Raw genomic sequence first — 60,948 nt, 5'->3', positions numbered from 1 at the left:
GTTTGATGGTCAAACCAGTATCAGACGTGCCTTGAAGATACCGTAGGATGCGTTTCACAGCTCTCCAATGAGAGTCCAAGGGAGAATGCATGAATTGACACACTTTATTGACCGAAAAGGTGATATCAGGCCTTGTGATTGTAACATATTGCAGAGCTCCTACAATGGATCGATATAGAGAAGGGTTATCGAATGGAAGGCCATCATGCGCAGAGAGTCTTGTGATGGAAACCATTGGGGTTGGTAAGGACTTGCAGTCAGTAAGTCCTGCTTTGGAGAGCAAATCAACTATGTATTTGGACTGAGACAGATGAAGTGATCCATCGGATGATGATTTTGCTTCAATACCCAGAAAGTAATGAAGAGTTCCAAGGTCCTTAAGTGAGAAAGCAGCATTGAGAGATTGAATTATAGAAGAAATAATAAGGAGAAGATCCAGTAATCAGTATATCATCAACATAGATGAGCACATAAGTTGTGGCAGAATTTTTGAAGGAAACAAACAGTGAGGAGTCACATTTGGTAGCCTGAAATCCAAGATGATGGAGTGTGGTGCTGAGCTTTTCAAACCAAGCTCTTGGAGCTTGTTTTAAGCCATAGAGAGCTTTGTCTAATCGACAAACAAGACTTGAGTTGCTAGAGATGAAACCTGGTGGCTGGTCCATGAACACTTCCTCATGCAATGCACCATTGAGAAATGCATTATTAACATCAATTTGCCTAATTGGCCAGCCATGAGAAACAGCAAGGGTGAGAATGATGCGAATTGTTACTGGCTTTACCACTGGACTGAAGGTCTCAGCATAATCAAAACCTTCACGTTGGTGAAATCCCTTTGCAACTAATCGTGCTTTGTACTTGAGGATTGAACCATCAGGATTATACTTGACACGAAAAACCCATTTGCAACCAATGGATTTTCTGCCAGTAGGGAGATTCACAAGTGTCCAGGTTCTGTTTTTCATGAGGGCTGCATATTCTTCCTTCATGGCATGAAACCAGTGAGGCTGTGTGAGAGCTTGAGCCATACTGCTTGGTTCGGCACAAGCTGTAAATACACGAGGTTTAAAAATTCCAGCCTTTGCTCTAGTAACCATAGAGTGTTGATTTGGTTGAGGAGCTGCTGTAGGAGGAGCTGGTACTAAAAGTACTGCAGCATAAGTGGGAGAAGCAGCATGTGTTGCATCATTAGTGGACCTGCAAGGAGAGCTCGAGGTAGACTGTATAGCAGGTAAGTCATGATTAGTAGGATCAGAAACAGTATTAATTGAAGCATGAGAGTCACTTAATGGAGAGACTATGGGAATTATAGGGACACTGTTTGTAGAAGAAATAGAAGAGGGACTGGTAGGGAGTATAGAATCAGATAATTGTTTAAAAGGAAACTTGTTTTCATCAAAAAGGACATGAGGAGTAATGACAATTTTTCCATTTGCTGTGAGGCATTTGTAGCCTTTGTGACAAGGACTATAACCAAGGAAGGTACACAAATCAGACCTGTAATCAAGTTTATGAGCATTATATGGTCTTAGATAAGGATAACATGCACACCCAAATATCTTTAAAGGGCTGTAATTCGGTTCTTTGCCAAACAGTAATTGGTATGGAGACACATTTCCAAGACTTTGGGATGGAAGAATGTTAATGATGAATGAGGCTGTAACAAATGCATCTTCCCAAAAATTTTGGGGTAGAGAGGAATTGGCTAGCATAGTTAGACCTGTCTCTACAATATGTCTATACTTGCGTTCAGGAGTTCCATTTTGCTGATGAACATAAGGACATGAAAGCCTATGAAGGATTCCATGAGTTTGAAGAAAAGGCTTGAGGGCTAGGTATTCTTTGGCATTGTCTGTTTGTAAAGTTTTGAGTTTGGTGTTTAGTTGGAGTTCAGCCATATTTTTAAATTGAGCAAACACAGTTGCTGTTTGTGACCTGACACGAAGTGGATACAACCAAGTGAACTTGCTAAAAGCATCAACAAAGCAGATGTAATACCTTGAGCCATGAATGCTATCTATTGGAGCTGGTCCCCAAATATCAGAAAATACAAGTTCTAAAGGACTATGATATTCTGTATTGGAAGAAGAAAAGGGCAATTGATGCATTTTGCCCATACAACAAGAGCTACATACAGCTTTTGGTACATTTTGAAACGATATTTTACATTGACTAAGGACAGACTTTACAGTAGAAATAGAAGTGTGTCCTAATCTACTGTGCCATAGATCAATTGAATGGCATTTATTTATGTCTTTATTTGCTTCTGTATGAACTTGGAATGCAGAATGCATTGGAGCTTGAGAGGTGCTAACTCCCTCAAAGGCATACAAGCCATCTTTAAGTTGTCCTTGGAGAAGTATCTCCTTGGTGGCCTGTGATTTGACAAAACAAGTTTTAGCATGAAATTCAAAGAAGACATCATGATCTTGAGCAAACTGTGAGACACTGAGCAGATTCTTGGACAAGTTAGGGACATGAAGTAAATTGTTTAAAGGAAAGGACAATGAGTTAGATGAGGAATGTAGAATAGAGTGACCAACATGTTCAATTTTTATACCTGCTCCATTACCTACACGAACAGTGTCATGACCTCTATAAACAGCCTTTGATATGAGATTGGATGCATCTGGAGTGAAGTGATTTGTTGCACCCGAATCAGGATACCAGGTAGGGTCAAAAACAGTACAGTACTCAGATGCATCATCTTGAGCAGATTGATTTGTTTTAGCAACATTTGCTTGAAATCTGGATCCAGATAACTCTCCATGATCAGACCTGTTTTGCTGCTGAAAAGGACTTGGATAGGTTTGATTAAACCTGTTATAACACTCAAAAGCTATGTGACCGAATTTTCCACACACTTGGCATTGTGGTTTGCCAAATTGTGTTGTTGATCTTGCTCCATTTCTGCCAAAACGACCTCTGAAGTTTGTGGTTCTTCCTCTGTTGAAGTTGAATCCTCGACCATGACTGTAACTTGGAGATGGAGCTCTTCTGAAATTCATTTCCATATTGGCTTGTAAACCTCCAAGATCTGTTTTCTTGTGCTTCTCTATCCTTTCTTCTTGAGCCATTAGCAAGGCTTCAATCTCACCAACAGTATATGGATCTGTTCTTGAAGTGACAGATGTAATGAAAGGATCATAATCTTCACCAAGTCCATCAAGAATCGCATCAATGTGCTCTTCTGATGAGATTTGAGATCCTATTGCCGCCAAAGAATCGACAGTTTTCTTGATTTTCAACAGATAGCTTGAGATTGAGGAATCTTTCTTTGTATTCCTAAGCTGAATTTTCAGTTGCTTCACTTTTGCACGTGTCTGTGAAGTGAAGAATTCTTCGAGTTTGTTCCATATTTGAAAAGAAGATACACATCCTACCATTCTTGTATGAAAAGACTCTGACATTGAAGCCAGGAGCCAGGACATGAGTAACTGATCTTGTTGTTCATCAGTTTGATTAACTTCTCCATTAATGAACCTTTGCAGGCTGAAGCCTTTGATCGTTGCAGTGGCTTGTTGTTTCCATGGAAGAAAATTTCCATCATCCAGTTTGAAAGATACTGGATTGGAGAACGTATGAAGAGTAGGTATTGTTGTTCTTGTTGCTGATGCAGAGTGCGCAGAATTTCCGGTTTCGGTCTCCATGGATCAGATGAGCTCTAATACCATGTAAGGTATCAGAAGCTGAGTAATGAGAGAAAGAGGAAGAAAGAGATCTAGTATTGAATGAGAATTATGAATCTTGAATACACTGCTATCTGTTACATTGGTTTATATATACAAAAGGCTGAACTGAATCTTAACTAATTAAGCTACTTTCACGGATACTGTTACTAACAGTTAACCGTTAGTACTGTTACACTTTCAGCATCATTCAAGGCATAGCATCAGGCCTTGTTTATCTTCATACATATTTGAGATACTTAAAAGGAAAAAGCAATATGAATTATTAGGAGTGAACTAGGAACGAGGGCTTGGGTATTATAGTTATTAGGAAAGTAATATAAGCCCTCATTATTAGGATTTCTCTCAACATGTTGCTTTCTCCCAATATAAGTTATAGGTAGATGTTATCAACTGAGGCGGTGAATAAACGTCCAAAATTGAACAAGGGTGTAATTATGTGTAATAAACGTCCAACTTTTTGTGCCCATGGTGGTGAGAAGCAATATAAATTATATAACTGGATTATTTTTGAAGTTGTCTGAGAACTACAATGATTACAATGATTCATGATTCATCACATGGATGAGCATATTCTAAAAAGATTCATTTCCTAGTGTTTTGGGATGGGTTTATTTTGAGATTTTTTTCCACTTAGATTTTACAAAATTTTAAAATTATTTACTAAAAGCTAATTTTATTTATTTTTTCATCAAGTAAATTTAGCTACCATGCTGACTGAAGAAACCCGGACACACAATTTTTTTTCGGACACGTGCCGATGCGGACACGCGTTCGATACGCTGTCAACATTTTGGGACACGTGATTAATTCTCTGACACGCTCCGACATGTTTTTTGGACACATAATCAACTTTTTCGGACACGTGGTCAACGTTCAGACATATTTATTTTTTTTTAGTCTTAATTTTATTTTATTAACTAAAAATAAAAAAAATATTTATAAATCAATTTTTTTCTGTTATGAAATTTGACATGAAAAATTAACAAGGTACGAAAAAATTTTATTTTTTATATTTATGTTATGTAATTTGAATATTTGATTGGTTATATGACTAATTATGAACTGTTATATGTATTAAATATAAATTATATTATATATATTAAAAATATTATTTAATATCAAAACGTATCCCAACGTGTCGAAATATGTCATTTTTTAAAATTAACGTATCGACATGTCGTATTGTGTCTCGTGTCCCGTGTTAGTATCCTTGCATCATAGGGTGACTCTCTGTTCTCAATTCAACTTATGTCTTCTTTTCCAATTGACCAACATCACATAATCAATACTGAATAATTACGCCGCGGGAATTCATATTATTTACATAAAATTATATTAGCACTAGTATATTGCATGAAATTATGAAATAAAATAATAAATAATTAAAACTTATTATTACACTAAAATTAGATATTATTCACCTTTTTTCTTAAAAACCTATTTGAAGAAGAAAAGGAAAGGTAATTATTTAAAATTAGAAAGATATTTATATAACTAAAGGTATTAAGAAGAAATAAATTAATTATGATATTATTTTTAAGGGTTTGTTGAGTATAATGTTGTATGAGGAAATAAAAACTTTTCTACAAACACATCAAAGAGGTAAGGTCCACATTTTTTTCCTCTTTCGTCATTCAACTTTCTCTTTTCTTTTTCTTGTATCTGCATGAAAAAGAAGTTTCCTCATCTAACATTAAACTCATAAAATCATATTTTTAATAAGACCAGAATTAACTTATATACAAGACTAACTCATTTTATTATATTATTAATCTGAAAAAATATTTCTGCATTAATACATATAAGTTATCTCTATTTATTTTTAAAAAGACGTCGTTTTAAGATTGAAAGATTAGATAATTATAATTATAAAGATTATAATAACCTGAAATAAATTAAAATTATAAAAATATCATAATTTTAATCCTAAAACGACGCCGTATTGGACATAATACAGATAACTTATTTATTTACATTAACCGCAAAAAAAAAAAACCAATCCATTATTAATATAGTGATAAATTAAAAGACTAAATGTTCAGTGTTTAAGTCTTCTAGGTGATCATCGGTCAATGATTACTATATTAATAATGGATTGGTTTTTTTTTTTTGCGGTTAATGTAAATAAATAAGTTATTTGTATTATTTGTAAATAAATCAATGATTACTGTATCAAGGTCAAAACTCAAAAGGTTGGTGGGACAGAGAGTGTGGAAAGAGAGACCAAATGCGTGTATGGAATTGAAACCAGAAGGACAACAAAACGCGTCGAAGGTGATGTTGGGGGCCACAGATTTTATTACTAGAGCGAGATAGTTATGCAAAGTCACAGGTGGGAGTGAACCTAACACAAACAGAGCAAGATGCCCAGAATCCTCCACTTGTTGTTGTTCCTCATCCTCGTACTTGAGCCCTCTGAAGGCGAGGATATCGGCATTTACTGGGGTCAAAACGTCAATGAGGGAAGCCTTAATGAAACATGTGCAACAGGAATATACAAGTATGTCAATATAGCCTTCCTTTCCACCTTTGGGAATGGCCAAACCCCTCTAATCAACCTCGCAGGTCATTGTGACCCTTCTTCTAATGGGTGCACTCAAATTGGTAGAGACATTAGGAATTGTCAAAAGCATGGGATCAAGGTCATGCTCTCCATTGGAGGAGGTTCTGGGATATATTCGCTAGCTTCCTCAGCGGATGCTAAAAATGTCTCAGATTACTTGTGGGACAATTTCCTGGGTGGCTCCTCGTCATCACGCCCACTTGGCGATGCAATATTAAATGGCATTGATTTTGACATAGAGCAAAATATACCATACGTGCATGACCTCGCACGTTACCTTAAGTCACACTCGGCCACAGCAAATCAAACTGTGTACTTGTCTGCAGCACCTCAGTGCCCATTTCCTGATACAGCGTTGGGTACGGCCCTTGATACTGGCCTTTTTGACTATGTTTGGGTGCAATTCTTCAACAACCCTTCATGCGATTATACACAAGGAAATTTCAGTAACTTTCTGAATACATGGAACCGATGGACGACATCATTAAAAGGGGGGGAAATATTTCTGCAGTTAGCAGCAGATTCAGCATCAGCTACAAGTGGTTATGTTCCAGCAGATGTATTAATATCCACGATATTACCAGCAGTAAAGGAGTCACCAAATTATGGAGGTGTGATGTTGTGGTCTAGGTTCTCTGATAAAAGCAGTGGCTACAGTACCCAAATTCAAATAAGTTCTCTGTGCACACAGCAAAGCCTTCCTAATTGCAGAAGCCGCTACGGTGGCTTCGTGGAACGTTTTGGCTACATGTCCACCGATGGTATCAAAGTTTATGATGGCGGGAGCACTAATGGTACCCAGTGCTGTGAGATCATATGTAGGAACAACTGTTCCTGCGAAGCGTATGCCCCAACAAATCACATTAACAATACTGGATGCCAGATATGGGGCGAAGGAACGAAATTCATTAGATCTTCTGGGCAAAATGCTCAATCAATCTACTTTATTAACCACAAAGGTTTGTCCGGATTCCCAACTTATAAGGCTGTTATATTTATGTTTTTTGACGAAAAGGTTGCTTTTCTTTCAACCTTTTTTATTGCCCTACGATTTCCAATGAGAAAAATAAAAAATAAAAGGGTTCAGATTGACTGAATATACTTGATTATCAATAAGAAGAAGTAATCACAATAAATAACAAATACAGGTTTCTCATAATTGACTCCAAATCAATTGGTTATATCTCTTGATTCTTTGGAAGTATTTTCAGGTACCTGGCTAGGATATAACCCGCTAACCTCCATCTAAAATTGTTTCAGCAACCTTTTTCAGAGTGTAAAATTATTTTCCTGTCTGTTACAGTAAACAGGTGGTGGATATGGCTCATCATTGGGGTAGGAGCAGCCCTTGCAATACCTACGATGTTCTATTCAGGCCGTGCCATGTGGAGAAAATACAGAGCAAAAGGTAACTACGACGTAATAAATATTAAATACGGTTCTATGAGTTTTAAGACTTTGAGGCCTCTTTATAAGTTATATTTTCATGTCGCCCCACTAGTGGCTAGAAAAGTGATGCAGAAGAACCTATTGCATGAGATTGGAGGTAATGCAATGCTTTCGATGGTGTACGGCAAAGCCAGAAAAGGTAAGAAAAAGGAAAAGGCAAGCAATGAGGTGGAAGTATTCACATTCGAAAGCATAATTGCTGCCACAAACAATTTCTCAGCTGCGAATAAGCTCGGAGAGGGTGGTTTTGGTCCTGTTTATAAGGTAAGTTCTGCTTACTTAAATTGGAAACTGTCTAGACAGGAATTGATATAATAACACTTTCAGGGAACATTAAGTGATCGGCAAGAGGTCGCAATGAAGCGACTTTCTAAAAGTTCAGGACAAGGGCTGATAGAGTTTAAGAATGAAGCTAAACTCATGGCCAAACTCCAGCACAATAATCTCGTAAAGCTTTTAGGGTTCTGCATCCAGAGAGATGAAAGAATATTAGTTTATGAGTACATGTCTAACAAGAGCTTAGACTTCTACCTCTTCGGTAGGCTGTCTTTTATCTTAACAAAATTAAGAATATGGCAAATGTTAGCATATAGCATATTAATCAGCATCCTTACTACTTCAAAACAGATTCAACTAGAAAGCATTTACTAGACTGGGAAAAACGCTTGAACATTATTGGAGGCATTGCTCAAGGACTTCTTTATCTTCACAAGTATTCAAGGCTAAAGGTGATACATCGAGACCTGAAAGCAGGCAATATATTACTTGACGAAGAGATGAATCCTAAAATATCTGACTTTGGAATGGCTCGAATATTTGGTCAAAGAGTATCAGAAGAAAACACAAATAGAGTTGTTGGTACATAGTAAGTTTATAAATGATCTTGCATTTTCAAAATCTTTTGTCTTCTATTTATCTCATATGCAAACATCCGTTCATGTTGCTATCTTTGCAGTGGGTACATGGCTCCAGAGTATGCAATAAACGGTGTTGTGTCTATCAAGACAGATGTTTTTAGCTTTGGTGTTCTGCTATTGGAGATTCTTAGTGGTAAGAAGAATCATAGTCGCTATCATTCGGATAGACCACTCAACCTCATAGGATATGTAAGTTTCTCAAATCCATTGTGCATAAAATTTATACTTTATCATTAACGATGGTTAAGATTATATTGTTGTTTGGTGTGGATGCTGGGACTCTTGTTTGTAGGCATGGGAGCTTTGGAATGAAAGTAGAGCTCTCGAGCTAGTAGAGCCAACATTAAATGAATTAAATACTCAGAATGAAGTTTTAAGATGCAGTCATATCGGCCTCTTGTGTGTACAAGATCAAGCAACAGATAGACCTACAATGTTAGATATTGTTTCTTTTCTATCAAATGATACAATACAACTTCCCCAACCAAAGCAGCCAGCATTCTTCATCAATGCGGTTGTGGAAGAGTCAGAACTTCCTTACAGCAAGCAAGAACATCATTCCTTAAATGATGTAACAAATACTAGTATTTCTGGAAGATAATTGCAACATCGCGTACCCAACTAGAGGATTGCATTCACAGACTTCCACTTTAAATTCTTAAGTGATAAATTTTCAATTTCTGAATTGTACTTGTTAAGACAAGGTAACCCATATTATATTTACATATGCTTGTTAAAAATAAATAAATAAATTACTGATACGTTGTAATTCCAAAACAAAGGAATAAATGATGCTTTTCGCCATCTTAGAGTATGGTGACGAAGTGTATGCCATCAAAAGTAAGACCGTAAGACGATAAGTTTAAAGATATTTGGTTGCTGGTCACCTTCTTGGGGCTGGCATTGACTAGAAAAATAACAACCTAACGACAGAATCAAGGGTCAAGAACAGTGAAATTCTTTAGATACTTCAAGTGTTCTGTTATTTAGATATCCCTTCCCTTCAGTCCCAAACAAAGCTTGGCCATTAATGGAGCCAGAAAGCCTCCCACCAACTGCTTCTACTTGTTTATTAGTCTCTTTAATTAACAAGTGAGAATTGAAAAACTTACCAATTATGGGTGGCATTGGCCGAGCCCTGTTTTTCCTCACATTTGCATTGCACTTGACAAGCCTGATTTCAGGTAATACTTTGTTGCAAGGATCAAATTTTAGACTTGGGGATTCTCTCATCTCCCCTCACTCTATGTGCAAGCTAGATTTTTTCTCTTTCCCTAATGCTATTGGGAAAAGCTACGTTGGAATAACCTTTGGTGAAAATCGCATCTGGGTTGCCAACCCGAACAAACCCAGTCGATGATGATTCAGGTCCAAGGCTTATTGTTGTAAATATTAGTTATTTATTATTAGGTTTTATAAGAGTTATGTTGTAGGAAAAGTGATTGTGTAATGTTATAGAGATTCGTTTTGCTTGCCGTAATTTCTTTTTTTTTCTTTTTTCTTCAAAAAGTGTGGGCCTCACAAAATGTTGTTTGTGTAGAAAAGTTTGTTGTGTCATGTTAAATGACAAATGCAAATCCCTTTATTATTATTTGTTGTATTGGGCCAAGCTCATTAGGTCAAAAATTAGGTCTTTTAGTTTCTATAAATAGAGACCTCTTTGTATCAGATTATTTACACAATTTAATAATATTTTTCTGATTACCCTTCTCAAGTTGGTATTAGAGCTCTCGATCCTGAGGGCTCTGCTTCTGTGCCTACGAAACCTTTTATTCTTTTTTCGTCTCTCGCTGCCATCAGCTGCCACAGGAAAAAAAAATCGGGGACCTCTTGGACCGAGAAGATCATTGTTCCTCTAATTTTCCTCTTCACTCAGTAGCAAAACAACACCGACAGACACCAAATTATTTTTCCTCACTGTATTCATCGTGTTTCAACAAGGCAGCACCCTGTTCATCGCGTTTGACCTTTTCTCCGGCGGCCTTTCAACTTCGATCAACCACAGACGGGACCACCACCTCCGGACGACCTCACGGTGGAAAGCCCAGCTCCGGCCAACTTCGCACGCGCTCTCACGCACTGTCTCTCTCTCGGCGCGTGAAGCCCACTCGCAGACAACTCCACCGGCGTGTGGAGGTGTTTTTTCAGTTTCGACCAAAAGCAACAGTGATCGTCTCTTCACCCTCTTTCTGGATCTGTGTTTTCCCCTCTGATCGTACGTCGTTTGGTATTTTTTCTGAATTTTTGGCTTCTTGGAGTTTGTTCTTTGACTAGTTTTTTGCAGTATGGCCTCCGACACTGAAACTGAATCAACCCTTGCAAACACAACTACAAATTCTTCTACACAGTCTGTGGTGACCCCTCTTGGTCACAATGATCTTCCTACTCTTATCAGAATTATCGTCTGAATGGAAAGAATTATTTATAATGGTCCCAAGTCATTCGTACCATTCTCAAAGGACGCTGTAAAGTTGCTCATATTGAAGGACCTGTTCCTGCCAAAACAGCTCCAACATTTGCTGATTGGGATGATGAAGACTCACTTATTATGACGTGGCTATGGAACTCTATGACTCCTGAGGTTAGTCAACACTGCATGTTTTTACCTACTGCTCTTGAGATCTGGAACGTTCTTAAGCAGACCTATTCAATGAAGCAAGATGCTGCCACTTATTATGATCTGAGGAATCGGAATTTTTCTACCAAGCAAGGTTCTCTCTCTATAACAGAATATTATGGTATTATGAATAAGTTATGGACTGAGCTTGATCAGTACGAGAACTTGAAGATGGAATGTAGCAAGGATGCAACCACTCTGACCACCTCCATTGAACGCCATAGGATCTATGATTTTCTTTGTGGTCTCAACTCAGAATATGACCCTATTCGAGTTCAAATTCTTGGTAAGGGAAAATTATCGTCTCTTTCTGAAGTTTTTCACATTGTCAGGGGTGAAGAAAGTCGCAGGGCTGTCATGATGGATACCAAAGTGTCCGAAGGGTCCATTATGCTCTCATCTAAAGTTATGGGTCTGCTTTGATTTCAACAAAAAGGGATGGTTCTTCTCAAAGGAACTCCTTTGGAAAATTTTCTGATGGTGCATCTTCTAGACCTAAGAAAGATGATCGCTGGTGTTCTTATTGTAAAAGAACGGGTCATATCAAGGATCTATGTTTTTGTCTCCATGGAAAGCAAACGGTCTTAGAAAAGATGGCAAGGATGCGTGGTCAAGCACATTTTACTTCCTCTGAAATAGCTCCTGCACCTACTGAGACTCAACCTGCGTTCCGTCAAGATGAGTTGAAACGGCTCCGAACCATCCTTGATTCTCAGAGTAAGCCATCTGATACTAATGCTTTGGCTATGACTGGTATGAGCTCCAAAACTTATTCTTTTCTTTCTTCATGTACTGATTTTAAACATTCTTGGGTTGTTGATTCTGGTGCTACTGATCATATGGCTTGTTGTGCTGACCTCTTTACTTCTTATCATCCTATCATTGGAACTCATACAATAGCCGTAGCTGATGGTTCACATACATCAATTGCGGGTACTGGTAATATCAACTTACAGCAGTCCTTACATCTTAAAGATGCTCTTCATGTTCCTAAACTCTCCACGAATCTTCTTTCTATTCATAAAATTACAAAAGATTTGAATTATATTGTAACCTTCTTCCCTACCCATTGTGTTTTTCAGGATCTCGCAATGGGGAAGACGATTGGTAGTGCTAAAGAGCAAGGTGGGTTGTACTATCTGGTGTCATAATCTCCCGCCAATAAAGTAACAGATCACATCTTGCTGTCTCATGGTCAATCAACTGCTGATTCTTTGATTTGGCTCCATCATAAGCGCTTGGGACATCCTCCATTTAGTTTACTCAAGTCTTTATTTCCGTCATTGTTTTTGTCTAAGTCTGTTGAGTCTTTTCATTATGATGTTTGTGAGTTTGCTGAGCATCATCGTGTGACTTTTCCTTCTACTATTACTAAGAGTGTTGAACCTTTTGATCTTATTCATTCTGATGTTTGGGGTCCTTCTAAGGTTCCTCATTCTTCTGAAAATAACTGGTTTGTTTCTTTTATTGATGATTGCACTCGTGTAACTTGAGTTTACTTAATGCGTGAAAAGTCTGAGGTACCACAACTGTTCTTTCAATTTTATAAAATGGTTGAAACCCAATTTGGTAAAAAGATCAAGAGACTAAGGACAGATAATGGTACTAAATATGTTAATCAGATATTTCCCACTTTATACGAAATAACGGTATGATTCGTGAACTTACTTTTGTTGACACCCCTCAACAGAATGGGGTTGCTGAAATAAAAAATCGTCACCTTCTTGAAGTGACTCGTGCATTAATGTTTCAGACACATGTACCCAAATACTATTGGGGAGATGTTATTCTTACTACAGCATTCTAGATCAACTGTTTACCCACTCGGGTACTTGACCATGTAAGTCCTATTCGCTCTATAACTTCTTTTTTTCCTTCTATTCCAACTATGAGTCTTCCTCTACGAGTGTTTGGGTGTGTTGCTTTTGTTCATGTTCATAAACATCATCGCAGTAAGTTGGACCCTATGGCTATTAAATGTGTCTTCCTTGGTTATGTTCTTGATAAGAAGGGCTACAAGTGCTATCACCCTGGTAGTCGAAATTTTTTTGTTTCTATGGATGTTACATTTCAGGAATCTAAGTCCTTTTTCCAAGGTCCTCATCTTCAGGGGGAGAATAATTCACCAGAAAAATCATCACATTCCTTCTTTGAGTTTGAGTCTTCAGTGTCTACTCCTTTACCTGTGTCAGTATCTCCTCCTCTTGTTCCAATTCCTCCTATGTTTGATCCTCCTATGACTGATACATCAAGTACACCAGAGATACGGAAGATTGTGACACCTGAGTTGGTATATCAAAGAAGGAAACAACCCACGTTGCCTCACTAGCAACCTCAATCGTCTGAACCACTGGTAAGTCCTGAATCTCATATTTTTGATCATGATGTTAATACTTCTGATGACTTACCCATTATTACTACTTCTGATGATTTACTCATTGCTCTAAGAAAAGGAAAAAGATCTTGTTCCAAGAAATCTTGTTCTTCTTGTCCCTCTTGTACTCAATACCCTATCTCTCATTTTGTTTCCTCTATTAATCTTTATGTGCTGCACAAAAGCTTTGTTTCAGCACTAGATTCTATTTCAATCCCAAAATCAGTACATGAAGCCTTGAAAGATGGGAATTGGGCTCAAGCCCTGCAAGAGGAGATGAATGCGTTGGAGAAAAATAAAACATGAGAGGTTATTGATAGACCTAACGGAAAGAAAGCAGTAGGGTGCAGATGGGTTTATGCTTTGAAATATAATTCTGATGGAACTCTTGAGAGATACAAGACTCGATTAGTCGCCAAAGGTTACACTCAAACCTATGGCATTGATTATGAAGAAACCTTTGCTCCAGTTGCAAAGATGAATACGGTGAGAGTCTTGTTATCCCTTGCTGCCCATTATAATTGGGATATAAATCAGTTTGATGTGAAAAATGTTTTCCTCAATGGTGAGTTAGAAGAAGAAGTCTACATGGAAATTCTGCCTGGTTTTGATTCTGTGAAGGGAGAAAATAAAGTTTATAGATTAAAAAAGGCTTTGTATGGATTGAAGCAGTCACCTCGTGCCTGGTTTGGAAGGTTTACTAAGGTTATGATGACCTTAGGATACAGACAGAGTCAAGGAGATCACACTTTTTTCTTCAAGCACTCCCAAAATGGGAAGCTTACTGTGCTCCTTGTATATGTTGATGATATTATTATCACAGGTGATGATTTTGTGGAGAGACAGGTTCTGCAAACACGGCTTGCCTCTGAGTTTGAAGTCAAAGACCTTGGGAAACTGAGATATTTCCTAGGATAGAAGTAGCTCATTCAAGCAAAGAAATTTTTATCAGCCAGAGAAAATATGTTCTTGATCTTCTCAAAGAAGCAGGAAAGCTCGGGTGTAAACCCTCTAATACTCCTATTGAGCAGAATCACAAGATAAGCTATGAAGAGGAAAGTCCTCCAGTTGATAAAGGACAATATCAACGGTTAGTTGAGAAATTGATATATCTGGCTCATACTAGACCAGACCTAGCTTATGTTGTTAGTGTTGTCAGTCAGTTTATACACGATCCAAAGGAGAAACACATGCAGATAGTAGAGAGAATTCTTCAGTATCTTAAAACTACTCCTGGTAAAGGATTGTTATTCCGACGTGATGGCAATCTCTCTTTAGAAGTCTACACTGATGCTGATTATGCTGGATCCGTGACTGACCGTCGATCTACCACTGGTTATTGCATGTTTCTTTGCGGTAACTTGGTGACATGGAGAAGTAAGAAACAAGATGTGGTTGCCAGATCAAGTGTAGAAGCTGAATTTCAAGCTATGGCTCAAGGCATTTGTGAATTACTGTGGCTGAAAATTGTACTTGATGATCTCAAAATAAAATGTGAGGGACCTATGAAACTGCTATGTGACAATAAGTCCGCTATTTATATAGCTCATAATCCGGTTCAACATGATCGGACTAAACATATTGAGGTCGACCGCCATTTCATCAAAGAGAAACTTGATAGCGAATTGATTACCACTCCATATATTCTCACTGGGCGTCAATTAGCTGATCTATTGACAAAGGGACTTCCTTCAGACAGATTTCAAGAACTTACTAGCAAGCTGGGAATGATAAATATCTATTCTTCAGCTTGAGGGGGAGTGTTATAAATATTAGTTATTTATTATTATTTGTTGTATTGGGCCAAGTCCATTAGGTCAAGAATTAAGTTTTTTAGTCTCTATAAATAGAGACCTCTTTGTATCAGATTATTTACACAATTTAATAATATTTTTCTGATTACCCTTTTCAAGTCTTATCATTGATGATTATGGGAACATGAAAATTATGTACAGTGGGGATTCAAACTCTATACAACTATACTCTCATGGAGCAGCACACCTTGTCAATGCTCATGCCACTTTGCATGATGACGGCAACTTCAAACTCCAACAAACATTTGCAAATGGCTCTACGAAGGTCCTCTGGGAAAGTCATAACACCCCATGTAACATCCTCTTGCCATGGTCCAAACTCGGATTCAACTGGAGAACAAGACATGTATGGAACCTAACATCATGGGTTGGACCAAACATGCCAGTTTTGGGTTCCTTCACTCTTGGGGTGGACCCTCTTGATACAAAACAATTGGTCATTTGGTGGAAAGGGAACATCTTTTGGAGAAGTGGACCTCTGAATGAACAAGGGAGGTTTCCAAATTTAAGATTGACATCTGTCAAAAAGGATCACTATTTTGCATGTATTTCAAATGAAAACGAAACCAGTTACGTTTATGTGGCATCATCGGCTCATGAAGATCCTATTGTCTTAGATTCTAAGGGTCAACTCACTGGTGGAGCTTCTGTCTCGTGCAATGCACATGTTACTGTTAGTGGATGTGTGCTTCCTCTTAAACCTCCCAAGTGCAGGAACCCAAATGATTATTTATCATTGGGGGACTTCATGCATGGTTACATGTCTACACTCGGTTACAAGAGTGACGGAATGGAAATGATTGATCTTTATGATTGCGGCGCTATGTGCTTCCATAGTTGCTCATGTTCCTTCTTTTCCCCCACACATGAGGATAATACTGGTTGTGAGATGTGGGATAAGGGCGCTGAATTTAATGCATCTCCTAGTGGAAGGCCAATTTACTTCATCCGAGATAATCCCACAAATACTACTAATATTGTAGAAGAAAAATCCAAGGGTAAGTGCATAACTATGCACAATGCTACTTCTTTTTAATTGCTTTGTTTCTTTTCTGGATCACTTTCAAATGTATGATAACACTGTATACTGTCATAATTTTATTAAAATTAAAAAAATAGACCCACACAATCGTAGCTCATGTGTGACATAGATCATTAAATTAGTGTCAAGAAAGCAAAGTTCTAGATATGTTATTTTTAAAACAATAAATACCTTTTGGGTCCCTACCAAAAAATATGGTCCCCCTTAAAAAAAAAAAAATTAGTCTCAAGATTCTTAAGAAATTTAAAATGAACCAATTTTAGTCTTTTTGAGAGACTAATGTGGATCTTTTTTGAATTTATGAGAGATCACGATTTCAACTAAATAGGTCTACTTTGAATTTCTTAGAGACTTGGAGAGTAATTTTTTTTTTTTAAGAAACTAAAATGGTGACAGTGTTTTTTATTAAGAACCCAAAAGGATATTTAATCTTTTTAAAATTAGTTGCTTTAAAGTGAAATTATTTATGAAGTGATTAAATGAAAATATATTTATATTTAAACTTTAGCAGATTAAAATTATTTTATTTTATTTTTAAATCAATCGTGAATATTATTTTACTTGCTTATTTTTAAAACAGATTTATTTTAAAAATTACATTTAATATATTTTTTATCACTAAGTTATGCCGCTATCTCTCACGTTTCTTATGTAAAGATCTAAGGGACACCTTTCCAAATGTTTTCAATTTTTTAATATTCATCGTGGCTAATAGAATTGAAAAACATATATGAATATTTCCAACTTTCCTTTCACGTTACTTATGAAATGCCGCTATCTCTCACTAATTTTTTTTATATATTACTAGAATATTGAGAGAAGAAAAAGAAAAAGAACCCGAGAAATGTGTAATAAAAAATGAAGGACACTACCACTGGCAATAACTCAATGCGTGTTCTCAACTTCTAATGATGATGAAATTTATTTTATGTAGCAAAAGATATCAAGTAACATGGATAGCTAGCGTTGCAGGAGGAGCTCTAGTGATACTGGCATCGATCATCTGCGCATGCCATTTTTATAGGAAGAAAGGTAATAAGCCTAGAGGGTAAACTTCCATGTTAAGAATTTAAAAATATCTTTTACGAGGTTGATTCTTTTCTTACCCATTTTTTTCATTCTTCTTGCATGGCTATCATGTGAAGAGAGATCGTATCAAAAGATGTTACTATCTGAAATTAGAGGTTTTGAAATACATTCCTCTGTAAACGGCGAGGTCGGAAAATTTAATAAAAATGAGTTGACAAGGCATGAGATGCATATATTCAGCTTTGAAAGCCTTGATGTGGCAACTAACAACTTCTTCTCAACAAATAAGTTGGGGGAGGGTGGCTTCGGACCCGTCTACAAAGTAAGATCAAGATTTTATGAGGACATTGTTTTGCTAATTTCACAACAGTCAAAAGAGATGACTCCCACAACTAGCGGGGAAGAAAAAGATAATACTTTCAGTCCAGTATTCTGATTATTCTCTATTTAAACAAGATGATTAATTTGATGAGAAAGATATGTTTCAGGGAAAATTACCTGATGGGCAAGAAATAGCAGTAAAAAGACTTTCTAGAAACTCAAGACAAGGGTTAACTGAATTTGAGAACGAGATTGAATTGATAGCTAAACTTCAACATCCTAATTTGGTAAGACTTTGTGGGTTCTGCATTGAGAAAGAAGAAAGAATGCTCATCTACGAATATCTGCCCAACAAGAGCTTGGACTTCTACCTTTTTGGTATGCTTTATATCTATTACATTCTTCTTTTTTTAAAAAGTTTTTCCAATTTGATGGATATATATAAATAGTTTTATACTGTTTATTTATTTCAATATTTCTTGGACTAGATTCCAACCACGTTATCCTGATAGATTGGGAGAGAAGACTTAATATCATTCAAGGTATTGCTCAAGGCCTTCTTTATCTTCATAAATCTTCAAATTTAGGAGTGGTTCACCGACACTTAAAGTCAAATAATATTTTACTTGATAATGAGATGAAACCAAAAATATCTGATTTTGGCATCGCAAGAATGATTGGATTGAAAGAATACGAAGAAATCACAAATAGAGTCATTGGAACTTTGTAAGTACACATCTAAATTATGGTTTTATTGATATAAGTAATTAATTAGCCTCTATTGTTTCATTTAAAGGCTAAATGTTCATATTTTTTTTCAGCGGATATATGCCTCCAGAGTATGTTTCAAAAGGTGTTATATCAACTAGAACTGATGTTTTAGTTTTGCAGTGCTAATACTCGAAATTGTTAGTGGCAAGAAGAACTGTTACTTTCATGAATATCCCGACAATCTTATAGGATATGTACGCTCTGTATCAACTCCTTCAATAAATATGCATCATTAATCAGAAGTTCCATATATAAAATACCTTTCTATATAAATGTGTTTCAGGCATGGATGTTGTGGAATGAAGGTAGAGCGCTCCAACTAATAGACCCTATACTGAACGGAACTTACACGGCTAATGAAATGTTGAAATACGTACATATTGGTCTCCTGTGTGCGCAAGACAAAGCTAAGGATAGACCTAACATGCGAGATGTTGTTTCTTTTCTGTCAAATGAAACAGCTGTCCTAGCAGAACCCAAAATCTCCCCGAACGTAATTGCGAAAGACACCAAATTGCCTGATAACGGTGAAGAATATTATTCCTGTAATGATGTAACAACTTCACCACAGGATGGAAGATGAATGTTCTAGGATTCCTTAAATTGTGGATACATGCACAAAATTGAACATGTACACACTCCTAAGGGGTGGATTAGTTTTTTCAACAAGAAAATCACAATACATCTGCGAGCTTCAGAGGCATAATTTTACCCTCAACAAGCTTCAATGATAGTTCCATTCGTTCTTTGTCTAATACTAACAGGGTATTTGACATTTTAAGGGCGATCACATTCGAAAGTTTTGTCAATCATCATAATGAACTAAACTTGCACCAAAAAAAAAATCAAGTTAGGTAAATACACAGGTTCCAGTGCAGCCGCACCTGAAATCCAGACCGCCCCATAGTCAGCTTTATTACAGAATTTACCACGGCGCCTTATCAACTTGACCATAAAGCCCCATCTGTTTGTCAATTTCATCATAAGCAATACAATCAACACCAAACCCGCATCATAACTAAAAATCAAGAACCATCAATGTGATGTATTAAGTACAAAAAGAAGTAGATCGAGTAGAACAAAATGCTTCAGTATCGTAGCCAAAAAATATGTAATAATGCTGTATGATGGGAAAATATACTGACTAAAGGGTACAATGAAAGCAAACTTCCCAATTGGAACCTAGAAAAGAGAAAGAAAGTTCAACACTTCAAATTTATGATAGAATAGAGTGATCTTTACATGATACCATGCATTAAGATTGGCAAGCAGCAGACTGGAAGAAAACATCAAGATAACTGAAGGAGGAACCAAGACAACTCATCTCCTCCACCATTGCTGTTGTGACCTATCTGTCTCCTCCTTTTCAGGATATTCCTCTCCTTCTTCCTCTTTCTTTTCTTCCTCTTCTTCATCCTCTTCAGGAGGATCTGCAGGCAATGGAGATGGCAAAGGGGTCTTCATTGGACTAAATTTGGGGAATATATCAGGTTGTCGTGCTGGGTTAGGCCTTTCCCATTCCTGTTAGTAGATGTATTCAACCAACCATCAGCTCATGTATTGAATAGCAATAGATTGAGAAGCGGAAGAGTTTGTAATATCACAAAACATAAAATTACCGAAATGAAAGGTTAAATTATTATAAGTTAACCAGATTATGGAACTATGGAAAAGAAAATTCTGGAAAGAGTAGTCTGGCTTACAATCTAGTATCTTCTACCGAGACAAGTTCCCTTATTTATACCATCAAACTGGAAATAATTATCAATGGGGGAGGAAGGGAAGTGCTTGCTGTGAAGTATCTCTTTATTTACCATGACTTCAAGTATGCAGAAGAAGATACGGATATTGAGTAAGGTCCTGAAGAATAAAAAATGAAGTTCACTATCACAGCTTCCAAACTACAACATTTCACATTTATCTGAGAGTATAAACATAATATTGATCATTATAATGCATTTTAGGGTAGTCAACAAACTTGCATTGTACCACAAGGAGCAAAATGTCATTCTGTTTCGAACTGACTAAATGCATTAAACAGACTACAGTACAAACTCTGCTTATGAATCATTCAACCAAGCATCAAAACAAGCTGGCATATCATGAGTCCTGTCTTTACAAACATAGATATTTATACAGTGATTAATCATTCAAGTTCTAATTCTATCATTAACCTCTTAGTCAACCCCTAACACCAAGGCGAATAAAAAAAAAATCACTTCCCATTAAACTCGACTAGCGAGTGTGGGGTGAAGGTAATCATTGTACGCAGCCTTATCTTTGTATAATTGCAAAAATGTTGTTTTCACCCATGACCTTTCGGTCATGAAGGAACATTTTTACCACCGGTCCGATTCAAAGGCGAATAAAAGTAGATTTGAAAAAAAAATAGACTCTTGTACAAGGTTCAGCCAATATATTGGGTGACAAACTCTCCGCAGTTGAGTTAGGGCATATGGTTGCTGAGAAGTGAAAATGCTTGAAGACAAGCAAAAAGGCGAGGATTAACTCTCTTCTTAGAAGAAGATAAAATATTAATCATAAAGAGCCTTGAGATTTTCATAAAAATTCAGCATAATTCTCATTTAAATAAGACTGCATTATATAACCATTATAGTTCAGCGTAGTGAGCTTGTAAGTCCTTGTTAGTGCCGAAAAACTAATATTCATATTCAAATTAAACTTGACCAATTTCTTTTTCGTTTTATTTCAACCTGCTAGGTATACAAATCAACCCTTAGTTGAAATCAAATTCAGACACTGTAATCATTCAATGAGGCTACGCAATCCTTTTTATTATTACTTGTCCGCGAAGCAATTCAAGTCAACAAAATTTCCAGTCCAAAATATCAAGAGAGAGAGAACAGGCTTACGATTGGGAAATCGAGAGGTGAACGACGAGTCATCTTCTTCTCCTCGGGAGCCATGCGAACGAGGTTCCTCCGAAACCCAAGAGTGCGTGGCGGAAGGAGAGGGCAAAATGAGCATCGTCTGATACTGAAGGAACAAGATTTGGGAAAAGAACACGAAGAAGAAGAAGAAGAAGACGAAGAATTCACATATACAGAAGATATAGGTGCCTTTAGGCTCAGCAACGCCATGTGCAGAAGCTCTGAGCTACCCCTTATTTTGTTGAATTTCAGTGGTCTGGAACACGTTTAGTGACCAATCAAAATCATATAATCAGTGAGGAGAAGATAGAAAAAATAAAAAATAATTTTATGTTCAAATATCACCTCTTGAATGAAAGGACACGTGAGAGCTGGAACACCAAAAAAAAATTCCTTTTGTTGGAAATACACACAAATCTAAAAAAAATAAGAAAAAAAAAAAAGGGAGAGAAAGTCATGTTCAACATATTTTTCCTGGCTGGCCTGCGTAATAGTTAGAGGTGGCAAATTGCAGTTAGAGGTGACAAACTGCGCGGTCCGTCTCGCCCGTCTCATTCAGCCATCAACTCGTCAAAAAATGAGTCAGCTCGTCCCGTTCTGTTTGGTAGGTTGGGCGGGTTGGTCTGTCAGCCCGAGCCTATTTTACACTGACCCGCCTCAGTCTGTCTATGCACGTCATTAACCCGCCAAAAAATGAGTCTGCCCCCCACCCCGCTTTTGAGTTAGGTTGAAAAATTCAGCATGTCTCGCCCCGTTTAGCGGGTTGAGCGAGTTGACCCGCCGAGCTGAGCCTGTTTTACCGACTCTAGTCATAGTAGACTATTAGCTTAAAAAAATATTTATTTCATGTTTTTTAATTTTTAGATTGATTATACATACTTTGATGATTTTATATTTTTTGATGGCAACATAATCATTTAATATTAAATCTAAACTGTTGATTCTCATTAATCTAATGGTTATGAATTATTAAATTGACGAAAATCAACGGCTAAGATTTGATGTCAAGTTTTTCAAATTTTATTTACATTAATTATTCATAATTTATTTATAATTGTTAGTTACAATAAAATTTGTAACAAGAATAATTTATAATTTTATAGTTTACTTGAAATTTTGTAACAATGTATGAAATATTTGTTAGTTACGATAAAAAAAAATATTAATGGATATAAAGTTTTAATAATTGTGAAAATATTTTATATCATCACTTCATTGTGAATTTTTACACTATTAAAAAAGTTTAATTTTCATACTTATTATTTAAAGGGGTATAGTATTTATCTTATCTGCAGATAAAATTATTTTATACGAACAATAAAGAATATTTTAAGAAATTTAATTTTTTCATACAACATGAATTTTTTCATACAACATGAATTTTTTTAATAATAATATTACATGCTCGAAAAAACACCAGTAGTATTTTAATGTATAACATGACAGTCTAACACTATGCTAAAATGAACCACCAATTTTCCCATTAAATGGCACCAAACGGTCAACAACATTGTTACCAGTTATGGAAAATACAAATACCCATGATACAAAGATACCAATATAAGGCTATGGTATCTAAGCTCCTAACTTTTATATCTCTCACTGTTGATTTGTTTGTGGATGATTGATTCACAATGTGAAATGTGAAGATCTATTATCAAGAAATGTAAATAACAACCATGAATCCCTAATTATATTTATTAATCAGGCGACGACCATGCATCATCATCGCCATCAAATCGTGAAAATAACACCCATGCAATCCATTTGCTGTTTCGACCAACATCAACGCACGTGTTTATCATGCCATGAACTATGCATTTAGCAGAGATCGAGGCCATCGAACAAAATACAAGTGAATTCTTGATGCAGGAAAGATGATTTTCACCTTTTAATCTTCTATTATCTTTATTTCCCTTTTTGTAAGAAAAGAAAAATATGAATTGGGCGAGGTAACGAATATAGTAGTGGGCCAAGGTAGATTTTCTTTTTCTTTTGGTTAATTTTGTTTTCACTTTTTATTTTAATTTTTTATTATTATTTTCAATATTTTTTTACTTGACTAAAATCTAGCGAGACTAATCCCTCAAGTTATATCACAACCATGAGTATTTTAATAATTGTTTTCTCGATAATTTTAATAATTCTTTCTACGCAATTTTTTTTTTTATAATTTTCATGTTCTATATCTATAAAATATATTGTTGAAAAATAAATAAATTTGTGCATGAGTTTGAGATAAGGGAGAACAAAATCCCGAATAATATGAAAACGAAATAAATATACGAATGTGCAGGCTGAAGTAGTTAAATCCAAAAAGAATGGTAGTTTTCGTGGCTAAGATGACAACAGAAAAGGACAGGCAAATGTTGAGTGTTCAAGGGAAGCTGGAGGCTGAAGTAGATAAGTCCAAAAAATAGTTGGTAAATGACATTGAGATGAGAGAGAACAAATCTGAATAATACAACAACCAAATTAATAAGAACAAGAAGGAGGCTGAAATACTTGAGTCCAAAAAAATAGTAGTTTCCCTAGACCCTAATGACAAATAAAATGATTAGCAAATGTTGAGTATTCAAGGCCCAAGGGACCAGGCGCGCGGCTGAAGTAGTAAGATGACAAGAAGATAGGTCAATGAAAATAACTGAATTCATGATTGGCTATCCACTCAAACGGGGGTAAAAGTTCAATTTCAGAATAAAAAAATAGTATTTATTTCAATGTGAGAATTAAAAATAGTATTATGTAATTGATGTGTCTAATAAAGAAAGGTAAATTAGGATGTACAAGGCTCTCGATTTTGCGAGGCAATGATGAGGGTTGGTTTACTCAACCTTATGCTCAAATCCATGAACTTATCTCTCACCTTCTAATTGATGTGTCTCATAAATTGAAAAAGATTAAATAGTAATTACATTTTCCCCGTTAAAAATGTTAAAATATATAATTTCGTCAGGATAAGCAAGTTTAAATTTAATAGTCAGTGCCTTTGCAAGGACAATAATGCAGGCATGTGAGGTAATATTTATAAAAAGAAACAACATTATTTGAAATTTTTGATAAAGATTTCGTTTTGAATTTATTTACAGATCAAATCTATATGTATAACATATTAAAAGTGAAACCATATAGTTTTTTAATATAGTTAGAAAAAAAGTAAATACATTATCACATTTAAATGTTATAAAAGAATCAACTCTAGTTTAAGTTATTAGGTAAAAGAAGATGAATAATTTTATGTTTTTATTTTATATCTCTAACACATTATTACACTAAAACCAATTAGACTTGAAGAGTGGATAATATATATATCCATCTACTTGTGTTAAAAGATTTAAGAAGATTTATTAGAAGATTATTAGAAAAATGTGGATGAAAATTTTCAAATTATGGATCATTTGGCCACAAAAATTCTAATATCATGTCATATAACAAACGCTCTTAAAATTTTAAGCTTTTGGATTAATTTAGTTCATTATATAATACCAAAATTTTACAAAATCCAAAGGATGTAGAGTTTGATTATATCCACTCTGGTTTTTATAAAAAAAATGAAAAATAAAAAAAAAGAAATTTGAATTTAAACATAATATAATAAACAAAACAAACACATATATTATTCACGCTTCAAATTTCAAAAGAAATATAGCATAAAAAATATATAATAAGAAATAATATAAAATACATGTATTCACCTAACTATTTGAACTTTTTGTTTGAATTAATTATTTACAAATATATTTATATATTTGAATTTGTAAGAGAAAAAGCCCAATTATATAATGGTTGATTTGAAAATTAAGGAATTTATTTCAACAACTTTATACTTTTTATTTTATCATATTTTAGCAATAGCCAAATTTTTAAATATTTACGCAACTAAGACAAAAAAATGAAATAAAATAAACAATACTTTATAGCTTCCGAAACAAAATATTTCATTCAAAATGCAAATTAATTTTTCATATTTATAGTGTGCTTATAATTAGGGGTGTAAATGAGCTAAATAATTTATATTCAGCCTACTTTATACCTCACCTAATATATTTATAAAATAGAACAGATTCAAATGTTAAAAAAAGTCTCTTTAAAAAATAGGTAATAGACTTACTCATGGTAGTTAAAATTAGGATTTTACTTAAAATTAGAAAAGAGATAAAAAATCGTAAAACGTAAAATCCTAACGTAAAAAAAAAATCGTAAAAGCGTTTGAAATTTTAATAAAATCGTTTTGATTGAAAAAAATCGTAAAATCGCAAATTTAAATCGGGATTTTAACTACCATGGACTTACTTTTACGAGGCTGACATAAAAGCCTATAGGTAAGATTAGAGGTGACAAAACAGGCTCGGCCCGCCCTCCCGAGCTAAGTTTGCTATCCCACCTTCAAAGGTGGAGCAGGACGGACCAACCTATTTTTTGGCGAGCGGGAGGTGGCCTCCCGTCTTGCTACCTCTAGATAAGACCATATCATATTATTTATTTATTTATTTTGATAACAGAATTTTTTTAAAACTGTATAAATTATTTTAATTAATAAAATAATATTATTTTATTTATTTTTTTAATTCTTCATAGGTATTAAAGGCTTATAGACTTAAATAAAATAAAAGGCTTAGGCTAGGTCTTTTGATTTTTTTTAATATAAGTTAAATCAGACATATAATTTTGCTTATATAAGACAAGTAAGATTTAAAATATTGTACATAAACTCCATCTATTTAGCAAAACTTAGCACAACCCAGGCCATTTATATCTCTGTTTATAACAACAAATCTGAGAATTAAATTGATTTGTTAATAAATTATATATTTAAATAGTTTAAAATTTTGAATTATCTTGATTTTAAATTTTTATCAAAATGTATATTTGTTTAAATCTTAATACATTTAGGAAAAAAATATTTATCATTTTAAATGACATAAAGTTATGTATATTTTAAATATTTTACATTTAGTTTTCAAATCCCACTCTAAAGAAGAAAAAAAGGATTTTATTTCTATATATTTTAGAACACAGTGTTTAGTATTTTTCTCCGCTAAGTGAATTAAACGACGCCAAAACTTAAATAACAACGTTGTTTGCCTCCAACGGGAACGTATTATTGGCTACATAAAATTCCGTTCACGAAGGAGGCGATGTCACCCAGCCGAACCAACAAGTAACCTTGCAGTTGTTTCTAAATAAATTCAAGCCCACCATCACATTTCTCTGCATTCTGCAATCCACTCACCAGTAGTGACGCGTGCAGAGTAGTCAGATAGAAACTCTTATCATCAAGTTGATATATATATATAATGGATTTTTATAGAGAGTTTGTAGCAGGAGGCTTTGGAGGCACTGCTGGTGTGATCTCTGGTTACCCATTGGACACACTCCGCATCCTTCAACAGAGCTCCAACAATGGTTCTGCCTTAACCATCGTTAGAAATGTTGTAGCCAAGGAAGGACCAGCTGCTCTCTACCGTGGCATGGGTGCACCTTTGGCCTCTGTTACTTTTCAGGTTTCTTTTTTTCTTTTTCTTTTTTTTCACTTCCATATTTCATTTTTATTTTAAGATTATTTAATATTGGAAAAGTACTCAATAAAAGATAATCTCATCAAAAGTCCGTAAAATGTTAGGATTTATGGTGAAGCGAAAAACCTTATCCATGATTCCAAGAATCCGATTAAATTTGAGCTCATTCTGATATAATTACGTACCCAAATAATGCATCATCATTATCTCCTTATTTTTTTTATCTTGTTTTAAGTTTTGGTGAAACATACGTCACATGTATGGGGTTTATCCCTTTATCATTAATTAACGTGGGTACCACAACCTTATCATTAGTGTGTTGCAAGTGAATTACTTCACGAACCATCCTCATCCTAACAATCTTAATTTGTTATAGCCTTCTATTTCTTCTCACTATATGTACCATAAGATGTGTTGAAGTAGATTTTGCAAATGCTTAAACCGTCCTGCCCTAGTGGCTAGTGCCCTATCTCTAACGGCCTGCTTACTCCACATTTTTAAAATAGGATGAAAAAAAAAAAAACAATCCATCTTTTTCATGATCAGCTAAAAGGTCAATCTGCTTAAATAATAAAAAGATAAAAAAAAACATATTATAAAAATTAATACAAGACAACTAGCAATAGAGACTAAATTACAATTACAAAACCAAAAATATTAAATCTATCAAATCAATAACTAGTAAACAAATAAAAAAAACAACGAATGAACTGTCCCGCCCAACCCGAATGCAGTGTGGATTTCAAAAGGAATGAAGCACCCATCAGTGAGTGTATACTATATTCCTAAATAATTTCTTTTTTGAAAAAAAAAATAGGTCTATAACAATAGGACATGATCAATTTACAATTGTGTAAGAATGAAAAATCTTACACTCAATTTTAATTGTTGATTTTCATCCATCAAATGACTGTTATTGATTAAGTTATTTTGATTAATTAAATATTAATTTTCAATAAATTATAACCGTCGAATATACAAAACTAACGGTTAAAATTGAGTGTAATATTTATTATTTTTACAACGGTATAAAAAGATCTTTTCCATAATAATAACATATTGGAAAAGAAAAACTCTATGATATGTTTTGAAATACTTACAGCCCTGTGCTTTTTTTTAATCACTTACAGCCCTGTGCTTTTTTTAATCACTTACAGCCCTCTGCTTTTTTTTAATCACTTAAGCTCATGTGATTTTCTCTATCTATACTCCTCTTTAACATTGTTAAAAAATTAACTAAAGATACTTATTTTACACTTCTTAGAAGAAAAAATAAAGTGATAAAATAAAGAAAAATGAAATCAAATGTTATGAAAATTTAGAACACTTAATAAAACACTAAAAGAAAAAAATGGTAACAAAAAAAAATGTGTCAAAATAAAAAAAAATAGAAGAAACCAAATGATGGTAGCTCAGTTGGCGCATGAGAGCTAAGCAAGTGGTTGTGATAGCATGTGTTCGATCCTCTCCAGTATCATCTTTAGGAGAAATTTACAGCTTTAATCTTGGACCTACCCCGAACAGAATTGCCTCCCTTGGAGAACACCTATGATTTATTCAAAAAATAGAAAAAAAGAACAAATATATTAAAAATCACAGCAGTGACAGAAAAGACTAAAATTAAAAAAAAATGAAAATAATCCAAATAAAAAAATATTGAAGACAAAAAAATTAGAAGACAAAAAAATTAGAAGAAAAAATTAAGATAAAAAATAAAATAAAAAGGAAATAGAATAAAAATAAATCGCAATTATGAATTTTCAATATATTTAGTTTTCTTTTTTCTTTTTGTCTTTGGTCTATTTTATTTAGATATGTTTGGTCTTTTTCTTTCTTTTTTTTCTTTTTTGATCAATTTTATTATGATTTTATTCTCAAATTTTTTAGTCTTGTGTCATCCCATCTACTAAGATTTTTGTAAAAAAAAAAAATTAAAAATAAAAGAGAGAATAAAATAGAGATATAAAAAAGATCAAACATATCTAAATAAAAAGAAAAAATAGACCAAGGAAAAAATAAAAGCAAATATACTGAAGATTCATAATGTGATTTTTTTCTTTTTTCTTTTTAATATATTTTTTATTTAGACACATTTAATTTTTTTAGTATTTTTTTTTTTTGTCTTTTGTTAAGTGTTCTAATTTTTCATAAAATTTGGTCTTATTTTTATTTTCTATTTTATTACTTTATTTTTTTCTCATAAGAAGGATAAAATATGTATACTTAATTAATTTTCTAAAAGTGTTAAAGAAGAGTGTGGATGTAAAAATTACAAAAAGTTAAGTGATTAAAAAAAATTAAATAATTTAAAGCAACAATACAAGGGATTTTTGAAAAAATTACATATTTTATTGCCGGACATATCTATTGGGCCAGCGGGTGGTGGCTTCAACGAAGAAAAAAGGGGCTAACTTCCCGATTGTGCGATCCATTTGGCGGTCCGTAGCCATAGGCCATTCATAGCTATTGAACATTTAAAAGAAATGACAATAGATAACCCATAAGATTGGTCTATTCCCATGTAAATGTTTGGCATAACTATGTCATTGTTTATTCTTTTTAATCTTTAATAGCAAATGTAATTAATTGACTTGAAGCTATTGTTTTGTTTTTCTGGCTACAGAGCGCTATGGTTTTCCAAATTCATTCAGTTCTCTCAAGGGCATTTAGCTCGTCCATTTCAGCGAATGACCCTCCTTCACTCAAGGGTGTTGCTTTAGGAGGAGTTTGTGCCGGTGTTCTCCAAAGCACATTGCTCTCCCCTATTGAGTTGGTTAAAATTCGCCTTCAGCTTCCCAACACAGCCCAATTGACACAACCACAGAAAGGCCCTGTAAGTGTCGCTAAGAACATATGGAAAATGGAGGGTCTTCGTGGCATTTATCGAGGACTTGGCATCACTATGCTCAGAGATGCACCTGCATATGGATTCTACTTCTGGACATATGACTATGCGAGGGAAAAACTTCACCCAGGTTGCAGAGAAAGTTGTCAAGAAAGCTTGAATACTGTGTTAATAGCAGGAGGATTGGCTGGGGTAGCGAGTTGGGTTTCTAGCTACCCTTTTGACGTTATAAAGACAAGATTGCAGGCTCAGACACCTTCTTCGTTGAAATACAAAGGCATTGTGGATTGCTTTAGAAAGAGCATTAAGGAAGAAGGGTACGTTGTGCTTTGGCGGGGTATAGGAACTGCTGTCATTAGAGCGTTTGTAGTGAACGGTGCTGTGTTTTCGGCTTATGAGATCACTCAGAGGTGTCTCTTTAAGAACCAAAGCATTCAGATGTAGGAATAAATCGAGGGGCATTTTGCTCCTCGTAAACTTCACTCACCCATTTGGTAATTGCATCGAGCAATTGCCAAACGCCAAACATATCTCTTTTTTTTCTTGTTTGGATCAATATTCAAATAAAGGAAATGGCCTTTTGATTTTCTTTTTGTTATTTTTCCTAATTGTGTTATGTTTGAAATCAAATATCTTATAAATATGATTGATAGCCAGATAAAATCAATATTATTAAACTCGATTCGATTATTGACGTGGTCAAGGTACTATAGGTTTTTGGGTTAAAGGTTCAATCAGTAAATCACTAGTTCAACCGCATGACTTGATAAGTATATGTAAATCTATAATTTATATTAAAAAAATTATAAATCATATATCTGTAAAAAGATGATACTAATTCCAAACATTTTAATATGAAAAATAATAAATTATAAGTAGGAAAAACTTCAAAAAAAACTCCCTACAAGTTTCCTCAAAATCACTTACCTCCCTCCTCGAAATATTTAATCATTTACCCCCTACTTAAAATTTCTTTATCACTTATCCCCTAATTTGATTTTCCTTCCAAAATTTTGTTAACAGATTTAGATTTTTAAAAAAATACCAACATTACCCTTAATGGTAAAAAGAAAAACATAATTTTCTCACAAACGCAATTTTAGACGAACTCACGGAATATTTTCTTTAAGGTAGCCTTGTTAGAATTAGTAATTATTAAAATTGTTTCCTGCAAATCTCATTGCTATTAAACACCGCACTCACAATTGTTGGTGTCGTTGTTCAAATAAAATGATTAAAGAGGCATCATCTCAGCAGGTTTAGATCTTCCCTTTTCTATTATAAGCTTTTCTGCTATTATATGACTAACAAATCTGACTTTATAAATTTATTCAGAGGCACACTTTATTTTGCTTGCATAGAAACTGAAAAGTTTTACGTTATGTGCTTCATATATGCCTTACTTTTCCCTTAATCATATGATATTACCAAGCAAACATGCAGAAGGTGTTATTTCTTGTTTTCTGTGTCGTTGAGAGTAGAGGGAGGATTCAATTGTTGATTTACATTCATGTTTTGCTTACGTGAGTTTGTCTAAAACTGCATTTTTAAGGAAATTATGTTTTTCTTTTTTCTATTAAAGGTAATTGTGGTACCTTTTAAAAAATTTAACTCTGTTAACCAAATTTTGGATGGAAAATCAAATTAGAGGGTAAGTGATAAATAAATTTTAAGTAGGGGTAAATGATTAAAAATTTCGGGGAGGGAGGTAAGTGATTTTGAGGAAATTTATAGGGGTTTTTTTGAAGTTTTCCCTTATAAGTCTATGTAAATCTACAATTTATATTAAAAAAATTATAAATATAAGTAAAAAGATGATACTAATTCCAGATATTTTAATATGAAAAATAATAAATTATAAGTATATGTAAATCTATAATTTATATTAAAAAAATTATAAATATACTCAAATATCTGTAAAAAGATTATACTAATTCTAAATATTTTAATATGAAAAATAATAAATTACATATCATTGTCCAACAAAAGATCAATCAAACATATAATATTTGTGAATTGTGATACTGGTACTTCAGATTCAATAGACGACATCTCTAACTATAAATCAAATCAAAATTCGTTGCATATTGCATAACCAAAATAATAATTAGTGTTGTAGACACATAACCTATATGTAACTCAATAAGCAACAGATCATTCAAATATTTCGAAAGAAAACAAATCATTTGTGTGAGAGTAAAAAAAAGACGTCAATTAATGAGAACTAACTAATTTTATTTTATTTTTGAACCGGGTTGGGTCACCGATTTTTACAAAAATTGACCAGGTCGCATCGATTTTATTACATGGACGATTATTTCAATATAAAAATTGAACCGATTATACGCTTGGTTCATCGATTTCCGGGTCAGGTTGGATTTTTATAACATTGGATAAACTAGTAAGGAATAAAATATTTTTATTTACAAATCAAACCAAAATCTATATTTACAGCATGTCAAGATTGAATACAAATATTTAATTAATATAATTAGAAAAAAATTTAAATACATTCAAAATTGATCACATTTAAGTGTATTTATATATTTAGATTTGACTGATCTAAAATAATGAATTTTTAGAGGAGAAAGTGTGGAATTATAACCATTTATTAGAAATTCAAGAGATTAAATTTTAATGACTTCATTTGTTATGAATGTAAATGCGCTTTATTACGATGTCAACATTAATGATTTCTTAATAAACAAATATAAGGCTACATTTTCATTCTAAAATACCCTACTAACTTTCATATATAAAGCCCAATTTTATATATTTACACAACTAAAACGAGAAAACTTAAAATCAAATTAACTAATACTTTACAACTTTTGAAAAAAAAAATCACTTATAAGGCAAATCAATATTCATATCATGGTATGTTTGTATGCCCAAATATAAGAATTAAATTGATTTATATATTTGAATCTTTATATAACATTAATTAATTCGATTTAATTTTTTTGTTAAATTGTATATATTTTTTAATTTAATGCATATAATTTTCGATAAAATTAATTTTGTGTTGTATATATTTTACAACACAGTGTTTATTGTTTTTTCTCAGGGAGGTGAATAAACAACTCCAGAACTTAAATAACAACAGAGATCTCTGCATCCCACTTACCACTAGTTCTCCTCTAAGTCTAGCCTTTCATTCCAAAGTCTTCAAAGCAAGATTATCCTTTTACGTGCCTTGCATGCTGATATAAAATTTAAAATCACTGTTTTTCTAGGCTTATAACAAATAAAGTCTAACCAACATCTCTAGCAGGTACAAAGTTCACTTAAGAGGAAAATAGGTTATCGAGAGATGGAGCAGAATTAGAGAGAGAGAGAAGAAGGAAGAAAGGGAGAGAATATCTGAATATTTCTTATCATATTACTAGGCCCATAAGGCTATTTATACGCAAAGTCTGTTACAAGTAATTCAAATGACATTTCAATGAAACAGGATTAATACTATTAATAATAGATCTACTACTCCTTCAGCCCATAATGAAGTCCTTGTATTGGGCTGGTTTCCTTGTGGTCCTTCTATTAGCCCTTGAACTACTTGGGCTCGTAACATTACCCACCGCTGCAAAAGGAGACTTGTCTGCAAGTCTTGTGGAGTCTAAAGGAAACGAATTGGTGTCCAAAACTGGTGGTGTAGCAGTAGCATTGATGGCAACCATGTGATGAACTGATGTGTTTGGTTGGGAAGTGTCAGATGAATTGATTACAGCAACGTTATCAAGGAGTGGGTTGGCCAACTTTAGCAGAGAATCTCATGGTAGTGGATTAGGGGCCCTGGGATATGCAATCTGAGCCGTTGAAAACTGGTGAGTTGTGGGAGACAACTGTGTATCACTTGTAGCTACGTGCGGTCCAGATTGTGCTGACATAGGGGATGATATCGCAACCGTTGAAGGTGGAAGCTGAATGGGATTCATAGGAAGTGTCCGAAGCATTGGAGCTTTAAACGAGTTTTGGGTCACCCTCTCAGTTACTTCTTCTTGTTCTCCAGTTGGCTGGGAAAGACGAATAGCCTCTGTACCCGTTACCTTAATCCTTCGATCATAAACCATCCCTGTATCTGAACCCGAGTTGGAGAGTGGCGAAGAAGTCCCTGTTAAAAACTCTTTACCTGCAATGTTTTCATGTCCAGTTGTCAAGAGCAAGTCTTGATCTTCCCATGTGGAGTCTTCCGGTGGAAGATCCGTTCACTGCACCAGAACCTGAGGGACGAGCACACCGCGTCGCCAAATTTGTCTGGACCCAACGATTGCGCATGGTTTATGAATCAGGGGGTTTTCCAGTTCCGCGGAAGGAAAAGGATGAACCGTGAAGGTTTGTCTGGTTCGAAACGGTCGTAGTAAGGACACATGGAAGACCGGGTGGTTGCGCGCTGTGATCGGAAGTTTCAAACTGTAGGCGACGGTTCCAATCTTCTCATCAACTTCAAAGGGCCCATAAAAATGTAAAGCCAGTGAGAGGATCGACGACTGACAGAAAATTGCCTGTATGGGTGCAATCGGACCAGAACTATATCACCCGAGGTAAAGGTCCAATCTTTGCGTTTTTTATCAGCCTGTGCTTTCATGACTTGTTGAGCTCTGAAAAGCTTTTCTTTTAATGTCCCCATGAGTGTACCCCTATCTGATAAGGTAGAGTCGACCGCTTCGTTGGTGGAAGAACCCAAGCAATAGGCCACTAAGTTGGGAGGCTTGCAGCCAAACATAGCGTGGTAGGGTGTGATTCCTGTTGCTGTGTGGAAAGAAGTGTTTTAATGATAGTCTCCCAAACTTAAAAACTTGGACCAAGTGGACGGATGGGAATGGGAAAAGGCCCGAAGGTAATTTTCCAAACATGTGTTCACTCTTTCAGTTTGCCCATCTGTTTGTGGGTGGTAGCTGGAACTAAAGTTGAGTTTTGTACCTTGCAGCTTAAACAGAGTCCGCCAGAAATCGCTCAGGAAGATGGGATCGCGGTCTGAAACAATGGACTGGGGCATACCGTGGAGCTTGCCAACGAAATCCTAGAAAAATTGAGACACCTTCGTTGCAGAATAATGTGTTGGCAGTGGGATGAAATATGCAGCTTTAGAGAATCTGTCGACCACAACCAAAATAGCAGTATGACCAGCTGATGTCGGTAAGTGTGTGATGAAATCCATACTTAAGTTTGCCCAAAGCTTGTCAGGGATGGGAAGGGGTTGCAAAAGTCCGAGGGGAGGGTGGTTTGGGGGTTTCAATTTTTGGCATAGTTCACAATTTTGAATGTAAGTTTTAACATCCTTGCGTAAACCCTTCCAGGTAAAGTGGTTGTTGATACGGTGGAAGGTTGCCTGCACACCAGAATGGCCGCCTTGGACTGAAGTGTGGAAGTCATGGAGAATGTGAGCTATCAACGAAGATCCAGCAGGGAGAAAGATCCGAGAACGATGAAGGAGCAAACCATTGCGAAGATGCCAATCGGGCAAAGAATGTGGATTTTGTTGTAATTGACCAATAAGCACAATAGTGTAGGCATCTGCATTGTAATCGGACTGTAATAACTCTGTATAGTTAAGTGTAGGGCCTGATATGGCCAAGTACTGGGGTGATGGTAACTCTGTTTCCCCTGCAGGTAGTCGAGACAGACTGTCAGCCACAACGTTGGCCTTCCCTGATTTATATGTTATCGTAAAATTGAACCCCAAAAGTTTAGATAAAAACTGTTGTTGTTCAGGGGTCTGAATAACCTGATTCATCAGGTTATGTAAGATCTTATGATCAGTGCGAATGGGGAAATGTGATCCCAAAAGGTACTGACGCCATTTACTGATGGCTGAGGTAATGGCGACCATCTCGCGCACATAAACCGACTGGTTTTGCATGGCTGGTGATAACTTGCGGCTATAAAAAGCAAGGGGTCTTTCCTTTTGTAACAAAACTGCCCCAATGCCGACACCCAAGGCATCAGTTTCCACAACAAAAGTATCATAGAAGTTAGGCAAACCCAGCATATGGGCAGTCACAAGTAGCTGTTTAAGGGTTTCAAAAGCCGCAGTAGCCATAGGTGACCAGTGGAACCTTTTTTTGGATAAGAAGTCAGTCAAAGGGGCTGCAATTGAGGCATATTTTTTTATAAACTTTCGGTAGTAACCAGATAAGCCTAAAAAACCGCGCACCTGTGTAACAGTAGTTGGAGTGGGCCATTCCAAAATGGCTTGTAGTTTGGCTGGATCCGGTGAAACCCCTTTTTCACAAATTATGTGGCCTAGATAAGGAACTTCAGACTGACCGAACGTGCATTTCTCTCGTTTGGCAAATAAGGAATGTTCCCGCAACTTACTAACTACAGCATGCAAATGAAGCAAATGTTGTTCTTTGGAGGGGCTATAAACCAATAAATCATCAAAAAAAATAACCACAAATCGCCTGAGGAAGGGTGAGAAAATGGCATTCATAGTGGACTGGAAGGTAGAAGGGGCATTGGATAAACCAAATGGAATAACTAAGAATTCAAAATGCCCATGATGGGTGCGAAAAGCGTTTTTATGAATATCAGCTGGGTGCATTTTGATCTAATGGTACCATATCATAAGTCCAACTTGCAGAAAATAGTTTCCCCATGTAACTCGTCTAGGAGTTCATCAATGGTAGGAATGGGAAATTTATCTTGCACAGTGATGGCGATTAAAGCCCTGTAATCCACACAAAAACGCCAAGTGCCATCCTTCTTTTTCACAAAGAGGACTGGGGAGCTAAACCAAGAGTGGCTAGGTTGAATAACACCTTAGAGAGCATGTCAGAGACCATCTTTTCAATTTCTGTTTTTTGATAGTGTAGGTAGCGGTAAGGCCAGACTTGCACTGAACTAGTATTAGGCATGAGATGGATATGGTGACTGTAGGCCCGATCTGGGGGTAGTGAGGAAGGTTCTAGAAAGACATCGTGGAAATTTTGTAATAAAGGTTGAAGTCTAGCCAAAGTTGTGGGGGTGTCTGGCGAGGTTGGGATGGGGATGGAAGGAGCATTAAAACACATTAGGCAAGAAGAGATGGAGTCCTGCAACATCAACTTGTGTAATTGGGAGGACGTAATGTGACTGGGATGAAAGGGTAGGTCACCTTGTAATAAAACCTGAGAAGAATTATGAACAAAAGACATAGTTAAAGAAGAATAGTCAGTAATAATAGGACCCAGGGTTGAAAGCCATTGTACTCCCAAAACCAAATCAGCACCCTTGAGATCAATGACATATAAGTCAATGTTGAAAAGATGAGATTGCATACTGATGGTAACTCCCTTACACGCAGCAGAGCAGGTTAGGGCATCCCCATTGCCAACCTTAACGTTAAATGGTGTAATAACGTGTAAGGTGAGTCGTAGGTGAGAAGCCATGCGAAGGGTGATGAAATTATGAGTGCTACCCCCATCCACTAAAACTTGCACAGGTTGGCCCCCAATAGTGCCTTGCAAACAAAAAGAGTTAGTAGAATGGTGGCCAAACAAGGCATTAAAACTTATCTCATGAGGAATGTCATGGGAAGAAGGATCAGGTGTATTCTAGAGACTGGTGAGAGTCAATGTCAGGAGGTTCGTCATCTGTGCCTTCCAAATCTAAGAGGGTTGCACGACCCTTGCAACGATGACAATGACAAACTGTTCATCACAATTATAGCACAAATTTTTCTCCCGTCGTGCTTGTATTTCAGTCTGTGAAAGTCTCTTAATCGGAATGGATGGCAGGGATGATGGTGGTCTGGGATTAGTGGGTGGTGGAATTGTGGTTAGAGATTGTGTTGGAATGTGGTGAGCGGCAGTGGAAGTACGTGACAGCCAAGGTTTGGTAGGACGTGTGTCAGCAAATTGCTCCTCATAAATTTTAGCAAAGGCAAAGGCAGCAGTGATATCAAGTGGGCGATGAACTAATACTGCCCTTCGAACGTGGGGTTTCAATCCCGAGATGAACAAACTTTTGCGTTTCATAGGAGTTAATGCGGGAATTCAGCGGGCCAGTAATTCAAACATTGATTGAAAATCAACAATTGATCCAGATTGCTGTAATTTGGCCAAGGAGCCTAAAGGATCTTCAAACTCAGATGGACCAAAACGTTGATGTAACGCAGTAACAAAAGAATTCCAATCAGGGAAGTTGCCATGACCAAAGCAAGCTTCGAACCAACATGAAGCAGGTAAATCCAAGTTAAACAAGACCAAATCAAGTCGATCAGTATCTGGTAGGATCCCCAGAGCTGAATCTGGGAAAATCTATCTTCATAGAACGTAAGTGAGATGTGGACGTGTGGATCCATGTCCCATATTGGTGATTTGAACCTGCATTGTCTGGAGTAGGGAAAACATCTCTTGGATCTGATTTGTAACACCTTCCAGACGCTGATTCTGTTCGATAAGGCGTTGAGTCTGGTCTGCAAACTATTGATTGTGGGTGAGCTTAATTTTGTCCAGTCGATGGTCTAGGGTACGTTCCAAGGTGAGGAACTGTTGGTCATGTGTGTGAATCTGATTAGCGAGTTCCCTAAGTCTGGTGTTGTCAGCCATAGCTCAATGAAGGCACCAACATAGCAGGTACAAAGTTCAGTTAAGAGGAAATTAGGTTATCGAGAGATGGAGCAGAATTAGAGAGAGAGAAGAAGGAAGAAAGGGAGAAAATATCTGAATATTTCTTATCATATTACTAGGCCCATAAGGCTATTTATACGCAAAGTCTGTTACAAGTAATTCAAATAACATTTCAATGAAACAGGATTAATACTATTAATAATAGATCTACTACTCCTTCAGCCCATAATGAAGTCCTTGTATTGGGTTGGTTTCCTTGTGGTCCTTCTATTAGCCCTTGAACTAATTGGGCTCGTAACATTACCCGCCGCTGCAAAAGGAGACTTGTCTGCAAGTCTTGTGGGGTCTAAAGGAAACAGATTGGTGTCCAAAACCGGTGGTGTAGCAGTAGCATTGATGGCAACCACGTGATGAACTGATGTGTTTGGTTGGGAAGTGTCAGATGAATTGATTACAGCAACGTTATCAAGGAGTGGGTTGGCCAACTTTAGCAGAGAATCTGATGGTAGTGGATTAGGGGCCCTGGGATATGCAATCTGAGCCGTTGAAAACTGGTGAGTTGTGGGAGACCGCTGTGTATCACTTGTAGCTACGTGCGGTCCAGATTGTGCCGACATAGGGGATGATATCGCAACCGTTGAAGGTGGAAGATGAATGGGATTCATAGGAAGTGCCTGAAGCATTGGAGCTTTAAACGAGTTTTGGGTCACCCTCTCAGTTACTCCTTCTTGCTCTCCAGTTGGCTGGGAAAGACGAATAGCCTCTGCACCCGTTACCTTAATCCTTCGATCATAAACCATCCCTGTATCTGAACCCGATTTGGAGAGTGGCGAAGAAGTCCCAGTTAAAAACTCTTTACCTGCAATGTTGTCATGTCCAGTTGTCAAGAGCAAGTCTTGATCTTCCCATGTGGAGTCTTCCCGTGGAAGATCCGTCCACTGCACCAGAACCTAAGGGACGAGCACACCGCGTCGCCAAATTTGTCTGGACCCAACGATTGCGCATGGTTTGTGAATCAGGGGGTTGTCCAATTTCACGGAAGGAAAAGGATGAACCGTGAAGGTTTGTCTGGTTCGAAACGGCCGTAGTAAGGACACATGGAAGACCGGGTGGATGCGCGCCGTGACCGGAAGTTTCAAACGGTAGGCGACGGTTCCAATCTTCTCATCAACTTCAAAGGGCCCATAAAAACGTAAAGCCAGCTTGTGGGAGGATCGACGGCTGACAGAAAATTGCCTGTATGGCTGCAATCGGACCTGAACCATATCACCGGAGGTAAAGGTCCAATCTTTGTGTTTTTTATCAGCCTGTGCTTTCATGACTTGTTGAGCTTTGAAAAGCTTTTCTTTTAATGTCCCCATGAGTGTACCCCTCTCTGATAAGGTGGAGTCGACCAGTTCGTTGGTGGAAGAACCCAAGCAATAGGCCACTAAGTTGGGAGGCTTGCAGCCAAACATAGCGTGGTAGCGTGTGATTCCTCTTGCTGTGTGGAAATAAGTGTTGTAATGATATTCTGCCAAACTTAAAAACTTGGACCAAGTGGACGGATGGGAATGGGAAAAGGCCCGAAGGTAATTTTCCAAACATTTGTTCACTCTTTCAGTTTGCCCATCTGTTTGTGGGTGGTAGCTGGAACTAAAGTTGAGTTGTGTACCTTGCAGCTTAAACAGAGACCGCCAGAAATCGCTCATGAAGATGGGATCGCAGTCTGAAACAATGGACTCGGGCATACCGTGGAGCTTGCCAACGAAATCCTAGAAAAATTGAGACACCTTCGCTGCAGAATAATGTGTTGGCAGTGCGATGAAATTTGCAGCTTTCGAGAATCTGTCGACCAAAACCAAAATAGCAGTATGACCAGCTGATGTCGGTAAGTGTGTGATGAAATCCATACTTAAGTGTGCCCATAGCTTGTCAGGGATGGGAAGGGGTTGCAAAAGTCTGAGGGGAGGGTGGTTTGGGGGTTTCAATTTTTGGCATAGTTCACAATTTTGAATGTAAGTTTTAACATCCTTGTGTAAACCCTTCCAGGTAAAGTGGTTGTTGATACGGTGGAAGGTTTCCTGCACACCAGAATGGCCGCCTTGGACTGAAGTGTGGAAGTCATGGAGAATGTGAGCTTTCAACGAAGATCCAGCAGGGAGAAAGATCCGAGAACGATGAAGGAGCAAACCATTGCGAAGATGCCAATCGGGCAAAGAATGTGGATTTTGTTGTAATTGAACAATAAGCACAGTAGTGTAGGCATCTGCGTTGTAATCGGACTGTAATAACTCTGTATAGTTAAGTGTAGGGCCTAATATGGCCAAGTACTGGGGTGATGGTAACTCTGTTTCCCCTGCAGGTAGTCGAGACAGACTGTCAGCCACAATGTTGGTCTTCCCTGATTTATATGTTATCGTAAAATTGAACCCCAAAAGTTTAGATAAAAACTACTGCTGCTCAGGGGTCTGAATAACCTGATTCATCAGGTTATGTAAGCTCTTATGATCAGTGCGGATGGTGAAATGTGATCCCAAAAGGTACTGACGCCATTTACTGATGGCTGAGGTAATGACGACCATCTCGCGCACATAAACCGACTGGTTTTGCATGGCTGGTGATAACTTGCGGCTATAAAAAGCAAGGGGTCTTTCCTTTTGTAACAAAATTGCCCCAATGTCGACACCCAAGGCATCAGTTTCCACAACAAAAGTATCAGAGAAGTTAGGCAAATCCAGAATATGGGCTGTCACAAGTAGTTGTTTAAGGGTTTCAAAAGCCGCAGTAGCCATAGGTGACCAGTGGAACCCTTTTTTGGATAAGAGGTCAGTCAAAGGGGCTGCAATTGAGGAATATTTTTTTATAAACTTTCGGTAGTAACCAGATAAGCCTAAAAAAGCGCGCACCTGTGTAACAGTAGTTGGAGTGGGCCATTCCAAAATGGCTTGTAGTTTGGCTGGATCCGGTGAAACCCCTTTTTCACTAATTATGTGGCCCAGATAAGGAACTTCAGATTGACCGAACGTGCATTTCTCTCGTTTGGTAAATAAGGAATGTTCCCTCAACTTACTAAGTACAGCATGCAAATGAAGCAAATGTTGTTCTGTGGAGGGGCTATAAACCAATAAATCATAAAAAAAAATAACCACAAATCGCCTGAGGAAGGGTGAGAAAATGGAATTCATAGTGGACTGGAAGGTAGAAGGGGCATTGGATAAACCAAATGGCATAACTAAGAATTCAAAATGCCCATGATGAGTGCGAAAAGCGGTTTTATGAATATCAGCTGGGTGCATCTTGATCTAATGGTACCCATATCGTAAGTCCAACTTGGAGAAAATAGTTGCCCCATGTAACTCGTCTAGGAGTTCATCAATGGTAGGGATGGGAAATTTATCTTGCACAGTGATGGCGTTTAAAGCCCTGTAATCCACACAAAAATGCCAAGTACCATCCTTCTTTTTCACAAAGAGGACTGGGGAGCTAAAACAAGAGTGGCTAGGTTGAATAACACCTTAGAGAGCATGTCAGAGACCATCTTTTCAATTTCTGTTTTTTGATAGTGTGGGTAGCGGTAAGGTCGGACTTGCACTGAACCAGTATTGGGCATGAGATGGATATGGTGATTGTAGGCCCGATCTGGGGGTAGTGAGGAAGGTTCTAGAAAGACATCGTGGAAATCTTGTAATAAAGGTTGAAGTCCAGCCAAAGTTGTGGGGGTGTCTGGCGAGGTTGGGATGGGGATGGAAGGAGCATTGAAACACATTAGGCAGGAAGAGATGAAGTCCTGCAACATCAACTTGTGTAATTGGGAGGACGTAATGTGACTGGGATGCAAGGGTAAGTCACCTTGTAATAAAACCTGAGAAGAATTATGAACAAAAGACATAGTTAAAGAAGAACAGTTAGTAATAATAGGACCCAGGGTTGAAAGCCATTGTACTCCCAAAACCAAATCAGCACCCTTGAGATCAATGACATATAAGTCAATGTTGAAAAGATGAGATTGCATGCTGATGGTAACTGCCTTACACGCAGCAGAGCAGGTTAGGGCATCCCCATTGCCAACCTTAACGTTAAATGGTGTAATAACATGTAAGGTGAGTCGTAGGTGAGAAGCCATGTGAAGGGTGATGAAATTATGAGTGCTACCCTCATCCACTAAAACTTGCACTGGTTGGCCCCCAATAGTGCCTTGCAAACAAAAAGAGTTAGTAGAATGGTGGCCAAACAAGGCATTAAAACTTATCTCATGAGGAACGTCATGGGAAGGAGGATCAGGTGTATTCTAGAAACTGGTGAGAGTCAATGTCAGGAGGTTCGTCATCTGTGCCTTCCAAATATAACAGGGTTGCACGACCCTTGCAACGATGACCAATGACAAACCGTTCATCACAATTATAACACAAATTTTTCTCCCATCGTGCTTGCATTTCAGCCTGTGAAAGTCTCTTAATCGGAATGGATGGCAGGGGTAATGGTGGTCTGGGGTTAGTGGGTGGTGGAATTGTGGTTAAAGGTTGTGCTGGAATGGGGTGAGTGGCAGTGGAAGTACGTGACAGCCAAGGTTTGGTAGGACATGTGTCAGCAAATTGCTCCTCATAAATTTTAGCAAAGGCAAAGGCGGTAGTGATATCAAGTGGGCGATGAACTAATACTGCCCTTCGAACGTGGGGTTTCAATCCCGAGATGAACAAACTTTTGCGTTTCATAGGAGTTAATGCGGGAATTCTGCGGGCCAGTAATTCAAACGTTGATTGAAAATCAACAACGGATCCAGATTGCTATAATTTGGCCAAGGAGCCTAATGGATCTTCAAACTCAGATGGACCAAAACGCTGATGTAATGCAGTAACAAAAGAATTCCAATCAGGAAAGTTGCCATGACCAAAGCAAGCTTTGAACCAACAGGAAGCAGGTAAATCCAAGTTAAACGAGACCAAATCAAGTCGATCAGTATCTGGTACCTGATTGTATCTGAAATATCGTTCCACTGCAAATAACCATGGTCCAGGATCCCCAGAGCTAAATCTGGGAAAATCTATCTCCATAGAACGTAAGTGAGATGTGGACGTGTGGGTCCAGGTCCCAAAACACTCGTCTATGGAATGGGTCCCATATTGGTGATTTGAACCTGCATTGTCTGGAGTAGGGCAAACATCTCTTGGATCTGATTTGTAACACCTTCCAAACGCTGATTCTGTTTGGTAAGGCGTTGAGTCTAGTCTGCAAACTGTTGATTTTGGGTGAGCTCAATTGTGTCCAGTCGATAGTCTAGGGTACGTTCCAAGGTGAGGAACTGTTGGTCATGTGTGTGAATCTGATTAGCGAGTTCCCTAATTCTGGTGTTGTCAGCCATAGCTCAATGAAGGCACCAACGTAGCAGGTACAAAGTTCAGTTAAGAGGAAATTAGGTTATCGAGAGATGGAGCAGAATTAGAGAGAGAGAAGAAGGAAGAAAGGGAGAGAATATCTGAATATTTCTTATCATATTACTAGGCCCATAAGGCTATTTATACGCAAAGTCTGTTACAAGTAATTCAAATGACATTTCAATGAAACAGGATTAATACTATTAATAATAGATCTACTACTCCTTCAGCCCATAATGAAGTCTTTGTATTGGGCTGGTTTCCTTGTGGTCCTTCTATTAGCCCTTGAACTACTTGGGCTCGTTACAACATCACACAAAAATTGCATTACTTTCTAAAATATTATTAGACGATAGAAAAAGTGAAATATATGACCAATATTTTATAGTGCTTTGTAAGTATACAAGACTTAAGTACTATATTATATATGGAAATACATAAATTGAAAAACGAGAATTAAATGAAAATGAATAAAAAAGTAATTATAACAAAATATTGAAATAACATTATTTAAGGAGTTAATTAAGAAAAAAAACATAAAATTATAATTGAAAAATGTGTGTCATTTTTGAAGGATGTAAAATTGTGTAATTTTAAGTTAGAGAAAGAAATAGATCATGGGTGAGAAAATGGACAAAAAAATAAAATAAAGGTATGGATCCCGGATTTGGATCCTCTAATGTGAAATAGTGTTATGTGGTTTAATTATAACCACTCATTGATGATGAGATAAGAGAGAGAAAAATATATAATTTTTAAATGAGTGGTTGTGATCAAATAACGTGACCACATGACCACTTCTTATCTTATATATTATAACGAAAAACCGTTTGTTGAAAAGTTTGATGACGTGTCGCGCTCTCCTTCAATTTCAGCTTTGTGGTCACACCTAAAGGAATTTGAAATGTTTCCTGTTATAGTAACTTTTTTAAAAAATATTTAGCTTAAAATTTTAAAAAGTCAATTAAAATCTGACTAAAAAATTCAATTTTTACAAACACAATTAAATTCTCATTATCTCCTTATTGGAAGCTGCAACAATTGGAAGTTGCAAAAATTTATTGAACTTTATTGGAAATTGAAAAGTTTTTTCAAATTGAACTTTAGTGGAAGCTGTTTTTTTTAATATTTAATGCGCAAGCCAAAATCAATGGTGTATAAATAGAAGATAGATTGCAGGGGAGTTGTTTTTTGGGAAACCGTTTGTGCTCACATCTTTCATCTCCACTACTTTCTTCATCTTCTCAACCTATTCTTCTACATTATCTATTATTATACCATTTTTATGTACTCCAAATACGATTTTATAAAGGATCTTAATTCGTCTAAGGAGGAATGGAGGATTAAGGTTAGGGTGGTTAGGACTTGGAAGGTTCCTAATTTTCAGCATAAAGGTTTTGACGACAATGTGGAGATGATTCTTTTGGATGATCATGTACTAGTTTGTCTCTTACCATTTGCAATTCTATTGTGATATGCTTTTTTTTAACTATTATATGTATGCGTTTTGTAGGGTGGAAGAATCCATGCTATTGTCAAGCTGTTCTTCTATTAGATGAACATGTAATATTTTTTTTTTTGGCAGCTCTATTGTAGAGCAAAGCTGACGGAATGATTTGGAATCACTAAAATATGTACTTCTGTACTTTCTCAAATGAAGGTATGACATTCTTCTCTATATGTTTTTCTTCTATAAGTATTTTCTCCGTAATTCTTTCATTTTTTGAATATTAGAAAATAAATAAATTGCACAATTGAGTTGATATTGTTCTGCAAAAGTATCTTTGGGCATGATATATTATAAAATAAGTAAAAATTTTAATATGTACAATGGTTTCTCACAACCACTGCGATTATGGATCACAAGCCTGAGTTTACTTTGTAGGAGCGGTATGTAGATAAAGTACAAATTTTCTTAACAAATAATCAATCTCCTCAAAATGTGGAAAAAAGATTTCAGGGATATTTTTTTATAGTTCTTTCTCATTTTATGCTTATGTTTCAGGGTTCAATGAGGAAAACGCAAAAAATGCATAATGGTGAAAAATTAAAAGATCAAGGCTTTATAACAGTGAAAGCAAACAATCTACCATGAAGCCAATATAAATAATGAAATTAGGGTTAAGAAGAAGAAGAACGGTTTGTGAGTATATTAAATGGAAGAAGAAGATACGGGTTACCATTTTTTAGTTTTTCAATTTTACATCATCCTATTTTCCTTTTTTCTTTTATTTGTATATGCACCATGCAATTGTGGCTTTATACTAACCAAAAGAATATATTATTATTTTTTCTTCTTTTCTTATTTATTTTCTTATTTTCTTATTATTTTTCTCCCTCGAACATAATTACTAATATCCATTTTACACCCAAAAAAATAATAACTTTCCTTTATGTATAACTTTTATAATGTATCCTTTGTATATCCTTTTTTTTCTCCAGCGAAATTAAATAATATTCAAAATTTATTTCGGTAAAACTTTCAAAAAATTAATATGCTTTAAATGTGAATAAACTATTGAAATTCCAAAAACATCTCATAATAAAAGAAAATAACTTTTGAAATTGTGCAAATAACTTAAAACTTATGTTTGTTTATTATTTATGTTTCTTTATGTTTTCATCTTCTCGAGCTTTACTTCTATAATATTTAAGTTAAAATTTGGAAATATTAATTCCATTGTTTAGTTTCAAATAATAAAAAGTATAAAAAAAAAATACATATTAAATAAAACACATGCGACCCAAAAATACGATTCAAGCAATGCATCATATGAGATATCGTTTGGAATTTCTATTGTAAACCTGAATGAGTTGAAAATTTCAAGGAATTCGTATTCTAATTCTGATTACGTGGAAAATTTCAAAGGTCAATGTAGACGTTTTCAAAACACAAAGTAATTATATTACGAGGAGTCTTTTAACAATTAATGAAAATAGCAGTAATTAATATACATATTAGGAATAAGTCATTTACTATGTGTAATTGTTGTAATTACTTATGTTAATAATGAGTTGCCAATTCAATGAATAAAAATGGGAAATCGTTAATGCTAATATGAATGGAATCCTCGTAAAAATGGGAGTTGCCAATGCTCATAATGATATGATGGAAAATGAAAAATAATTATACGAGATATAGAATTTTAAAACAGATGAATGAAAAACAATTATACCTATGTGATATATAACTTTAAAACAGATGAATGAAAAATAATTTATTTTAATTTGAAATATAAAATATTTAAACTAGCTCAAACGGGCCGTACCCCGAGGGTATGGTGCCCGGAGAAGGTTGAATGGGGATACCTCCTGGCAATGTACCAAAAAAAAAATATTTAAACTAAATAGTTAACGCGAAAAGAGTTTAGCATTAATTAGTGGCAGACAACTGCATTAATATCCCACTTATTTTTTAAAATTCGAAATTTGAAGTTGGTATAGGTGAGAAAAGAATTTAACATCTTTTAGTGGGAGATAGTTGTATTAAATTCCCACTATTTTCTATATGGGAATTGTTAATCCTTATTTTGAAAAACATTGAATGCTTTTTTCCATAATTAGTGAAAAACCAAAAGATCCAAAGAAATTGCTGAACTTGCTGATATATATATATATATATATATATATATATATATATATATATATATATATATATATAAACCTAAACAAACATATTGAATGTAATTTGAAAAGGCAAAGAAGGTTATTAGTCGTGTCATTCAAGTAAATACATAAAAAGATGAGATAATTAAAAAAAGACGATAGCCAAAAATTGGAATTTTAATGCTATTAATTATGGCCTTCTGTACCATTTAGAATTTTGATTTTCTTGTTTGAAAAAAATCCTAAACAAATAATAGACTGAATTTTATTTGAAAACCATTAATGTAGGTCATTAGTTCGTGCCATTCCAATAATTAAATTCATTAAAAAACGAGGTGATTAAAAAACGTGGATAGCCAAAAACGTTTGAAATTTTAATGATATTAATGATGGCCTTAAGTATCATTTGGAATTTTAATTTTTGATTTTTTTTTTAAAAAACTAAACAAACAGATTGAATTTTATTTGAAAACCATTAATGTAGGTCATTAGTTCGTGTCATTCCATTCATTAAATACATTAAAAAATGAGGTGATTAAAAAATAAGGATAGCCAAAAACGTTTGGAATTTTAATGCTATTAATGATGACCTTATGTATCATTTGGAATTTTAATTTATGAATTTTTAAAAAAACTTAAACAAACATATTTAATTGAATTTAAAAATCATTACATTAGTTCGTTAGATTTGATTTTGCTAACCGGTGTTAGTATTTTACATACTACTTTAATATTTTCCACTACTTAATTTCTGCATTTGAAATTGTTAAGCCTAATAATAATATTTATTATCATGTCTATTGGGTGAAAAATATTTAATATTTAAAATTCAAACTTTTTATATTAGAATTTTAAACTTAACAGGTGTAAAAAGAGATCAGTATTCAATGTTTCTGAAGTGAAAAAAAGATATATATATATATATATATATATATATATAATACATTTAAATTTAATATAATAGATTATAGATTAAACGAAAAAAAATTAAATTATAAAAATACATGTATAGTTGATAAAAATAATTTAAATGAAAAAATAAGAAATGAAAAATTTATACTTTAAAAGATAATAAATTAAAAAATTAAACTTAAAAAAATAATTTAAAAAGAGAAATATTCTCCTAACAAAATTTCAGCCATTTTTTTATAAAATATCAATACAACATTATTGCAGCAATACAAATTAAAAGAGAAAAAAATTAATTTTTTTAAAATATGTATAATTAATACAAAAGAAGTTAAATTACAAATTTTAAATTAAATAAAAAAATTAAAAATAAAATCAATCATTTTATAAAAAAGAATTATAAAAATTTAATCACTATAAAAATGTAAATTTTAATTCAATATATACGAAAGAAATTAAACTTTCATTCTTTTGATGTAAGTGTATAATTAACTCACTTTTTTATGTCGTGAATGAATAAATAGAAGCTATTATTTGGAGAATATACACAAACTTCTAAGGGTGTTCATCAACCGATCCAAACCGATTCAAACCGCGAAAACCGAACCGAAAAACCGATAACCGAATAAACCGAAAACCGAAAAAGCGAAAACCGAAAGAAAACCGCAAATTTTAATTGGATTGGATCGGTTTTCGGATGGGTTGATGAAAACCGATCCAATATATTAATTATCCTCTACCTACTTGTCCTTTCTCCAATCATAGCCCAAAATTTTCTAAACTTAAGACCCATTAACTCATCAACTAAACCAAAAAAAAACTTAGTCACGTCTCATCAACTAAAGTATTGTTTACTGATATTTTTGTATTTCAAATTTTTTTTTTTTACAAAGCCAATATATACAAAAGATGTTATTTGCATAATAATCATGAAACTAATTTTAGGATATTCAAAAAACCGAAAACCGATCCAATCCAAACCGAAAAAAATTGGATTGGATCGGATCGGATTTGAAAAAAAATCTAAACCGAATGGATGATTACATGATCAAACCGAAGGGATTGGATCGGATGAGTTTTGCTTCCAAAACCGATCCAATCCAGACCGCGAACACCCCTACAAACTTCTATGCATGTTTACCACTACTTTCGATATGAAAAACTGTTAAGCCTATTAATAATATTTATTATTATGTCTATTGGGTGAAAAAATATTTAATATTTAAAATTCAAACTTTTTAAATTTGAATTTTTAATTGATAGGTGGGAAAAGAATTTAGCATTTAATATTTCTATTGTGAAAAGTATATATATATATATATATATATATATATTAAAATTAAATTCAATATAATAGTTTAAAGATTAAACAAAAAAATTAATAAAAATATATGTATAGTTGATAAAAATAATTTAAATTTGAAATTTAAATGAAAAAAAAATAAGAAATGACATATTTATAATTATTTCGGTAAAACTTTCAAAAATTTAATATGCTTTAAATGTGAATAAACTATTAAAATTCCAAAAATATCTCATAATTAAGAAAAATAACTTTTGAAATTGTGCAAATAGCTTAAAACTTCTTTTTATTTATAGGGTAAAGAATTTCTTCAGTCAATGGAGATAAGTTATCTCCGGTGAGCTCAAAACGACGTCATTTTCGGACAAAAATCAAGGTATTTTTGTAATTATAATATATTGTAGGGTTATATTAGTCTTTAGCATTATATTTTTTTAATTTTATAACCCAAAACGACGTCATTTTGAGCTCACTAGAGATAACTTTATCTCCGGTGATTGGAAATACTTTTCCCTTCTTTATATTTTCATCTTCTCAAACTCTACTTCTATAACATTTAAGTTAAAGTTTGGAAATATTAATTCCATTGTTTAGTTTCAAATAAGAAAAGTTATAAAAAATACGTATTAAATAAAGGAAATAATTATCTCATGTTACATGATAAAATTATCTGATGCAACAGAGATAAAGTAGTGGGTCCACTATTTTTTTTTTCAAAAATAATGGACTCCACTATTTTATTTTATTACATGAGATAATTATCTCATGCAACATGAGATAAATAGATCTTTTAAATAAAACACATCAACCCAAAAATACGATCTAAGTAATGCATCATATGGGATATCGTTTGGAAATTCTATTGTAAACACATCAAGGAATTCTTATTCTAATTCTAATTGCATGAAAAATTTCAAAGGTCACTGTAGACGTTTTCAAAATACAATGTAATTATATTACGAGGAGACTTTTAGCAGATAATGAAAATAGCAGTAATTAATATACCTATTAGAAATAAGTCATTTACTGTCTGTAATTGTTGTAATTGTTTATGATAATAATGAGTTTCCAATTCGATGAATAAAAATGATAAATCGTTAAAGCTAATATGAATGAGATATGAATGGAATCCTCATAAAATGGGAGTTGTCAATACTCATAATGATAAGATGGAAAATGAAAAATAATTATACGAGATATAGAATTTTAAAACAGATCAATGAAAAAAAAAATTATTTTAATTCAAAATTTAAAATATTTAAACTAAATAGTTAATGTGAAAAGAGTTCAATATTAATTAGTGGCAGGCACGTGCATTAATATTCCACTTCTTTATTAAATTTTGAAATTTGAAGTTGATATAGGTGGGAAAATAAATTAATATATTTTACTGGGAGACAACTGTATTAAATATCCACTTTTCTACATGGGAATGGTTAACCCTCGTATTAAAAAAACATTGAATGCTTTTTTCCATAATTATCGAAAAACCAAAAGACATATATATATATATATATATATATATATATATATATATATCAGAAAACCAAAGCCATGATTATCAGAAAACCAACAGATGTTTAGAAAACACGCAGGTCAAAAATATGTGGAATCTTAATGATATTAATGATGTCTTTCTGTATCATTTCCAGTTTTAAATTTAGTATTTGAGTAAACACATTTTTTGGTCCCTGGCAATATCTACGAAATTCTTTTTAGTCCCTGACAATAAAAAAGGACCAAATTGGTCCCTAATAGTATCCAAAAAGGGCCACGTTAGTGACGGAGGAGTTGACATAAGGACTAATGTGGCCCTTTTTTATAATTTTAGGGACCAATTTGGTCCTTTTTTATTGCCAGGGACCAAAAAGGGTGTTTACTCTTAGAATTTTTATTTTTAAAAAAACTAAACAAACAAATTAAACGGAATTTGAAAAGGCAAAGAAGGTCATTAGTCGTGTCATTCAAGTAAATGCATTAAAAAAACGAGATAACTAAACAACCATGATGGTCAAAAACATTTAGAATTTTAATGCTATTAATGATAACCTTCTCTATCATTTGGAATTTTAGTTTATGATTTTGTTTTTAAAAAAAAAAACTAAACAGATTGATTGTTTTTTGAAAACCATTAATGTAGGTCGTTCGTTCGTGCCATTTCAGTAATTAAATGCATTAAAAATGAGGTGCTTAAAAAATGAGGATAGCAAAAAGCGTTTGAAATTTTAATGCAATTAATGATGGCTTTCTGTATCATTTGGAATATTATATTTGTTTTTTAAAACAAACAAATATAATATTTATTATTATGTCTATTGGGTGAAAAAATATTTAATATTTAAAATTCAATTTTTTTAAATTTGAATTTTTAACTTGATAGGTGAGAATAGAATTTAGCATTTAATATTTCTGTAGTGGAAAATATATATATATAATTTAATTTAATTTAATATAATTGTTTATAGATTACACAAAGAAATTTAAAATTAATAAAAACATATGTATAGTTGATAGGAAATAATTTAAATATGAAATTTAAATGAAAAAAACAACAAATGATATATTCATAATTTAAAAGAAAATAAATTTAAAATTTAACTTCAAATAATAATACAAAAAGAGAAAAAAATTTACGTACAAGTATTATTTTTAACATAAACATTTTAAATATATATGTATAACCAATATTAAAAAATAAAAAAATTATAACTTAAAGGAAAAAAAATTAAATTTAAAAAAAATATGTACATTTAATACAAAAGAATTTAAATTTTAAAATTAAATAAAAAAGGAAATCTATCATTATGTAAAAATATTTAATTATAAAAATTTAATCACCATAAAAATGAATGATCATTCAGTTACCCGTGACCATCCAATTCCTGCAACGTAAAAAAGTATTTGTCATTAAGTATTTTACAGACTATTTTTTTTCTTATAAACATTTTACAGACTATTTTAATGTTTGTCACTACTTTCTGTATGAAAAATTATTAAACCTATTAATAATATTAAGATTGTGTTTATTTGGTGAGAAAATATTTAATATTTAAAATTCAAACTTTATAAATTTGTATTTTGAAATTGATAGGTGGGAAAAGAATATAAAGCAAAAATTGAAATTATCAGGAATTTGATTAAACAAAGTATAAAGCAAATAAATGATTACACAAGTAAAATATTTAATTTATAATAAAATATAATTTGATAAAATTAGAATTTAATAAACACAGGTACAACGGAACGTTATAATAATTTGTAATATTATTTATGAATGGACAAATAAAATAGTTAAAATAATTGAAAAAAAAACAAAAGAGAAAAAATATTTATTTATTTCAAAATTATATGCGACTTTAAAATATAAATCTCGCATAACTTATTATTTTCAACTTCTTTAATATTTTAATTAAGTATAATTAAAAAATATTAGTGAATAAATAAAATATTGAACTATTCATGTTTTTTGAAAATTAAAAATATTTAGTGATTATTTTAATTTTTATCCAAACCAAACAGAAGGAAAAGGTCAATGCTTTATAACTGTTAAAGCAAACAATCTACCAAAAAACTAACATCATCAATGATATTAGGGTTAAGAAGAAGAAGAACGATTTGTCAGTATATTAGGTGGAAGATGAAGATATGGGTTACCTTCTTTTGGTTTTTAGATTTTGCAACTTCCTATTTTCTTTTATTTGTATATGCACCATGCAATTGTGACTTCGTAATAACCAAAAGGATTATTTCCTTTTCTTATTTTTTTATTTTTCTCCACCGAACATGATTACTAATATAGTAATATCCATTGTATATTCAAAAAATAATGATTTTTCTTTATTTTCTGTATGGCTTTTATGATGTATCCTTTGTATATCCTCTCTTTTTTTATTTTTTCTCTAGAGAAATTAAACAATATTCAAAAGATTTCAAATTGTGGGGTAATACCGGCCAATTCTTTGGAAAGTAAAACCAAAAAATTGAATATATATACTATGGAGTAATACCAGCCAATTCCTTATATTTACGCTTAACAAACTCGTCTTTGTGTGCCTAAGATCAATAGATTTATTGCTGATATAAAATACTGATAGTTAGAGGTGACAAAATGCGCTAGGCCCAGAAGGCCAGCCTCCCCCGCCCACCAACACATTGTTTTTTCTTATATTTACTATTTAACATATACGTCTTTGTGTGGGTAAGATCATTGGATTTACTGCTAATATAAAACGTTGATAGTTAAATGTGACAAAATGAGCTCGGCTAAGAAGGCCGACCTACCCTGCTCGCCAAACATGCGGGTTCGCCTGCCAACACGTTTTTATTTATATTTATTGTTTAGCAAACCCTGATTTGTGTGGCTGATCGTCAGATTTACTGCTATAAATATTTCAGAAACAAGCATCTAGACAAAATGAACAATGAGATTGTGATAAATGAAAATAAGGAAACTAATCTTAAAATAATCTAAGAAAATAGAAGAGTGTTAATAACAAGTTACGAAAATAACTCAATACCAATGTACGAAGTGTTTGTTAGAGTAATAAACGTACTAACTCAAATATTTGTCAACTCTTCATCTAATATATACGTCACAAATACATACACATCAACAAATCAATTTAAAGGCAAACATAGAAAACATATATAGATAGTAATTTAGACGCAACTATAAGAACTTTTTTTATGGATAAATATGGAAAACATATATAGCTATAAAATACTGACATTTAGATATGGCAAAATGGGCTCGACCCGAAGGGCCGACCCATCCCACCCGGCAACACGTTTTCGTATTTTAACCAAATTATTGTTGGTAGAGTTGAAGTATTATTGAGATTAAATACAACGCGTTAAATATATGGTTATATATATATATATATCCTAATTTTATGAATAATTACTTTTTATTTATGCAATTCAGCTAATAAATGGTCTTTTGATATTACCAAATACTTCAACTATGAAATGTTTGCTAGACTATTAAATGTACTAACTCGAATATTTTTCAATTCTTCATCTAATATATGTCATAACTACAGAAAACATAGATACTTAGTAATATAGACTCAAGTATAAGAACCTTTTTTTGTGCATAAATATGAAAACCTATTACATGCTGATATAAAATGCTGACAGTTAGAAGTGATAAAATGGGCTCGGTCCGGAGGGCCGGCCTACCCTGCCCAGCAACATGTTTTCATATTCTTAACCAAATTGTTGTTGGTAGAGCTGAAGTATTATTGAGATTAAATACAATGCATTAAATATATGGTTATATATATATATATATATATATATATATATATATATTCTAATTTTATGAATAATTATTTTTTATTTATGCAATTAAGCTAATAAATGATCTTTTGATATTACAACATAACTTCAACTGTGAAATGTTTGTTAGACTATTAAACGTAATAACTCAAATATTTTTGAACTCTTCACCTAATATGTGTCACAACTACAGAAAACATAGATATATAGTAATCTAGACGCAAGTATAAGAACTTTTTTGTGTGTGGATAAATATGAAAACCTATTACATGTTGATAGTTAGAAGTCAACCATCTCGCCCACTAAGTCAACCATCCCGCCCACTGACACTTTTTTTCCCTTATATCTATTGTCTAACAAACCCGTTTTTGTGTGGCTAAGATAATTGGATTTATTGCTGTAAATATTTCAGAAAAAACATCTAAATAAAATGAACAATCAGATTGTGATAAATGAAAAGCCATCTAAACAAAATGAACAATCAGCATAACATTTTAATTTTTTTTCTTCATGTATATTAATTGATTTTGTTTTGTAGCAAATTTTGTGTATGGATGAAGCATCGAGACAAGATCATATTGAAAAATAATGCAGAGGAGAAGGTTCATTGGTGGCTATATTTGAAGACTGGATTATTGAGTACATAACTATATTTGATTTGCATAATAATCGATGTCTCAGAATTGCAGATTTTTGTTTTTGGTTGATGCTTACAAAGTTCTGTGTGAATGATATAGTTTTTTTAACTTCAAAAATAGCACAAAATAACAAAACAATTATTTTTTATATCAGATATTTCTCAAGTCACAGGTTTACATTTTTGTTTTTTGTTCCTACATGTTTATACCTCCACCATTGTACCATTAAGAGCTTCATAGCAAGATGAAGGTGTTGATTTACCCTTGCGATGATTAACCAACGACGGTCGACAACAATTTCATTATTTTTCTGCCAGCGAATTTATTACTGCTGATATTTAGAAAGGTGGCGTTTCATTCCATCGAAGATATATCCAACATCAAACTTACTTGCAAAGAATTTCTTCGGCATGCAGAAAATGATTACGTGTACGAAAATGCTTCGATGGACAAGTTTGAATCGGGTCCATTGGAATGAATTACCAATAAAAAAAAAATTATTCATCAAATACCGGATAACTGTGAGCATGAAAATCGACGAGTGTACAAAGGAAAAGTGTATGAGATTTTCTTCAATCAATAGCAAAAGTTCAACAGAGAACGATGATTATTTTTCTTAAAATGTTACAGGAAAGTGGCAACCCTGACATTTTGTACCGTGAAGGATTGGTTAGTTATTTCAAACAAATTTCCAGTTCGAAGATGCAAGCATTGGCTCTTGAAGCCTTGAAGACTGCAGCACTGAAAGGTCATAGTGAGCAAGTATGTTTATTGCATGCTATTGATGAATGGTGAAGATCAAAATCAAAGAAATTTTGGATTTGAAATTTTTCATTCCCTGAATAAGACAAATAGTTTACAACAATTTAGACAGCGGGTGAAATGTTTTATCAGAAGCTTGTGGGGGGCGTAAAGAAATTGTTCGAAACCATAACTCACATTTTTGCCATTCCAACAAATGCAAAATGAAAAACGTTTCAATTGAACGGTCCCGATGGAAAAATGATGAAGTTAATGATGGTAATGAGATTATGTGTGATTTTTGCAAGGCAGATTTTGAAGTCAGTTTTTTTTGTAGAGTTTCTATGGTATAGACTAATTTCATTCCTTAGATTGATAAGTTTTAAATTCTTATGTTTTTATTCGTCCTTTTTATTTTGAACAATTGCCAGTGAAAATTTAAAGTATTGCAGTATATCTTTCTCTGGTGTTGTTATCTACTTCTATTGTGTAGTTATCTTTCTTTTGGGTAATTATATAATTTGTCCCCAATTCAATGCATTTGTAGAACACATTTTTTATATCAAAATGAAAGGAACTTAAGAAATAAAGCAAAAGAGCTTTTATAATCTATATTATTATTAAAATAAAGTTTTTATACAAAATGTGAATACTTGGTTTTTGACTATAAAAGGATGAATACCTTGGGTGCCCTGTGATAAATATTTTTTTTTGACTATAATACTGTACAATCGTTTCGTGATAGTAAAAATGGTACGTAACTCTGTTTTTCCAGTTCGACAAGTTTTTTTTCGACAAACCGATCAATTTTTCCCCCTGTGCATTGCACGGTTAATATACTAATTTTCATATGAAAGGATTTAAATCCATGGATATCATCTCTTTAGGAGAGTAAAATGAGATAAATAGTGTCATTTAAAACGACAAACTTTTGTTATAAAAAAAAAAAAACGACAAACTTTTTCTCCTATTATAATTTTTAAAAAAATTAAGAAACGCAATGCTGAAATTAGGGGTATTCGCGGTCTGGATTGGATCGATTTTGGAAGGAAAAATCATCTGATCTAATCCCTTCAATTTGATCGTGTAATCATGCATTTAGTTTGAATTTTTTTTTTCAAATCCGATACGATCCAATCCAATTTTTTCGGTTTGGATTGGATCGGTTTTTTGAAAATTCTAAAATTTAATTCATGATTATTGTGCAAATAACATCTTTTGTATATAGTGGCTTTGTAAATTTATTTATTTTTAAATAGCATCAGTAAACGATAATATAGTTTTTTTTTGTCAATGAGATATGAAGCTCTACACATATAAAATTTTGTTGATGAGATGTAACTAGGTTTTTTCTTGGGTTTAGTTGATGAGTTAATGGGTCTTGGATTTAGAAATTTTGGGCTATGATTAGGGAAAGATCCAAGTAGTAGATGAGAATTACTATATTGGATCGGATCGATTTTCATCAATCAATCCAAAAACCGATCCAATCCAATTAAAATTTCCGAATTTTTTCGATTTTTGATTTTTTGTTTTTGATTTATTCGGTTATCGGTTATCGGTTCTTCGATTCGGTCACCGCGATTTGAATCGGTTGATGAACACCCCTATCTAGCAGGATTTCTTTATTGTTATTGTTATTTTTTTGAAAAAATAAAATAAAAAATAAAAGAAATTTTAAATTTTATTTTATTATAATAATTATAATAAATTTAAAGAAAGGATAAAATAAGGGGAAGGATATTGTAACAACTAAGTTGTGTTACTACCATGTTACTACCAATCAATCTCACCGTTAGATCGATTATGTTGATCCAATAGTTATATTTATTTCCATATTTGTATGGTCATGATTTTTCAAATTTAATACTTTATATTTATTTTCATCTTTGTATAGTTATGATTTCTCATATTTAATGCTTTCACTTTAAATATGGGGAATCATAACCATACAAAGATGAAAAAAAAATATAATCGTTGGATCAACATAATCGATCTAAAGGTGAGATTGATTGGTAGTAACATGTGAGTAACACAACTTGGTTGTTACAATATTCTTCTCCATAAAATAATAAAAATAATTTATTAACTCTCTGTTTTTTCTTCCTTACTATTTTTTTTAACTTCCAAACAAATGAAAAGGAATATGTTTGTTTTCTCTTCCCCTCTCTTTTCCTTCCCCTCCCCTCCATAAACACCCAAATCTTTTGGAGGGGAAGAGATTCAAGAGAGAGAGGAATGGAAAGAATCCCAAATTAAGAGAACTTTAATTTTAAGAACAAGAAGGGTTTTGTGAAAATTCCTAAATTCTTCTCTCGTGAAACTAACTCCAATAGTGTAAGCACTTTCTCTTGGAGAACGATATATACTAAATTTGTCTAATTATTTCAATTTTTGTAAATAATAAAAAAATGCATAATACAAAAATGAAGTCACACAGCAAACCATGTTCTGCCAGTTGAAATAGATTGGCATGTTTCAATCAATACGGAGGCAGAATATTCCACGGCGAAAACGACTGCAACATGTTAACTGCAAAGATAATGGCTGAAATATTTGGGGATGATGTTCTCATAAACTAGGTTTCTGGAGATCCTCTTTTCCAAGATTGTTTGAAAGTTGTGGTAGTAACGATAATTTTATTCTAAAGTGAACACGTCATTCTGCACGACGATAAGGTTGTATACGTGTGTAGCAAAACTTGTATATTCAAAAATATGTTTAATTTAAATTCTAGTGGTTGTTGTTACCCGTGCTTCAATATTAGTCATTATGATCGAAGCGAGCGAATGGCAGAAGAAGGCAAGCAGCTTGAATGCTTTGCCGTTCGTGCTTCATGCAGCAATTTGTTGCTTATCACGGCAAGTGTATTAACGGCACAAGTAATAAAGTCAAGTGATGAGAAAAAGTATCATTTTCACGAGAATTCAACAACCCAGCACTATGTTTATCAATTTATTAAAGTTGGATTAATTGGAAAGGGTTTTATGAGATTGATTTGAATAATAGCTATAAAGGACCAATTTCCAAACAACAATTACGTGCAGAGAAAAGAATTCAAATTAAAAATTGGTTTGAAAATTAAGAATGGAATACGCAATTAGAGTTTTAATTTTCCCCAATTTCCTCCTAATTAATGTATTTCCCCTCTCACATAACATTTAAACTTAGGGAAATATTACTCTCCTCTTATAGAAGATAACTATTTTATATTGTAGAGAGAAGATAGACGGGTCTCACCATTACAAGAAAAAAATAAAGAGGGTGCGAAAATAAAAGTGAGAGAACATGAGAGAAGTTATCTCATATGAAAAGAGAGTAATAAAGCCCTTAAACTTATGTTGTTGAACAATTCATCTCTAAATTAATTAAAACTAAAGTCCTTGGTATTTCAATTCTTTGACCTATTAAGAATCTTAATTCCTTGGCAATCCCCCTTAGATCGAGCATTAAGAGCTATTAGTTTATCCTTAGATCAAACAAAATATGGCAATTTATTCATATCAGAAACATAAACCGACATCCCTAATGTCATGCATAACTCAAGTATTCTTCTATAATTGGCCAATTCACGAAAGAATTAAGAGTGAGAAGCATAATAGTTGTGCAACATGAAAAAATGAACATTAATTGAGAGAAAAAAGTTAATTAATTCAAAATCCAAAAGCGTTCCATTTAGCCCTAACTATAAAAGAAACTAGCCAAACATGGCAAAGGAAAGAAAAACAAAGGATTAAAGAAAACTATAAAAATCCATCTCCCTGTGTTTGGTCGCAAGTAAAGTTGTTCGCGGTCTGGATTGGATTGATTTTGGAAGCAAAAATCATATGATTCAATCCCTTCAGATTGATCATGTAATCATCCATTCGATTTGGATTTTTTTTCAAATCCGATCCAATCCAATTATTTTGAGTTTGGATTGGATCCGTTTTCGATTTTTTGAAAATCCTAAAATTTGTTTCATGATTATTATGCAAATAACATCTTTTGTATATATTGGCTTTGTAATTTTTTTTTTAAATACAAAAGCATTAGTAAACGATAATCTAGTTTTTTTTTTTACAATGAGATATGAAACCCTACGTCGATGAAATTTTGTTGATGAGATGTTACTAAGTTTTTTCTTAGGTTTAGTTGATGGATTAATGGGTCTTGAGTTTAGAAATTTTTGGGCTATGATTAGAGAAAGACCCAATAGGTAGAGAAAAATTAATATATTGGATCGATTTGGATTGGATCAGTTTTTATCTACCAATTCAATCCAATTAAAATTTGCGGTTTTTTTTCGATTTTTTGATTTTCGATGAATAAATCTTTGGTGCTACTGTTGCACCAAGATTCAATGCATCCCACCAATGAGAGCATTACACATCATAGGAGAGAGAAAAAATTTGGCAGAGAAAAGAAAACTTTAGCTGACATGAAATATTTCTATTGGTGGGATGTACTGAATCTTTGGTGCAACAGTAACACCAAAGATTTATTCCCCTAGCGGCAAAAAAAATTAATATATTGTATTTTAAATAAAAAAATTACGAATTTATTACAGTTTTGAAAATAGTTACGCATTTATTGCACAATGTCACGCCCAAATTGGGCGTCACCACTCACGCCCAAGTTAGGCGTCACCCATGAGTAGGGGTGCTAAACGAGACAGGGGCCTTTGGCTCGGCTCGTGAAGGCCTAAGCTTTTATGTCTAAAATTGATTGTTGGAAGCAAG

General features: G+C 34.0%; 2 protein-coding genes and 1 pseudogene across 5 annotated transcripts; 2 read left to right on the top strand and 1 right to left on the bottom strand.

Moving 5' to 3' along the window:
- The first annotated feature begins 6,055 nt into the window (after positions 1-6,055).
- Positions 6,056-19,172, top strand: LOC133285369 (uncharacterized; annotated as a pseudogene).
- A 278-nt stretch (positions 19,173-19,450) lies between these two features.
- Positions 19,451-21,909, bottom strand: LOC133285391 (uncharacterized). Of its 4 annotated transcripts, none has more exons than XR_009748001.1 (3): positions 21,463-21,878; positions 19,839-20,110; positions 19,451-19,553 (listed from the first exon to the last, which is right to left on the bottom strand). XR_009748001.1 is itself a non-coding variant. In XM_061482602.1 (3 exons), exons 2-3 carry the CDS (start codon positions 21,688-21,690, stop codon positions 19,910-19,912), a joined length of 429 nt encoding a protein of 142 aa, XP_061338586.1. In that variant the 5' UTR covers positions 21,691-21,736; positions 21,826-21,909; the 3' UTR covers positions 19,738-19,909. The 4 variants fall into 4 exon arrangements, 2 of the variants coding, with proteins under 2 accessions (XP_061338586.1, XP_061338585.1); XR_009748000.1 differs by having other exon boundaries at positions 19,511-19,553; positions 19,832-20,110; XM_061482602.1 differs by lacking the exon at positions 19,451-19,553 and having other exon boundaries at positions 19,738-20,110; positions 21,463-21,736; positions 21,826-21,909.
- Positions 21,910-26,777: 4,868 nt separating this feature from the next.
- LOC133285368 (mitochondrial arginine transporter BAC2-like) lies at positions 26,778-30,288 on the top strand. Its single transcript, XM_061482577.1, has 2 exons — positions 26,778-26,984; positions 29,623-30,288. Exons 1-2 carry the CDS (start codon positions 26,778-26,780, stop codon positions 30,286-30,288), a joined length of 873 nt encoding a protein of 290 aa, XP_061338561.1.
- The last annotated feature ends 30,660 nt before the right edge of the window (positions 30,289-60,948 follow it).

This window comes from Gastrolobium bilobum, unplaced genomic scaffold (assembly GCF_033153095.1).
Source record: "Gastrolobium bilobum isolate Gb01-03AN ecotype WA unplaced genomic scaffold, APGP_CSIRO_Gbil_v1 utg1211, whole genome shotgun sequence".
NCBI classification, from domain to species: domain Eukaryota; kingdom Viridiplantae; phylum Streptophyta; class Magnoliopsida; order Fabales; family Fabaceae; genus Gastrolobium; species Gastrolobium bilobum.
This window is presented reverse-complemented; position numbering and strand designations above follow the sequence as displayed.

Bases quoted from the DNA above. Each gene is read 5' to 3' on its own strand.
- LOC133285391 (XM_061482602.1), bottom strand. From the start codon at position 21,690: ATGGCGTTGCTGAGCCTAAAGGCACCTATATCTTCTGTATATGTGAAT. The intron at 20,111-21,462 runs GTAAGCCTGTTC...ATCTACTAACAG, and splicing joins CACCTCTCGATTTCCCAATC to GAATGGGAAAGGCCTAACCC.
- LOC133285368 (XM_061482577.1), top strand. From the start codon at position 26,778: ATGGATTTTTATAGAGAGTTTGTAGCAGGAGGCTTTGGAGGCACTGCT. The intron at 26,985-29,622 runs GTTTCTTTTTTT...TTCTGGCTACAG, and splicing joins TGGCCTCTGTTACTTTTCAG to AGCGCTATGGTTTTCCAAAT.